Source organism: Mustela lutreola, chromosome 8, assembly GCF_030435805.1.
Source record: "Mustela lutreola isolate mMusLut2 chromosome 8, mMusLut2.pri, whole genome shotgun sequence".
NCBI lineage: Eukaryota > Metazoa > Chordata > Mammalia > Carnivora > Mustelidae > Mustela > Mustela lutreola.
Genome location: NC_081297.1, coordinates 147,307,334 through 147,375,933, shown reverse-complemented (window position 1 = coordinate 147,375,933; position 68,600 = coordinate 147,307,334). Strand labels below are relative to the sequence as shown.

General features: G+C 57.5%; 2 protein-coding genes across 5 annotated transcripts in view; one reads left to right on the top strand and one right to left on the bottom strand.

Annotated features, from left to right (window-relative positions):
• The window catches only part of UPK3A (uroplakin 3A), a 7,493-nt gene extending 7,385 nt beyond the window's left edge, over positions 1-108 (bottom strand). Inside the window, exon 1 of the mRNA XM_059187254.1 lies at positions 1-108. This exon is cut by the window's left edge and continues 49 nt beyond it. Coding sequence (XP_059043237.1) covers positions 1-3 — 3 coding nt within the window. The 5' untranslated portion in view covers positions 4-108.
• A 30,653-nt stretch (positions 109-30,761) lies between these two features.
• KIAA0930 (KIAA0930 ortholog) lies at positions 30,762-66,237 on the top strand. Of its 4 annotated transcripts, none has more exons than XM_059187249.1 (10): positions 30,762-31,166; positions 51,068-51,219; positions 55,022-55,147; positions 55,312-55,389; positions 55,676-55,777; positions 56,634-56,774; positions 57,309-57,503; positions 60,211-60,373; positions 61,560-61,718; positions 61,979-66,237. In XM_059187249.1, the coding sequence occupies exons 1-10, from the start codon at positions 30,953-30,955 to the stop codon at positions 62,017-62,019; spliced, it is 1,371 nt and encodes a 456-aa protein (XP_059043232.1). In that variant the 5' UTR covers positions 30,762-30,952; the 3' UTR covers positions 62,020-66,237. The 4 variants fall into 4 exon arrangements, with proteins under 4 accessions (XP_059043232.1, XP_059043235.1, XP_059043234.1 ...); XM_059187252.1 differs by lacking the exon at positions 30,762-31,166 and adding an exon at positions 39,485-39,503; XM_059187251.1 differs by lacking the exon at positions 30,762-31,166 and adding an exon at positions 39,859-39,877.
• Positions 66,238-68,600: the final 2,363 nt, after the last annotated feature.

Below are 68,600 nucleotides of genomic sequence, written 5' to 3'. Positions count from 1 at the left end.
CATAGCCCGGAACACAGCGCGGGAGCGCGGGCGCGTGGTGCAGGGGACCCCGGAGCCCCGCGCCTTTCACCGTCCGCGCACCTGGACGCCCGGGCCCTCCCTCGGCGCGCCCGGCCCCGCCCCGCCCCGCCCGCGCCGACCAATCCCCGGCCCCCTCGCGAGCTATTTGCATACGCCCCGCCCCACGACGTGCCAGAGGACCCCACCGGCGATGTGGGACCTCTCCCCGCACCCTTACCGTAGCGCCAAGGGTGCGCCGCTGGGGTGGGCTGGGGTGGCGCTGTCCCGGCGTCTGGGATACACGGGGGGCTGGGGGCAAGACATCCCCTCTTTGAGCAGCCGCTTCCACCCTGGGAGATGGGGGCGCTAAGTCCCGCAGCTATTTATGGAGACCCCACTAAGCGCCAGGTGCGGGCTGGGCTCTGCTGGAGAAGGACCCGCTAATCCGAGAAGGTGCGTCGCGGAAACCTTCCAGTCCGGGGCCTGTGAGCCCTCCGGGGACCCCAGGGTGACCCTTTGGGTTCACAGGTGCGAGGCCAGGGCGGGAACGGACTCCCCGGGAACGCCCAGATGGGGGGAGCGCAGTCCTGCCTCCCAGCCCCTGCTGGTTCAAAAGGCCTGCTCTGGGCTTGAAAACCGTGCTGGGGGCTTCCCCTGGTCTAGATGGTTCCTTCCAGCGTCGGAATCTTGCTTTTTCTCCAGGAGCAACCTAAATATTACATTCTACATTTCAGACATAAGTCAGTGAGGATAGGAGAAACCTAAAACTGGAAGCCAGTAGAAAGTAAGGAATCCAGGTATAACACGAAGGTCATAGCCCCATGTAGAAACACTCCGTGTGAGAGACTCCGGAAGGCTCGTCGGACTGCGCTGGCTTGTAGAGAGCTCTCTAAGGGCGAAGAGGACTCTAGCTGGACCCCACTCCGCAGGAGCCAGGCAGCCAGGAGGGCAGAGGGTTCTGGAGCGACCCGCGGTATCCTAAACTGGGGTCAGGACCCAGGCCCTCACTGCAGGAAGAGGGAGATTTGGAAAGGAGGAGGAAGAACTTGTGGAGTTTTGAATTCGCAGTCTCCTGGTGACAAAATAACAACTCCCAAGCTCTTCTGTCTGCCCCAGTGACTCCCAAGGGGCAGGAGCCCCCACTCAGCACTCTGGGTTGTGAAACAGCAGTCCCCAGTAAATGACACCAGGGCCCCTTGGAGACAGGGTCACTCTGGGGCTGGGACAGGGAAGGTCAAGAGGAGCCTAGATGCTAAAGTGCTAGACGGTGATGAGGGGATGTCCGAGGTACTGGCACAGAGGGGCTTGAACGGGCTCCCAGAGGTGCCGTGGAATTTGCACACAAAATAAAGTGTGTGTGGAAGTGACGTGTTTAGCCCATTGGATGAGACATGAATCCATGAGTCAATACTGGTACTTTTTAAAAAAGTTGTAGAAGAAAACATTTTTCTTCAAAGAATACCAACTAATAAATGTACAAGAAATGCCAGAACACAAATCAACGTTCTGCAAAGATGCTGGTAATAACGGATTTCAGGAAAGCATCTTCTCAATCAGTGTGAAAACCACAGAGGAATGAATTTTAAGGACCAACAGGTGCAGGAATCGGGGTGCCAATTTCGTGAGGGACTCAAACCTCATGTGACCAGGAACGGGGTGGACTGACCTCCTGATCTTCCCGGGTCGTGCCTCAGAAGGCTCGGGACCATCTGGGTAATGTTCCCATCCAAAAACTTAAGCCTGAATCCAAACAAAAGGAAACACTCGAACCAATCCAAATTGAGGGTCTTTCTGCAAGCCCGCTGGCCCGGATGCTTTGAAATGTTCTATCAGCAAAAGCAGAGGTAAACACAAAACAAAAGGCTGAGAACCGTTGTAGACTGAAGGAAACCAAACAACTCACTGCCCCTTGCAACCCTCGGCTAATTCTTACTAAAAACAACCTGTAGGGGTACCTGGGTGGCTCAGCTGACTGAGCTGACTCTTGGTTTCGGCTCAGGTCATGATGGCAGGGTCTTGGGAGAGAGTCCCACATTGGGCTCCCTGCTCAGCGGGGAGCCTGCATCTCCCCCCAGCCCCCTCCCAAATGTATGGATATTTATTATATTGTTCTTGAGATGTGTCTATAGTTTGAAATTTGCCCAAGTAAAAATGTTTTTAAGGGGCACCTGGGTGGCTCAGTGGGTTAAGCCGCTGCCTTCGGCTCAGGTCATGATCTCAGGGTCCTGGAATCGAGTCCCGCATTGGGCTCTCTGCTCAGCAGAGAGCCTGTTTCCCTTCCTCTCTCTCTGCCTGCCTCTCCGCTTACTTGTGATCTCTCTCTGTCAAATAAATAAATAAAATCTTTTAAAAAAAAAAGTTTTTAAAAACCAAACGTGCTGCTCCTGTCTCCGGGCCTCAGAGATATGGGGAGGCGTCCAATCGCCAGAGCCCTGACATGCAGAGTAGATGCTCAGATCCTTATCACCCGGGGACAGAATGTAGCAGAAAGTCTCTGCCCCAGAGATAAGGATCTTTTGGGCAAAGCAGTAGGGGTTCCTCTAAGAATTTTTATGGGCTGACATTTCTTGTTCAACGTCCAACGATTGTTTGTGAACCTGGACTTGAATAGGGACTGGCTGAGCTGATCATGAAGGTTCAGCCCAAGGTCACCCACGAGAGGGAGAAGACCCCAGGCACGTTGGTCTTCTCCCAGACCCTGCAGTTTCTCATGAAAAAACATACAAAAAGTCCTCCGGTCTCTTGTCTTGCCCAAATATGGCAAGAACATCTGGGGAAAAGAGTTAAAATAACAATCTGCTAAGGCCCCAAAACATTCTTGGGAAAAAAAAGAAAAAAAAGCCTTGCATTTATAAACAAGTCTGCACTTCAAAGATGCTGACTTTTGTTGGCCAGTTCTGAAGAGGAGTGAGTGTAGGAGAAGAGGGTCGCCGTGGTCCCTTCACCGGGGAGACTCCCAGGCTGGTGTTTGTAGAGGGAAACGGGGGACAGGAGGGACCCCCAAACCAATCTCCTGCTGCAGCCTCGCACCCCAGGTGCACATTCCAAGAACATTTTTTGCCAAAAAAAATTTTTTTTTTAAAATTTCCCTTTCAGATCAAGCAAATTCCAGGGCACCGAGCTTTGAGTCTGACTTTAAATCTGCTTTTCTACCTCGGCACCTCAGATTGTCTCTGTGAACCCTGGCCCAGACGACATGCTTGTCAGGAGGCCACCAAGCAGGAAGTTCTGGGATGTGAAAGGTTATGCAAAGCCCAGCCCTGCGCAGTCCTCCTTTGAATTCAAAACATGGGGAATTTATGGGTCGGAAATTTTTGACCCAGAAATGTTTCTCCCAGCACCAGAGAGGCCTGAGCTGCTTTCTGCTACTCATTTTTTAAGGAGTCAGAGGCGCTGTGGGTAACTTTTGCCCCCGGAGGCTCTCTCTGGCTTTTCGTGTTTGTTACATCCGAGAGGTCCTGAAAACCAAACTTTCCAATGTGCTCAGATTTGGTCCCCTTGACACCAAATGAAATGAAAGCAAACAAAATGAAGCAAAGCGCCCCAAGCCCCAGGCCTTGGGGGCTCAGGGGTTCACCCGCAGCCCCGGGTTGTTCTCGGCCTCCCCTCCCGCTCCCCCAGGCTCCAGACACCTGTCCTGCCCAGCGTTCCCACCTTGCTAGTCCCGGAAGACCCTGCCCCTTTCCAAAGCCTTTGTTTCTTTTTCAGGGAAGCTGGGCTAGCAGGTGCCCCCTTGCTGAACAGAGGCAAGAAATGTGGTGGTGGGGGGAGCGGTGAATGCTCTGGGACTGGGGCGTGGACAAGGCTGGAGTTTCGATGTCTCCCACCGCCTCCTGGCTGCCGCCCGCTGCGCAGCAAGGTCAGGCCTGTCCTGCCCTCTCCCGACTGCCCCAGTCCCCCCTTTCTGGCCCTTCTCATGCTGAATCCAACCTTATTCAATAGCTTTGTCCTGAGTGCCTACCATGGGCTGGGCACACCAGTCCCCCAAGCGCCTCGAATCTGTCTCTTCCTTCCCCATCCTGCTACGCTGCCTGGCGCACCGTAAAAGTTTGCTGGGGCTGCGGACCCAAATAGCACAGGCGGAGCCTGAGCCACAGACACTTGGTTTCTCAGAGCTCTGGAGGCCCGAAGTCTAAGATCAAAGCGTGGGCAGGGCTGGTTCTTCCCAGGGCCCCTCTTCTGGGCATGGCCGTTCGCACCCTGTGTCCTCACATGACGTCCCTCCGTGTGTGTCTGTATCCTGACCTCCTCTTTTTCTGAGGACCCCAGGCAGGTTGGATTAGAGCTCATCCTAAGGACTGTATTTTACCTTAATTACCTCCTCTGAGGCCCTGTCTACAAACACGGTCATGTTCTAATGTCCTGGGGCTGAGGGCCTCAGCCTATGGATTTGGGGGGGACACAGTTGACTGGACAGATGGACATGCCCAGTGACCCCCAGGGAGGAAATAGGGAAACGGATTTTAAATTTAAGTCATGGGGCCCCATGGGACCCTACCCAGCCCTGCCTCTACCTCAGTCCGTTCTCTCGCCTGTCACCTCTCCAGGGCCTCTCCACCCAGAAGCCACCGTAGCATTTCTAAAGTATAAATCTGATGGTCACCTCCCTTGTGTAAAGCCCCTCAGAGACCCTGACGGTCCTCAGGACACAGCCGCGCTTCTGACCCCGGCGTCCAAGGCCCTGCGTGGCAGCTCACTATGACCAACCTGTCTGCCTCCCCCTCACCCCTCACCACTGGCACCAGCCCCACGGGACACTGGCATGTCCCCAAGCTCCCCATGCTCTCTCTTGACCTTTGTGGCTCCAAAAGCAAGGGCTTTCTCTGTTGTCCCTGACTTTGGTGTCAACAACTAATGCTTTCTCAAGTCCCCTCCCCTGGATTGCTGCCCTGAGGCCATTTCTGCACCTGCTGGGACCACTGCCTGGGGGGCCTGGGCCGTGCTTCTGCATGGAGGTCCCTTGTCCTCCAAGCCCAGCCCCAATCCGTTCTCCTCCGGAAGTCTTCCTTCCGTGGCTCTCCTGCACGTGACCTGTGGGCTTTGACATCATCATGCCTTTGGTGTATCTTCCTCCCCCAAGCCCCAGAAGAAGAGCCCCTCCCAGGCCGCGACAGTGTCCTCTTCCTCACGATGGTTTCTGCGCCCTGCCCGGGGTCCATGCCCATCAGTGTTGAATGAACAATTGGAAGAATTTTTAAATGAACAGAAGTAGAAGAGAAGAAAGTCTTTCCAGGTTCCAAGCGTGTCTCAGTTCACAGCAGACTCTTCTGGAAGGAGCTAGATCGTGGCACAGAGCAGGCTGACATCAGGAGGAATGGTCACAAAGTAGACACATTTTACAGGATGGGCCACCAGGACTTGGGCTGATGATGGGATATGGGGAACAGGTGAGGGGAAATTGAGGGTGGCCTACGTTCTTGCCTGCGGGACTGGAAGGAGGGAGTGGCCCTTAACCGAGATGGGCAAGACCATAGGTCGGATGGGTCTGGAGAGGAGAGGGAATCAAGACATGGGTTTTTGAGGCAACCCACAGAATGGGAGAAGATGTTTGCAAATGACACTACAGACAAAGGGCTGATATCCGAGATCTATAAAGAACTCCTCAAACTCAACACACATGAAACAGATAAGCATGTCAAAAAATGGGCAGAAGACATGAACAGACACTTCTCCAAAGAAGACATACAGATGGCCAACAGACACCTGAAGAAATGTTCGTCATCACTAGCCATCAGGGAGATTCAAATCAAAACTACATTGAGATACCACCTTACACCAGTTGGAATGGCCAAAATCAACGAGACCATAAACAACAGGTGTTGGAGAGGATGTGGAGAAAGGGGAACCCTCTTACACGGTTGGCGGGAATGCAAGTTGGTGCAGCCACTTTGGAGAACAGTGTGGAGATTCCTTAAGAAATTAAAAATAGAGCTACTACTTTTGCACTACTGGGTATTTACCTCAAAGATACAGATGTAGTGAAAAGAAGGGTCATCTGCACCCCAGTGTTCATAGCAGCAATGGCCACAGTCGCCAAACTGTGGAAAGAACCAAGATGCCCTTCAACAGATGAATTGATAAAGAAGATATGGTCCATATATACAATGGAATATTATGCAGCCAACAGATGAATGGATAAGGAAGATGTGGTCCCTAGACACTATGGAGTATGACGCCTCCATCAGAAAGGATGAATGCCCAACTTTTGCATCAACATGGACTGGACTGGAAGAGATTATGCTGAGTGAAATGAGTCAAGCAGAGAGAGTCAGTTATCATATGGTTTCACTTACTTGTGGAGCATCAGGAATAACACAGAGGACATGGGGAGATGGAGAGGAGAAGGGAGTTGGGGAAATCGGAGGGGGAGACGAACCATGAGAGACTGTGGACTCTGAGGAACAGACTGAGGGGCTTGGAGGGGAGGGGGGAGGGGTTTGGGTGAGCCTGGTGGTGGGCATTCAGGAGGGCACGGACTGCATGGAGCCCTGGGTGTGGTGCATAAACAATGAATCTTGGAACACTGAGAAAAATAAAACCAAGTTAGAAAAAAAAAAAGACATGGGTTTTAGAGCTTTTCATTCGGTATTTCCCAGTTGAGGCTCTGGAGTCCAACAGTGGAAAGTAGCTTAGTGGGGCCACCCAGCCACTCCCGGCCCTGGTCAAATTGCAGCATTCTTACTGTTGCAATGGTGTCCACTCTGGGATCCGAGGGGCTGGCTCCCCGTCAGAGGAAGCAGCAGCAGCTTCTCCCCATCAACCCCCACCCAGCAACGGCTGAGGGTTGCAGGAGGTGGGGGACTGATCTACAACCTGAACTTACCTTTCCCGGATGTCCCCAAGCTCCTTAGGGCACAGGGGACCGAGGACGGTAGGACCCGCTGGGTTTCTGGGGAAGCTCTTGGAGCCCCGGAGTCAAGGCCAAGGGCTGTCCTTGAAGCAGAGGGTGTCCGTGGGATGCTCAGGTGCCCACCCCCTTGGCCTCGGGGAAGGTGAGGCTTCTCTGGTGGAGCAGAGCCCAAGTGCTTTGTCCATCTCCGGCAGGAAGCCGGCTGAGACGTTCATCTCCTGTTCTCTGTGGGATCTGGAGGCTGCCAGGCCTGGGGGGGCCGTTCCTGCCCAGCCACAAAGGTCTTGGTTGGCTCAGAATTGCTCTCCCTCGGCCGCCTGGGGGAGTCCCCACTGGCACCTCACCCAGAGCCGACCTAGGTGGCGCAGAGCCAGGAGAATGAGCCCAGGCCCTGGAGGGAGGAGAGGGGGCATTTCATGTCCCAAGTACCTCCCCCTCCCTCGTGTCCCTTCCTCCCTGTACCAGCTCGGGTGGGCCTTTGGGGTCTCCCCTCGCCACACCCCCTCCCCTTTACAGAGGAGAAAACAGGACCCCTGGGGATGGCTGGGTCCCGGGGGGATGGCTGAGCACTGGGAGCCCAGACTCCAGGCCTCAGTCTGGTTTGGCTCCTGCTCAACCCTTCCCCAGCCCCATCCATCCCAGTCACTGCCTGGCCAGCAGGAAGGGGCCCCCCTGAGCACCCAGATCCAGCGAGGCCCAGAAGGAAGAGCTGGGGACAGCCATACAGCACAGCCCCAGCAGGCGGGCTCAGGAGCCCCTCTTCTTGCCCCCACATGTGCTCCTGCATCCCTGCCGACACGCACGCGGGGGGCCTGGCCTCTGTCTGCTGCCTCTCGAGCTCAGATACAGAACAGTTCCTACTGGGTGTTCTCTGCCCCTGCCCTTTGGGTGTTGGAGATACCTGGCCCGCAGCCGCACATCTAAAATGACTTTTCCCTGTCCTGTCCCCACCCTAAGTCAAGCCCCATAAGGGCATCTGCAATGCCCGACAAATGTCTTCTTGTGAACCTGTGAAAGCCTCGGGCCTCCCTGGACACTTCCCTAGGGAGGAGGCCCGGAGGCATCCAGGCTAAGCACACGGGACTTACCGCCCACCCTGCCTGTGCAGCTTTGGGCCAGCAAAGGGCTCACTGCGCAGTGTCAGCCTTTGCAAACGGTCATCATCTGTCCCTCACGGGTCTGCTCGGAGGATGAAATAAACCCATATAGACAGCAAAGGACTCGGCTGGGAGGATTCGCTGAGACAGTGTGTGTAGAAGGAAGGCTCCCTGGGCAGTTGCTTGCTTAGCCGCGTCTTCCTAAACTAAAATAACTACAAGAGCAAAGTCAGCTCCCCGAATGTACTCGCCACCTGGTCAGTGTGGGGTAGCCAGGCATGCGGCCGGCAGCCGCCATGCAGGACCTGACAGAGCTAGAACATTCCTGTCCCTGCAGAAGGTTCTGCTAGCACTGTCTGGAGGCTGGGATGGCCGTCCATGAGGCCTCCCACGGGGATTCCATTTATTGGTTAGAACGGGGACAGGCATAAGAGGTGGGTCGCGGGAGAGCACCTGTGACAATGGCTGCGTGTCCTTCCCTCAAATGAACGTGCATTTAGCAAGTGCATATCAATGGCCTGTGACTGTGCACTGGGGATACAATATCCTGACCATCGTGGGAAGAAAGACACCCCACGCTCAGGATGCTGTATAGTAGGGAAGGGAGACATTCGTCAAATAATCAGACAAAACACATCCCCCCAAACCCACCCCAGGCTAGGGAGAGGCTATTGGAGTCTGGGCTTGGGACACCTTCCAAGCTGGCAGGACACGCACCCTGAGGGAGCGGCCCCTCGGCTGGGCTCTGGGGGGTGAGGTCTGGCCAGGCAGAGGCTCCCAAGCCCGTGCGGAGAGGACTGCACGTTGGCACAAGACATTTAGAACTGCACCCCAGCAGGGGGTGGGGCAGCCCCTCCTGCTGCCCGTGACCCCCAGGCCTCAGGGGCAAGAAAGAGTATGCTGGAAGACAGCAGACCCAGCTCCTGCCCGTGACCTCCACCTCTAGACCAGCTGTTGGGATCAGGAGGGGCGGATGGAGGGTGTCTCGTCTGGGGAGAGGCTGGAGGCCCCACGGGAAGGGACAAGCTAAGGGTCTCCTCCCCAGCTTTTGAATTCAACTTTCAAACCTTAGATTCTAACATATGGCTCTAGCAAATGTGAACACTTAGGAAAGAATGATTTTTAGGGGTGCCTGGGTGGCTCAGTGGGTTAAAGCCTCTGCCTTCAGCTCAGGTCATGATCTCAGGGTCCTGGGATCGAGCCCCGCATCGGGCTCTCCGCTCAGTGGGGAACTTGCTTCCTCCTCTCTCTCTGCCTGCCTCTCTGCCTCCTTGTGATCTCTGTCAAATAAATAAATAAAATATTAAAAATAAATAAATAAAATCTTTAAAAGAAAACGATTTTTGTTATGGAGAATTTAAAACACACACAGAAGTAGAGCTAATAAAATATGTACCTAGTGCACAGCCTCACCAATGACTTGGCTAATTTTGTTGATTTAAAATTTTTTTTCATCATGGAGAATTATAAATATATACAAAGGTAGAGCGATTGCACAATGACTCTTGAGTACCCATCCCCCAGCGTTGACAATGATGGACTTCTATCAATCTTATTTTGCTCACGCCCATTTGCCCATCCCTGAGGTGATTATGAAACAAATCCTAATTTGCAACGATTGAAGTTACAGAATGCTGGGTTATTCTAGGAGTCCTTGCCTTGAGCAAGAATACATCTTCAAACAAATGTATTCTTTATTGATACAATAATGGAATGAGAGATAAGACAGTGTAAGCTCGTTCTAGTATGGCCCCCCTCCCGGGACATTATTAATGGTAACTTTGTATCACTATGGGCGTGGTTCTTCATAGAGTTAGTCCGCTTTAATCAAGCAGGGTCAGTTTTCTTCCTTTGATCTTCAAATTGTCAGAACCTTGGCCAAAGGGAGCCCTTAACCAAGCCCTGGCATCCTTGTGACATGACCCCAATGATCCTTAACAGTCTTTCTTGCCCTGTGGTTCACCACAGCGTTCCAGGTCCAGCAGGAGGCTCCCAGCTCACCCACAGGGACGTGGGGACATGCCTGTCATTAATGGCTGGCTACTGCAGTTATTTGAAACATGAGTTTGTGTCAATATTTCTGAGGTAGTTCTAACATTCTTCTATTATTGAATTCTATAATTGTTCCTTATGTTCTCACCTGAAAATCTTGATGCCTAACCCACCAACATACATACTTAGTTGCTTTTGTTCACAATACAATACAATAGTTCCAAAATAATTCTGCCAGTATAAAAACCCAAAGGAAGGCAGGAAGGAGGGAAGAAGGAAAAAGTACCAAAGCAAGAACAAGATTTTCTTAGCAAGTCATTTTGTGGGTAGCCTCACTTTGTAATGGTGAATTTTATGCATCAAATTGGCTGGACCACAGGGGCCAGATATTTAGTTAAACATTATTCTAGATGTTTCTGTGAAAATGTTTTTTGGATGAGATTATCATTTAAATCAGTGGGCTCCCAGTAAAGCAGTTTACCCTCCACGATGTGGGTGGGGCTCACCCAATCAGTTGAAGGCTGAAATAGAACAAAAGACAGACCTTCCCTGAGCAAGAGTGAGGTCTGTCTCCAGCTGGCTCCTGGACTTGAACATCAGCCTCTTCAGATCTCCAGCCTGATGGCTGCCCTGCAAATCTGGGACTTACCAAGCCTCTACCATCACATAAGCCAGTTTATTAAAACCTCTCTCCCCCCTCCTTCTCCTCCCCCGACACCCTGATGCGGCCAGGTTTGTCTGTAGGACCGTAAGACACCTTCTAAGGATGCTCTATTCAATGCCTTTCAACAAGGGATGATTCTGCCCCCGGGAGACACGTAGCAATGTCTGGACGCACTGTTGATTGACACCGCTGGGTGACGAGGAGGGGTGCTGCTGGCATCTAGGGAGTGGAGCCCAAAATGTTTCCAAACATCCTACAGATCACAGGGCAAGTGCACACAAGAATGCACGACCAAAGACTAAGCTTAGACTAGCGAGGCAAACCTCGGCTGAAAGCATGGAGCAGGACCACAAAAGTGGAAATAGAGTCAACTGTGATTATAACTCCAGGAAAAACCAGTCCCAACAACGTACCATCTGGGGAAAGATAAAGTGGGTTAGGCTGGAGAGCAGCCACGGAACTCACCCATTTAAAGTGCACCGTTCGGGGCACCAGCTGGCTCAGCCGGTGAAGCATCTGCCTCTGGATCTCAGGGCTCTGAGTTCGAGCCCCACGCTGGGTGCAGAGATTGGTCACTTAAAAATAAAATCTGAAAAAAAAAATAAATGAAATATAAAGTGCGTAAATCTGTGGTTCTTATTTGCAGGGCTGTGCAATCCTCACCACAAGCAGACGTCTCCATCACACCCCAGAGAAGTCCCACACCCATCAGCTCCCTCCTGTTCGCGCTCTCCCTGGCAACCACCAGGCCAGTTCCCGTCTCTAAGGACTATTCTGGGAGCTTCATATAATTGGCATCACACACTATGAGGCTTTTTGCGGCTGTCTTCTCTCACCAAGCACAATGTTTTCAAGATTCATCTTTTATTTGAGAGAGAGAGAGAGAGCACGCGCAAGTTGGTGAAGGAACTGAGGGAGTGAGAATCTAAAGTGGACTCTGAATTCAGCACAGAGCCTGACACTCTGTGTCAGGGGCTCAGGGTCTCAATCTATGACCCCGAGATCTTGACCTGAGCCAAAATCACGACTTGGGCGCTTAACCAACTGAGCCACCCGGGCGCCCTCAGTCACAGCACCTATCAGGACTCTGTCCCTTTGCACAGCCATATTCCGCAATATGGCCAGGCCGCGCCGTGGTCCTTCCCCATTCGTGCACTGATCGGCATTTGGGTTGTTCTCACTTCGAGGCCATTAAAATTCCTGCGGCCGTGAACTTCTGCGCACACGTTCTCGCGTGGACAGGCGCGTTCTCTCCAGTAGACACCTGCGGCAAAATGGCTAGGACGCGTGGTTACTGTCTAGTCAACCCTTCGAGGAGCTGCCGGGCTGTTCTCCACGGCGGCCACACCGATTTGCGTTTTCACCAGCAGTGCCCGAGGGGTCACTCCCCCCACATCCCACCCACACTCATTACCCGATGTCTGTCTTGTGTATGACAGACACCCTAGCAGGCGTGAAAGTGTATGTCATGATGCAGAGAGGTTCACAAGACCTGGGGATCGCACTGTTTGGTTTAGAATATCTCAATGGCTTCCTGTGTATCTCAGGAGGAAGTCCAGGATCCTCCCCTTGACCCTCCAAGCCCGGCATGCGTGGCCTGTGCCACCGTGGACATGGCTCCCAGGTGCCCCTCCCACAGCAGCCTGGCCTCTGTGTCGAGCTCCAGCCACACGAGCCGGCTCTCCTCCCCATCAGGCTGCTGTCCTCTCTGCCTTCAAGGGCTCACCTGCTCCCGTCTGTCCCCACCTCTTTCCGTGCCAGATTCTAATCTAGTTTTTGACGGCTTGAGCTGAAATGTCTCTGCCTCCCTCTGGGGACCGGTTCCTGACCCGCATCCCACAGGCTTTCAGCATCCCAGGCTGCTGCTTTGCTGCCTTCAGAAAATATCGCCCTGTTCATCAGCCCGACCCCCCACACCCCCCCACCCCTGCCACAACAACCATTTGTATCGGGCTCCCTATGTCCCCAGAGCCTGGGACGGTGCCTTAAATGGAGGAAGTACACAGTACAGAGCTCTTAGCGCAGGGCTAGAGCTGATGCGAGCATGAGAAGGAGATGCTCATTAGGGTAAGATCTTCCCTGCTCACCTGCTCAGACCTTGCAGCCAGGCCTCAGCTGGCCCGTGCCCTCGCTAACCTCAGCAGGCAGAGGGGTGGCCCGGAAAGATCAGGGTCTCGTGTACTCAGCACTTGCTAGGTGCTAGCCAGGGGCCGATCAAAGAATTTTCTACCTCCTCTCGGGTCCTGACCATAGCCTTTGTGGTAGGAGCTCTTGTTATGCCCATTTTAAAGGTGGGTATGTTCAATTTCCTGGGACTGATGTAAAAAACCTCACCTCAAACGGGAGGCTTACAACAACAGAGATTTATCCCTGCCCGGGTCTTGGGCCAACGGCTGCCATCAGGTGTGGGCGGGCCCGTGCTCCCCCTGGAGGCTCCTGGAAGAATTTGTTCCTCGCGGCTGGTTTTCAGTTTCAGGGTTGGCTGGTGGCCGCCAGGCTCCAATCTCTGCTCTGAGGGTCACATGGGCTCCTTCCCTGTCTCTGAACTCCCTCTGCTTCTCTCTGATAAGGAACATGTGACTGCATTTGGGACTCACACTGATAACCCAGTATAAAGTCCTTCTAGTAACACCCTTAATTAATCGTCTTTGGAAGGTTCAATGCCCAAGTTCTGGGATCGGGAGGTAGAAGCATCTTTTGGGAGGCCACCATTCAGCACACCACAGGCCACTGTGTCGGGGTGGCAGAGCGGGCCCAGGAGCACCACAGTGTGACCCCTGAGCTCTGGTCTCCCTGGGGCCTGCTCACTCCCCGGGGACAAGACACCAAGCCCACCCGAGGGACAGGGCGTCATGGCTGGTCTCCTGATACTGGAGAGGCGTGGGGGCGAGTGTGCACTTCTGCGCTGGGAGCACCTGCATCACAGAGGTTGGGAAACCCCCCCTTTTGGAGCCGCAGACGCCCAGACAGGTGACCCCAGAGGGCACCACTGCGCACCCCCCCAGGTGCCACGCTCTGCTGGAGCTTTCCAGGACTGACCTGTTGAGGGCTATCCGAGGTGTATTTGTTTCTTGTCTGTGTCCCTGCATTAAACATAACCTCCCCAAGGGCAGTCTTGGTGCCCCAGGAGCAGTGCCTGGCCCACAGGTGTCGAGAGAGGCAGGTTGTAAGTGGCTGAGCCCAGATCCTCTGGGAAAGGGGGTCCCACCATCCAGTCTTCCTCGGTGGACACTCTTCCCTGGGGAACGCTCAGGGGCCAGGAGCCTGCCTTCTAATTCGGGAGGGGTGGAAATGGTAGCTCGGGCCCCTTCTGCTGGTCCTAGGCAGTGGGGAGGAGAGAGGGGGAACGCTGGAGCCCTCCCTGCAGAGAGTATGGAGCAGGGAAGCCCGGGACCTGGTGCTCAGCCAGAGTCCAGCCCCAGCATTGTTCGAGAAACCAGACGTGCTGTGCGCCACGGAGGACCGCTGACCCCACTCCTGGTGGGACTCTCCTTATGCAGACGCCAGCCTTCTCTCCGTGACCCTGACCTAGACCATCCTCTCCTTCATGCGCACGCAGAGGGACCCGGCTCTCCGGAGTCTCTTCTTACAAGGACACGGACCCTTCTGCCCTCCTCTAACTGAACCCCCTCCTGTAGGCCCCACCCCCCAATACGGCCACACCGCCGCCCTGGGGGGCTAGGGATGTGGGACTCACGGGCGCGTTCCTTCAGCACACAAGCACGCCGTCCCTCTGAGAGGCTGGGCCCGGGGCCGGGCGGCTCAGGGGAGGACGCGGCAGCTCAGAGCTGGGGCCGCGCAGCTGGCAGGGGGGCGGCCAGAAACTTCCATCCAAGGCCGCGGGAAGCCAAGGGCCCTGCGCGCCGCCCGCTGCCACAGCCCAGACTCATTCACTCATTCACTCATTGCTCATTCCTTCCTTCCTCCTCTCGGCCCACAAAGGAAACTCCCGCTCCCTTAAATCTGGGACACGGGATGAAGAGTCCTCGCCCAGGAAAGGACAGGAACACCCCTCTCTTCCCCCAGGGATCATGACTCTGCCCACCCCTGTCCTCCTCCAGGACCTGTCAGCTAAGGGGACAGGTGTGTTCCCATATGTGTTCGGGGGTACGAGAGAAAGGCACAAGGAGACAGGTCTCGGGAGCCAAAGCGTGACGGCACAGGCCTGCCAGGCCCCGGCGCGGGCCCAGCCTCTCCTTGGTCCCTCACGGCCCTGAGCAGGTGATGGGCAGACCCTCCGCTTAGGTCACAGCAATACTTCTAAGCAACATTTCCAAGCATCTCCTCTGTGCCGGGCCTTCCCCTGAGCGTTAGGCAGGCGCTGTCTCATTCCTCTTCCTGTCTCATTACTCATTACTCTTCCTGAGAAGAAGAGGCGGGGACTAGCTTTAATATCACCCCCCCATTTGCCAAATGAAGAAATTGAAGCACAGAGAAGTTCAGTAACTCACCTAAGATCACACAGTAAGCCGGAGTCGGAGTGGGGACATGAACCCAGCGAGCGTCCCTCTGGTTTTTGTCACGCATCACCTACACGGTGCCTGTGTGACCAGAGGCCGGCAGGGACTCTGGGGACCGGGGGTCTGAGTGTTCTAGAACGTTCCGATCCGCTTTTGCAAAGCCGTCTTGCCCACGAGGCATGCCACGTCCGTCAGCTGCCACTCCCGGAGGCTCAGATCACACAGTGTCACCGATCATTACACAGACCCCTGGAACCCTCTCTGGTTGATTAGTTGTGAGAAAATAATTTCCAAACACCTCCGAGTCCTTTACTACTGCTCACAAATCCAAGAGGCATCTCAACGACGATCCGCACCCCAGCCGAACGCCCCTCTGAAGCAGGAGACCGAGGGAAGAGGTGCTGGGAGGGTGTCTTAGGGGAGGGAGCAGCTATTGCAAAGGCCACCTCGCCTTTAGAGGTGGGGAAACTGAGGCAGGAATGGCCCACAGTCTAGGAGGGCACGTCCTCAGGGTTACAGACATGAGATGGGACGGGGTGGGAGCCCGGGAGCCCATTCCTGAACATTCCTAAGCAAGGAGGGGTGGGGGTGCCAGGACGTCCACCACTGATGACCCAGCAACGCTCCCGGATTTATTCACCTGGACACCACTGTCAGAGTGGCCATTCTGGGGTGATAGGTCTTACCTCCTGGGAGACAGGAGCAGTGACCAGCAGTGTGAATGGGGTCCCAGCGGGCTGTGGGAGCCTCCGAGGAAAACCTGGCCCAGCATGAGGCCCAGGAAAGCTTCCTGGAGGCGGTGATACCTTAACTGGGTCTTTAAGGGGGAAGGGAGACCATGATGTGCACAGAGTGTGTTTTTTTGCGGCAGGAGCAAAGCCGGCAGAGCAGGACCTGGCCCCGAGGGCAGCGCTCCGGTGTCGGGCGCCCCCTGGCGGCGGCCCCACGCGCTGTTCCGACGGGGAGGCTTGCCGGTGCCCTGGGGCCTGGGGCGGACTCGGGCTCTGCCTCTGCTTCCAGCAGGGCGCGGCCAGCGGGTGGGGTCTTGCCTGGGCGCTAGAAGGCCCTTTTGGCTGCGGGCGGGAGGACAGAGAGTGAAAGCAGGGAGCCCAGCTGGGAATCCATGCAGCAGCTCCCTGGGGTGTGCGTCCCCTTCGCTCTGTCCCCCTGCCTGGGGCCCCTTCTCTCTCTCCTAGTTTACCCCACCAACTCCCACGGTCCCCCGCTCCCGTGCCCCCCTCCATGTGCAAGGGGCGGCCCACACAGGTGGACACGCGTGTCCCAGCATCCCACCTCACTCCTGCAGGCTCACGGGAAGCAAATCCTCCGCCGTTTCTGACGTCAAGGAGAAGTGCCTTTGAGCTTCCTGGAAACCAGAGCGCAAAGGGAAGCCCTCTGCTTGTTTTATGCACTCAGTGCTCGAGAACAGAGAGGAGTCAGTGGGAGATTTCAGGAGACCCCCCCCTCCAGGTTTGGTGGAACCACAAGAGCCACAAAACTCTGGGCAAATTCCAGGTCACAGGATGGACCCAGTTTCTGGAACCTCCAAATCTCATGTTTCCTAACAGATGTTGGTCACTAGCAGCTCCGAAGAGGGACAGGCTAGGAGAAGGTGTGTCCTCAGAGAAGCAAGCCTTGCTCCTCTTTGGGGGGGGGGGGGCACTGAGGCAGTGGAGAGAGGGGTGGTTGTGGCTAATGCGGCATGGGACAGGTCTGCAAATATTTACAACCAGCTGCACTGACTGGGTCGCTGAGCTACAGGTGTGGTAAAGCCGGGTCCCCTGCGTCTCAGCGAGACAGGGTGGAAGGGGCCTGTGGGCAGAGAGCTCCAGGTCAGCTATAGACTCAACAACCCAGCACAGAAATCATGTACAAGGGAGTCCTAGCACAATTTCTGTGGCCCTCCTCACCCCTCACCCATCAGACGGTCCCCTGTGGTCCTCTCTAGAAAGCAACAGCGAGGGCACCTGGGTGGCTCAGTGGGTTAAGCCCCTGCCTTCGGCTCAGGTCATGATCTCAGGGTCCTGGGATCGAGGCCCGCATCGGGCTCTCTGCTCGGCAGGGAGCCTGCTTCCCTCTCCCTCTCTCTCTCTGCCTGCCTCTCCATCTACTTGTGATTTCTCTCTGTCAAATAAATAAAAATAAATAAATAAATAAATAAATAAATAAGAAAGCAACAGCGACCCTACCTCTGACGGTCTGATGTCTGTCGTGAACAGACTGAGCTCTCATTCCGCCCAGACTCAGCCCAAAACCTGGGTTTCCAGTGGCTGCTCAGCCATCCCTGGCAACCTTTGGAGGCAGCCAGACCGAGAGGGGCTTTGTTGGGCCACCTGAAAAGGGTCTGCAGGTGCAAATCTGTGTCGCCCCCTGCTCAGAACCCAGCCCCAGCTGCCTTACCCCCAGGCCAAAAGCTCATCTGCCTGGGGGGCCGAGATGCCGATGCCCGAGTGCAGAGAAACCAAGGGAGTTGGGGTCCAGGCAAACCGGGGAGCCTGTGCAAGCAAGGGGAGGGACAGAGGGAGAGGGAGAGAGAATCTCAAACAGACTCCCCAGAGCGTGGGGCCCGAGGCGGAGCTCGATCTCATGACCCTGAGACCCTGACGTGAGCTGGAACCAAGAGTTTGACGCTCAACTGACTGCGCCACCCAGGGGCCCCGGCCAGTCACATTTTTTAGGTAGAATCGGCAATAAGAATTTTTTTTTTTTTAATTGACATCGCCCCATTTTTTGGATGGGCAACTGATTTACAGATTTTTTGGTGTAAATGACATGCAATGAAACATGCTTGTTTGAAACGTACGATGTGATGAGTTTTGACAGATACATGAATTTGGACAGGTGTGCCCATAGTTCCTTGAATCCATCACGATAATTGGGGTAATGATTTCCATCACCCCCAAAAGTTTCCTGGTGCCTCTTCTGTAAGAGATTTGGTTGCATTTTTTTGAAGTTCATATACACGGAATTATACGTGTTCTCTTTTTTTGGCCTGGCTTCTTTCACTCAGTAGAACTATTTTGGGCTTCATTCAAGTGTGCTTATGTGTATTAATAGTTCACTCCTTTTTAGTGCTGAGTGGTATTCCACTGTAAGGAGATACAATTCGTTGATCCGTTTGCCTGTGGGGGACACTGGATTGTTTCCATTTTTTTCCTCTTGGCTACTACCAAGGAGCCACTGTGAACGCTCCAGTACAAGTCTCTGGGTGACTGCGCTCTATCGTTTCTCTTGGGGAAATCCTAGGAGGGGAGTGGTTGGGTCACATGGGAGGTGTATGCTTAACTTCTTCCTCTTCTTCTTCTTCTTCTAAGATTTTATTTATTTATTTGACAGAGAGAGAGAGAGAGCACAGCGGAGGAAGAGGGAGAAGCAGACTCCCCACCGAGCAGGGAGCCCGAATCGGGACTCGATCTCAGGACCCTGGGATCATGACCTGAGCTGAAGACAGACGCTCAACCGACTAAGCCACCCAGGTGCCTGGCATATGCTTAACTTCTTAAGAAACTGCCAAATTGTCTTCCAAAGTGGGTGTGGGCGTGTGTTTACTCCCAGCAGCAGGGTATGAGGGGTCTGGTTTTGCCATGTCCCTGCTGATGCTTGCAATGGTCCGTCTTTTCAGTTTGGAACATTCTGGACATTCTGGTGTGTGGGTAGTGGTGTCTCGTATCTAATTCTCTAACGACTAATGATGTCACGCTGCTTCTCATGGGTTTATCGGTCATCCCAATGTCTTCTTTGGTGAAAGGTTTGTTTATTTATTTATTTATTTTAAAAGATTTTATTTAATCTCTTACACACACACACACAGCACAATCGGGGGGAGCAGCAGGCAGGGGGGAGGGAGAAGCAGGCTACCTGCTAAGCAAAGAGCCAGATTCGGGGCTCGATCCCAGGACTCTGGGATCATGACCTGAGCCAAAGGCAGACACTTAACCAACTGAGCCACCCAGGCGCCCCTTGAAAGGTTTATTTAAAAAAGAAAGTGGTGTTAGGGGAACACCTGGCTGGTTCGGTCAGTGGAGTGTGCAACTCTTGATCTCAGGGTTATGGGTTCATGCCCCGTGCTGGGCTTGTAGAGATTACTTAAAAATAAAAAACATTTTTTTTTAAAGGTGGGTTTTATGTCTGCTCACTGCCTGGTTATAAGGGTTCTTTTTGTGTTCTCCATTACTGGTTTTCCGTGTATGCCCCCACGGGGATGTAAGTTGTTCCTGGAGGAGGGGGAGTGCGTCCTCTCTTTATGTGGAGGGCACGGAGGTCCGTACCAGACAGAAACAGACAGCTGTGGGACTAAACATTCATGGAGGCAATGAGGAGAGAAATGTCCAGAAGGGCTCCTTGAGGGATGAAAAAGGTTGGAGATGGGGTTTCAGAGATAGGTCCTTTGCTGGATACGCGCTTCACAAAGAGCAAAATGTTAAACTTGGACAAAGTCCAATGTATCAATCATCCCTTCTATGGCTTGTGCTTCTGTGTACAGCTTCCCTGGGCCACTGAGATTTTTCTCTCATGTTTTCTCATAGATGTTTTCTATTTTAATGATTTCTTTTAGGTCTATGATCCATTTCATAGATGCAAAAATTAGTTTTCGTATGCAGGGTGAGGTCAGAGTGAATATTTGTTTCTTGTTTTGGGGGGTTCTTTTTTGGTCCTTTTTTTGTTTTGTTTTTTGGTATCCGGACATCGATTGATCCGATGATACTTGCTGAAATCCTTTTCTCTCCCCACTACGCCGTGTATGTGTGGGTCTATTTCTAGACTGTCGGTTCTAACAGGCCGTACAGACCAAAGAGAAGACCATCTCTGAGCCACCTGCTCTGGGCCCTGACTGGCCCTGACTATGTCTCCCCAGAGACCTCCTGCCTCCAGGCCTTAGCTCCCGCCGACCCCTCCACCCTGAGCATCAACGTCTCCTCCTCCGGGAGGGCGGCCCCCTGCTCCCCGTGGCATCTCTCTGTTGATTTGGTTGTGGGAGAGCTGGGTGAGGTCGGCAGGTCCCAGATCCCATTGGGCCAGGCGGATGGAGGTGAGAGGGGTGAGGCGTCCCGGGAACCATTCTGGGCTATTGGTGTCCTGTAATGACCACTGGGCCAGCAGCACTCTCACGGCGAGCCCTGTACTTTTGAGGGCCACGTCCCTCTGCCATCGACTCCCCTCTGGCCAGCAGGGCATCCCAGGCTCCTGTGGGGATGGCACTGACCTCAACGGAACCCCGGCTCACTCACTCAGTCACTGACTTGGGGGCTGTGGACAGGCGGTGGGGAAATGTTGGTGAGCGAACTGACATGTTCGCGCTCAGGGGCTGCAGGCTGATTGGGCAGTGAGAGAGCAGGCAAGAAATCACGCCTGTGAGTGGGTCATCACGGACCAAGAGTAGGTTCAGGGCAAACACAGGTTCCAAGAGATCAGAGGACATGGGAGTGGGACCTGGTTCGGGGATTCTGGGCCCTCCCTGGGGGAAGACAGCTGAACTGGAAGAGAAGGCACAAAGAGCATTCTGCAAGAAAGCACAGGCACAGAGGTGCGGTGGCCAGGAGGACAGGGTCCACCGACCGCAGAAAGGAGGCCAGCAGGCGGGGGGCAGGGGCGAGAGGGGGCACCAGATGGGGCGAGCGAGGGAAACCAGGAGGTGCTAAGTGGCGAAGGGATGCACGCACACTGGATGTTGGAGCGGCTCGGATCTTGGCTCAGAGCAGCTGGTGAAGAATGCTTGAGGGGCTGGAAGAGAAATGTGAGTGCTACTGGGGTTTAGAAAGGGTTAATTTTCTTACAGGGCCAATGGAGCTGTGGTGATGGAAAACACCCATTTAAAAAATTGGATGCACATCTTGACATATTGAGAAGGGAACACGCACCACGTCTGAAACTGACTTCAAAATACTCAGGAAAAAAGATACATGAAGAAAAGAAGTTAGGATATTAACAGTTGTTCAAAGCTGGGTGATAGGTTCCTGGAGGGTCCGTGATGTTATTCACTTTGCTTTGGGATTTATTTGAAATTTTCCATATTTAAGCTGAAAAAAAAAAAGAATAATGAAGTAGGAAAGATAGATCAAGGATAGGTAGAAGCACAGATAGGCAGACAGACGGATAGGAAAGAAAGATCACCCTGCTTGTCCAGCAGAGGCTGGGCTGGAGGGGCCAGGGGTCTCAGGCTGCGGAGACCCCATGGAGAGGCTGTCTGTTGTAGGTGAATTCTAAAATGAGCTTGGGTGCCCACGTATGATCTTCTCCCCTTGAGTGTGAGCGAGACCTATAGCTACAAGGGGACATCACTCCCATAACCCGTTAAGTTAGATGGCAAAAGGGAATTTGGCAGGTGTAAAGTAAATCAGGTCCCTAATCAGTCGAGTTAATCCAAAGGGAGATCATCCAAGGTGGGCCTGACCTAATCCGGTGAGTTTTTCCAAGAGGGAGTCTTGAAGCGGCAGTCGGAGAGGTGTATTCCTGTGACCTTGAGGACACAGATTCCACGAGATCTACAGCTGCAGGGAAAGGACTCCTGCCCCATCAGATAAGACTTCAGCTCCTGCTGGCACGAGGATTTCAGCTGGCCCGACTGAGCACGAACCCACGGGTGCCGGGTCTGCCCTTCTGGCCTACAGCCACCGCAAGACGTCGAGCCACCACATGTGTGGTGGCTGGTCACACAGCAACAGAAAGCAGGTACGTGTCAGCAGAGTTGAGGCGGAAGAGCCAGCCGCGTGGGTCAGGGCAGTGACAGTGGGGAACGGTGTGAAGCAGAGGGACTCGCACGAGCGGGGAAGAGAAATCACCGGGTGGGGTAGAGATGAGAACGAGGTCGTGAGAACGAGGTCGAGGGACAGCAGCAAAGCCTCCTGGATCTCTGGCCCGTGCGGCGGACGTGCAGAGCCTGCGGGAGGAGGAGGCGGGCAGCTGGCGGCGTCTTGGGCTCTGGGTGAACTTGTGCAGTCGGCGGGGCCCAGGGCAAGGTGCGGCTCGCAAGGGCAGTCGCCCGCATGCGATGGAGGCTGGTGGGCGGGAGTCAGGAGGCGGACCCAGGGCGGAGCCCGGAGGACCAGACTGAATGCCTACAGGAGCTGGTCCGGGAAGTCGGGGTTGGGGGTGTCCCGAAAGCTGGGGAGGAGAGAGGCCTCAGGGTGGGGTGAGGGCAGTGGCGTTCGGGCTGCCCATCATACAGGCCCCCGAGGCCTCCCACCATGACCTCCTCACCTTTGGCCTGGTTCTCCCTCCCCATTCCTGCAGCACCTCCCCCAGCCCAGGACTCCCGGCCCTTCCCCTGACCCCAGGCAGCAGCCTCATTCCCCGCGAGGGCCTCCCTGACTCTGCGGTCATCCTTACACACTCAAATCTGAGATCGCGTCCCCTCTTGGAGGCCATGGGGCTCCCTGGGCTCTTGCGGCGGCTCTGGGAGGGCAAGACCCCCAGCCCAGGCCCGGTGCCCGTCGCTGACAAAGCTGCAGATCCTACCGTGGTCGGTGACATTTCTGTGGTCTGTAACGTGCGACCATAATGAACAAGGTGCTCAGTTTGAGCCAGGAGTGAGTGAAGATAAAGATGTGATGTTTTCCCCACTCAAGTTCACAGCCCGAATGCTCCCCACAGACCCCGGGATGAAGAGCGGGAGTTCAGCCCACGTGAGGCCCGAGTGAGCCCACTGACAGCAGAACAGCCTTGCCGAGAAGGAAGAAAACCTCAGTAAACTGAGGCGGCAGCAGCAGGACGGATGGGGCAGGGCAGGGCGAGCCAGGTCGGGGTCTGAGGGCCGGGGACATTCTAGGCAGCAGGGACCTCAGGGAGGTCCCACCACTCTGGGCCTCGGTCCCCCATCTGTGCAATGAGCAGGTTGGGCCCGAGGCCTCCTCAGCCCCTACCAGGGGCTCCCAGCTCACTGCCTGCCCCTCCTTTCCATCTCTGGCTAAGAGGACCCTGAGGGCAAGAGTGACACCAAAATCCATCCCATGTCAAATGAGGGGTTGTTCCTAGTGTACTTCTGCTCCGGTCGTGAGCAAGGGACAAAACCCCCTCTGAGCTGGCTTTAGCAGGAAGGGCAGTGTGTAGGCCCCTGCACATGAAAGCCTGGGCCTCACATTCCAAATCTCAGCCCTGCTCTCCTCTCTGTGGCTGCAAGCCACTGCCCTCAGAAGACCCCCCCCCGCCCCCCACAAAGACAACCAGAGTCCCAGACAGCTCCAGCTGGACGAGCCCTGGACCAGTCACTGTGCTGGAGAGATGCTCTGCTGGGAGGGGCCAGCCCTGGCTCAGAGGGCTCGCCCCAGGTGGGCTGAAATGGGGGCCGAGTATGTCCCAGAGGAAATATCCAGACCCACCATCGGAAGATGGAATGCGTGCTGCGCGTGCAAAGGTAGCAGGACCCCCTCCCCCGCCCCCCGCCCCCAGACAGGTCTTCCTGGGACCTGTGAAGGTGAGCAACCTTCCTTGGAAAATAGCTTTGCAGATATATAATTAAGTTAAGGCTTTTGAGATGAGAACATCCGAGGCCACCGTCAAGTGTCCTTATATGAGAGAGGTATGGGGGACAGGAGCCGCGTGGACAGAGAGGGGACAGCGCATGTGACAACAGAGGCAGAGACTGGGACGTGGCCGGGAGCCAAAGAGCTGCCGGAGCTGCCAGGAGCTGGAGAGGCAGGAAGGGCCCCCTCTAGAGCCTCTGGAGGGATCTCAGCCCTGCCAACACCTTGATTTCCTATTTCTGGCTTCTAGACCGTGAGAGAAGAGCTTTCTGCTGTAAGCCCCCAGCATGTGGTCTTTCGCTAGGGCAGGTGCCAGGAACGGACACGCCCGCCCTCGTCTCGCTTATGAAGCCCCATACGCAGCACCTCGGGGCGGCTCCCAAAGCTCAAGAGTCCACCACTGCCTCCAACGCCTCCGTCAGGAAAGGACAGTGGCGGGTTCTAGACACTCAGCCATGAGCCTTCGCAAAGTAGGTGCTAATACATACACCCAAACGACCGAAGGGAGACCCCTGCACCCGTGCAGCCGGTGCCTTCTTCTCCAGGCCGATGGGCTCAAAGCCCAGCTGTGCTGAGCCCTGGCTGTATGATGCGCCGCTCGGCGTCTCCGAGCCTCAGTTTACTGTCCAATAAAACGAGGACGCTCTCAGTACAAGCGGCCAGCTACTGTGTGGATGAAACGAGCAGATGCCGTGATTTCAGCCCAGGGCCGGGTGTTTCCGAAGTGCCATGTCCGTTCTCCGCTGCCCCCCCCACCCCCACAGCGGACAGCGAGCGGTCAGCGTTCTTTCTTCCTTTTTTTTCTTAAAGATTTAATTTATTTACTGAAGAGAGAGAGAGAGCATGAACGGGGGAGAAGCCGAGGGAGAGGGAGAAGCAGACTCTCCCCTGAGCCGGGAGATTGATGTGGCGCTCAATGCGGGCCCCCAGGATCATGGCCTGATCTGAAGGCAGATGCTTCACCCACTGAGACACGCCCCCCCCCCCCCCCCCCGCTGCCGCCCCGGTACCTCTGAGTGTCACCTTCCTGGTGCAGGCCTCATGCTGGGCCTCGGGGGACAGAGTCATTTCTCAGGCCTTCGGTGGCCTGAGGCACTCTTGCTTTTGGAGTCTCTGTGCCTACATCATCTCAAACATGAATGTACCTTTACCAAATGTGCTTTTCCCCAAGGGAAAAAAAAAATCTGCAAGGATTTTTATAATTTTGCTCTTGAATTTACTTGGCCACCGGATTCTGCCTTGGAGGACTGTGGACGAGTCACCTAACGTCTCTGGGCCCCAGCGGACTCATCTGCGGAAGAGGGACGCTAATGTCCCCGAGTCACAGAATTCAGTGCCAGCAATTGCGAAGTCAGAAAACAGTGCCCAGCCCACAGGGGGTCCTGCATCCATGTTTGCTAAACAAGACAAAATATATCACTATCTTTAATTTCGGATTTCCCACCAACTCTCCGGTGTTCTCAGAGTCCTTGTGACCTGAGAAAAACCTAATCCACAAAGAGTTCTCTAACATAGTGAAACTTTTATTATAAATATCAAATCAAACATAAAGATGAGGGGCGCGTGGGGGGCTCAGTCAGTTGAGCGACTGACTCCTGATCTCAGCTCAGGTCGTGATCTGGAGGTTGTGAGATCGAGTTCCATCTTGGGCTCTGCTCTGAGTGGGGAGTCTTGAGTGTCTCTGTACGCTCTCTCTCGAATAAATACATAAATAAAATCTTTTATGAAATAGAGATGATACGATGTTATATCTTTTAGGCATTTAACGAAGCATCCCTTAATTTGGCCATTTTGTTTTTGGGTTTCACAGTCGTGCACAACGTTGGTTGTTAATAGAGTGTCTACTGGCCCAAGCAGGAGAAAGCTGTGTGTTCACGCACGGGGGAAACAGGTTCTCGGCAGGAGCTCTGGCAGCAGGAGACCCGGGGAACCAGCAAAGAAGGGCGGGCTCTCTCGCTCTCTGTGCCAGCGTACCCCACCTGTCCTTCCGTAATGTCGGGGCTGGAAAGGCCCAAGAGGACATCTAACTCAGCCTCCTCGCTGACAGATGGGAAGCCCAGGGCTCTGGAGCAGAAGGGCCTAGACAAGTTCAAACTGTGTGGGTCCCAGGTCTCCCTCCTGATGGTGAGATTTCTTCCCTTATTTCGTCCCCGTCCGCACTCAGCACAGACCACGCCCTCATCCCCGGGCAGCCCACAATTATACAACTGTACTTCCCAGCAAACACCCCACGGCCGTGCAGTTCCATGAAGCCAGCCTTCTCCCTTCAAAGCTTATCATCCCGTGTTCCTTCTCTGGGGGGGCCCTTCTGACTTAAAAGTAGAAAAGGGATGAGTTGATGCCAAAGGGTGTGTGCCTGGCTGTCTCCTCCTTCCTGGATTGCCAGGGTTCGAATCCTGGCTCCGGGCTCCGGGTTTCACGTGCTGAGTGGCTGTGAACATTACTCTGCCTTTCTAGGTTACCCGAGTCTGACCTAACCCACAAAGACACTAGCTGCCCTCCAGGGCTCAGGGCTATACTTGTCCACGTTCAGGAAGCTTCCGGCATCAAGCAGTTCCTCGAAAAACGTGAGCCCGCTCCCCCACCCCCAGTCCCATCAGGCACGTTCTCTTTCACAATCTCTGAGTCCTTTCTTCTCGCTACTGTGCGGGTGCCTAAAATAGCTTTAAGGTTATCCCCTCCAGGGGAATTTTAGCAGGGATCTATTTTAAAAATGTAGAGTGCTAAAGGTGGCATTTCTGACAACAGCGAGGATGAGAAAATATTGCGTGTGCGACGCGCGCGTGGCGGAAAGAGGGCTGGTGGAGGACAGGAGGGAGGCGGGGAACCTTCCGGGGGGCGCCCCGACCTCCGTGGCCGGTGAGAAAAGCCGAGAAAAGACCCAGTGTTGCAGGAGGTCTCCGTCTGGGAGTGGTTGGGTTTCATTTTCCAGAGCAGCAAAAGGCTGAGGACCAGGGACTGCGGCACAGGAGAACCGCGAGTCATAAGGCGGGAGAAGTCAGGCGGGGAAACTCACATGACCGCGAGGAGGGTTTCAGCAGATTCTCTGGAGCAATGCAAGAGCCCGTGAACTTGCCCTTTGCCATTCCTGTGCTCATTCACCCAAGGTGGGCTGTGCTGACCTGACTCGGCCCCGGAGAACCGTCTTCTCTTCTCAAGGAGAAAAGATGCACCATCAGAGTCCAGTTCCAGATTCACGGAACACTACGGGCAGAGGGGACTGTCTCAGCTCTCACCCCGGACCCGTGCACCACTGCACAGTCAACAGAAGCTTGGAGGAGAGAAGGTTGGTGGCCAGGGTCTCTCTCTATCGCCGCCATGACTAACAAAATAAGTTCCCTAAACCCACATAAATGTATTACCTTACAGCTCCATAGAAGTACAACGGGGCTCTCACTTTGGGCTAAAATCAAGGTGCTTCTGGAGGCTCTAGCGGGACAATCTGTTTCCTGACCTTTTCCAGCTTCTGGAAGCTTCCTGCATTCCTGGACTTGTCGCTCCTTCCTCCACCTTCGAGGCTAGCGACCATGTGCTTATTTGATTTTCCTCCTGTCACGTCTCTTTCTGACTATAGCCAGGAAACCTCCAATTTTAAGCATCTATGTGGTTAGACTGAGCTTCTGTGGGTAATGCAGGAGAATCAGTCCCTCTCAAAGCCCTTAATGCCCTCCGCAAAGTCCGTTTTGCTCTGTAACATATACACACAGACTCCAGGATTTAGGGTTGGACATCTTTGGGGAGCATTATTCTGCCTACACCCCCCCCCCAAGTAGTCTCTCTAAGCGTGCAGTTCATTTATTTACAGAAAAGAACTTTTTCGTTGTCACAGGAAATATGGCTAAACCAAATTTTTATCAGGGATTATAAATCTTTTATTTATTTATTAAAGACTTTATTTATTTATTTGACAGACAGATCACAAGTAGGCAGAGAGACCCACCGAGAGAGAAGAAGGGAGGCAGGCTCCCCGCTGAGCAGGGAGCCGGATGCGGGGCTCGATCCCAGGACCCTGAGATGGTGACCTGAGCCGAAGGCAGAGGTTTTAACCCAGTGAGCCGCCCAGGTGCCCCTAAATCTTTTATTTTTTAAATTCTACTTTATATTCTGAATGTTTATATACAGAAAAGTAGATAACTCACAAACTTATAGCTTGATTTTTGTGCACTCACTAGGGAGTCCACACCCAGATCAAGAAACAGAATATGCCCTATGGCCAGGCTCATGTAAATGTGCACTAAACATTTGCTGACATGACAAAGTTCCCTATGGGGGCACCTGGGTGGCTCAGTGGGTTAAAGCCTCTGCCTTCGGCTCAGATCATGATCTCAGGGTCCTGGGATCGAGCCCTGCATCGGGCTCTCTGCTTGGTGGGATGCCTGCTTCCTTCTCTCTCTCTCTCTCTCTCTCTCTCTCTGCCTGCCTCTCCACCTACTTGAGATCTCTGTCTGTCAAATAAATAAATAAAATCTTTTTTTTAAAAGATAGAGAGAATATCTACTCTCAAAAGAAAAAAAAAGTTCCCTATGTCGGGGCACCTGGGTGGCTCAGTTGTTTACGAGTCTGACTCTTGATTTTGGCTCCGGTCACAATCTCAGGGTCCTGAGACAGAGCCCCAAGTCTCTGTGCTTAGTGGGGAGTCTGTTCTAGGATGCTCTCTCTCTCCCTGTCCCTCTGCCCCTCTCCCTGCACCCTCTCTATTTCTCTCTAAAATAAGTAGATAAATCTTTTTTAAAAAGTTCCCTATGTGGACAGTTACCAGGAGTATTATTGAAACAAAAAGCAGAGAACCAAAGTGATATCCATTTTTTCGCTCGACAAACATTTTTCTGCCACCTGTGCCATTCTAGACCCAGGCGTTGACCCCGTGCTGGTCTTGTGGCACGGAGTCCAGGGAGGCGGCCGTGTGTGTGTGTGTGTGTGTGTGTGTGTGTAGTTTATGAAGCAGAAGAGAACACAAGTGCATTGGCCAAGCCTAACCAGAACGGCTTCCCAGCAACAGCAGGCCTCCAAGGCGAGCCTACGGGGGAAGAGAGGATTTCAGGCACAGGGAACAGCGTGAACAAAGGGGAGGCCAGGCAGGGCTTTTCAGGGAGTTTGGGGAGACAGACAGGGAGAGGGCCATTGGGTTTGCCTGCCTGTGAGCCCCCAGCATGTCTCATTCCCTTTCCTGCAACCCAAAGCCCCATTGTCCAGACTCGGGGCTGGAGGCCACAGCCCTCAGTCCGGTGACTTCATTGTACAGCTGAGGACACAGGCCTAAAGGCACCACACTAGCAGGGAGGCCTGGATCAGGGTCCAGACCCCCCATTTTCTCCTCCAGGCTGTTCGCCGGCCCCACAGTCCCAGGCCTCCTTACTGCCTTGTCCAAGAGGCTTTCCTGCTTCCTATCAGGCCTGTCACCCATTCTTTGCCCACCCATCCGAAGCTCCTTTACACGGGGTCCACCATGTGCCCAGCAACTGGTTAGGAACACAGCTGTGAGCCGCGAGGAATTGGGTGATACACGGCCTGCTGGTGTGCGGTGTGATGTCGGAGGACGTGAGGGCCATGCTGGGCGGGGAAATAAAGCAGGTAAGAGAGGGAGGGCAGGGGGGTTTCAGGTAGATGGTCGGAACAGGCCACTTGAGGAGGGGACACTGGGACCTGGGAAATCAGGGAACGTGTACAAGAACGGGGGAGAAGAGCACAACTGACCCTTGAGCCTGGCGGGGCTGCAGAGATGCCATCCCTGACACAGCTGAAACCCCCCATGTAACTTTTGACGCCCCCAAACCTTAACTACCCATAGTCTTCCGTTGACTAGGAGCCTTACCGGTAACACAGTTGATAAGTACATGTTTTGTGTTGGTTTGCGTGTGTACTGTACATGTTTGCGTATCTACCGTGTACTGTCTTCTTACAATAATGTAAGCTTGGGGCGCTTGGGTGACTCGGTTAGGTGTCCGCCTTCAGCTCTGGTCATAATCCCAGGGTCCTGGGGCTCCCTGATGAGCTGGGAGTCGCCTGGTCCCTCTCCCTCTGCCCCTTCTGCTGCTCGTGCTCTGTCTAATAAATAAAATCTTAAAAAAGAGAAAATCATAAGGAAAATACATTTATAGTACTATACTGTATTTCTTGGAAAAAAAATCTGCCTATAAGACCTTCGCAGTGCACATCAGGGATGTTGGGGGGTGAGGTGGGGCCTGGAAGCAGGACCTGCTCCTGTGGGTCAGAGTTGAGACTCCCTCCCAGCGTGGACTGTCCATTCCCAGCAGCTCCAGAAGTGAGCTGGCAGGCGTGGGTCCTGGGAAGGCCTCTGGCTGCTTCCTGCCAGGGTCTTCCCCATCAGCAGAGGCCGGCACACGATGGTGCCTGGCTGGACCTTGGCCTTCATCAGGATCACAGGCCCAGTGACCTCGTGCGTCCCTCCTCCTCCATGTCCTCCCACCTAGTCAGCCACAGGCTCAGAGCCCTTCTCAGCTCCCTGCCTGGCACCGGCGAAGGACTGCGTACAGGACACGGGGCTTTGCATCAGACTCCCTCTGACTTTATGAGGACGGGTGAGCTCTCGCTGGGTTCTGCCGAGGATGTTCCTCCGCAACTGCACCGGGAGGAGAGTGGCAGTGTGGGGAGCAGGTGACAAACTATTCTCGCATGGGACAGGCGCGGGAGAGAGGAGCGCAGAGGGGGCGGGCAAACAGCAGCACGAGGTTTGGGGGCGGGGGCGGGTCTCGGGGACGGCGGAGCGGGTAGCGCCTGGAGGAGGTGGGCGCAGGGACCAAGGCCAGGGAAGATCAGGAGGCCCCGCGTGGGAGGTCGAGGCGAGCTCCCGACCGCCGTTGGAGGAAGAGCGTGGCTGGTGTCGAGGGAGGCGGGGCCCGAGCGGCCAGGTTTGCTGGGGGTGGGGAGGGGACCTCGCCCGCCGGGTTCCGGGCCTCCGAGGCCGGGCCCGGGGCGGGGCCTCGTCGGTCGGGAGCGGGCAGGAGGCGGGGCGATAGCGTCGCGGGGCGGGGCCCGAGCCGGGGGCGCGGCGGGGCGGTCCGGGGGTGAGTCGGGACACGGCCGGGCGGTGGCGAGGGCGGGGCGGGGCCCAGCCAAGCAGAAGGTAGGCGGGAGGGGCGGGGCCCGCGGGGCGGAGGCGGGGCCTGGAGGGCCGGGGCGGGGCGCGGGCGGGGCGCGGGCGGGGCGCGGGCGGGGCGGGGCGGGGCGGGGCGGGCGGTGGCCTGGAGGCGCGCGGGCGGCCGCGGCGGCGCGGAGCTGCGCTCGTTTCCCTGGGCTCGGCAGCAGGGCGGCGGCGGCGGCGGCGGCTACAGCGACGGCGGCGGCGGCGACGCGCACAAAGGCGGATTGTGGCTTCACTGGTGCTCGCGGCGGGCGGCGCCGGGTCGGGGGCGGCGGGGCGCGCCGGGGGCCCCGGCGGGCGCGGCGCGGGCGATGAGCCGGGGCCCGGCATGGCCTCTGCGCGGCCGCCGGGCCGGGCCTGCGCCTCGGCGCCCGCGCCCGCGGGGCTCCGGGCCGGGCCGCCCGCCCTCCCCGCCGCTGCCGCCGCATCCCCCGAGCCTGCGGGCGGCGCCGAGGCCGAGGAGCGCTCGCTGCAGCGCATGCTGCGCGCCATAGCCGAGGAGCGCGGCCGCCTCAGCCTGCGCCGTGAGGTCTGCGGCCTCGGTGAGTGGGGCGGGCCGGGGCCGCCCGCCGGGGCAGTGCGGGCCTCCGCGGGTCTCCGCGCCGGTCTCCGTCTCCGTGCGCGTCTCGGTCTCCACGTCTCGGTCTCTGCGTGCGTCTCCGTCTCTCTGTGTTTCCGTCTCTGCGTGCGTCTCCGTGTCCGTCTCTGCGTGCGTCTCTGTGCGTGTGTGTGTCTCTGTCTGTCTCTCCCCCTGCGTGTCCTGGCCTCCTCCGTGCGCCCCCAGCTCCCCACGGATAGGTTTTTCCTGCGTCCCTGTGTGTTGGTCTCTGATTTCGGTCCCAAGAGCGACTCCGCACGAGAATGTTGCTGGGTCTCTTCCCCTTTCCCGGGTCTCTCGGTGTCTCCCTCTGTCTGTCCTTTCGAGTATGTCTGTTCACCCTTCTTCCTCGCCCGTGGTTGTGGCAGGTCCCTCCCTTCCCCTTCCCTGGGAAGCCCTCCCCGGGGCTTCAGTTCCACTGCAGGGAGTGTGGGCGTGGGATCTGGGGAGACCAGGAGATCAGCACGGGAATGGGGGGGCAGGGCCCAGTGGGGTCTAGGCACACCTCCCTGCAAGTGTGTCGTGGCCACCATGCCCAGCTTCCTGAAGCCTTTGTCTCCTGCACCTCTCCGCACTGCCTCGCCTGCTCCCCATCAGCTCCAAGTGGAACCTGTTGGGCCTTGGCCCCCTGAAGACACCCACTTAGCACAGAGAGCAGGACCTGCTGCCTCTCTGGGTGTGACCCTGTTCAGTTGAGGCCGTAGGTCACATGTCTGCTGTCGGGTGGGGTGGGGGTGTCTGGTATTGTTTGGAAGAGCCTGGGACTGTTAGGTGTGGGTGGGGTCTCCCTGCCTGGCTGGGTGTGAGGTCATCGCTGGGATTGGATCCTGCCCAGACTGAAGCTGAGAAGCCCCCTCCCCTGTAGGGTGGGTTTTTCATTTTCTCCATGAAAAGACCCCTCCCTTCTTCATGCGGAAAGGATTTCACTCCACATTGTCAGCCACCCCCACCCCACCCCCACCCCAGTCTGAGCTGGGGATTTCTGGGGAGGGGCGGGGGGGGGGGTGTGGGTGTGGGTGACTGCGTTGTGAAGCAGGGAATGTCAGCTTTGGAGATTCTACCTTTCCCCTCGTTGCTCACCGTCAGGGAGTCCCAGAGAGCCAACATAACCCCTCTGGTCACACAGCAGCGGGGTCACCGCTGCCCTAGGGTTCCAGGCCCCTCAGCAGGCCACGCCCTGGAAGCGAGTGAGAAGAGGAAGTAACTTGCAGCCCTCCTTCCAGTCCTCCAGGCATGACACCTGTCCCCTCAGCCCAGCCTGCCCCAGGAACGACCTTTCCTGTGGGCAGGGGTGGGAATTGCGGGCGGGGCATTGGGGGTGCCTACCAAGTAAGGATGGACCAGGAGATGGATTTCTCAGGTGTCTTTTCTGAAAAGGTGTCACGACTTCATTTTGCACAGATGTTGAAGGATCCTTGTTTGTTCATTCAGCAAACGTTCACTGAGCACCTACTGTGTGCTGGGCTGTACGCCAGGTGGCAGGCGCACCTGCTACCTGGTTCAGGCTGTCTGCGATGGGAGGGGTCCGAGGGACCATCTGCTGCAGGCCCCTCCCCCTGCTTGCTTGGAAGCCCCTCGCAGCCCCTCCCCGTTTCACGTGAGCACTCCCCCACTGTCCTCGACCACTGAGCATCTTGTCTCTCCCCTGTCAGGCCCTGTCCCAGGGAGCCCACGGGGCCATTCCTTAAGGACAGTAGTAATTAATTTTAGCACTTGGCGTTTACGGAGTGCTTACTATGTGCAAGGACATTGTGTGTGCTCAGGTTGATTCTGACTTTGCCAGATAGGAATATCCTCTCCATGCCACAGAGAATCCAGAGGTTCAGAGAGGGGAGAGACTTGCGTAGAGATGGTCAGCGAGGAAGCAGCATGGCGGGCATTGACCCTTGGCCAGTCTGACCCCAGAGCCCGCCCCCCCAGATGCCTCCAGCTAGGCCCCCCGGGGCCTGCTGTGCTGCCTCTGGGGAGGAGCAATGCCTCAGGTCTCCTGTCCTGGCACCCAGGCCTCCCTCCCGTGCAGGGTCTCCTGTCTTGCCCCCACCCTCCTATCCCGCCCGTCCCGCATTCCCCTGAACTCGGTCTGAGGTGCTCGGACGCCCCGTTTTAGGCCTGCTGTTTTCTCTTCCTGGACAGCCGCCCCTTCTCCCCTGCCCCCCCCCCCCCCACGCCTGCGGGTGTCCTTTTAAGTGTCCTGCGCTGCCACTTTCTGGGAACCCTTCCTCCACGTCCTGTCCCTCCTCCTGGGCTCTGCATACCAGGTGCACGTCTGTGGGTTTATCAGGCCTGTTGTGGCTTTGTGAGAGTCTGTGTGACTGTTTCCCCAGCAAGTGAGCCCCTCGAGGGCATGGCCCCGTAGAGCAGGTGCCCAGGAAACATTTAGCAGGCAAACGAGAGACTCTCTGGGCTTGTAAATTAAGGATGAGCGTGTGTATAGAACGTGGAATCTTGGCCTCTTAGCAGGGCTCACTTTGACCATCTTTTCGTTTATCAGATGAGAGAGGGGAGGCTCAGAGAGGGCCAAGCTTAACAGTGACCTGTTGCCAAAGTAGAGTTAGGACCCGGTGGTTGGCCTGTGCACCCAGACGGGAACCCAGGACGTGGACACGGCCCGCGGACCACTTCCGCCTTTCTTCCCTTTACAGCTGTGACAACCTGTTAGACGGAGGAATGTAAACCGCCCAGGCCGCCGTTGCTGTGTCATTAAAGCTGCGGTCATTCAGAAGCATGCCATGTTCCCTGAGGTTGTTTCAAAGATGTCAGGGAGCCTCTGGTGGCGATGCTCGACCCCAGACACACTGTTGTCACTTCTGAGTCACAGCCTCTAAGATGGGAGAGGGCGACTGGTGCCCCCACACAGGGATTGTCGCTCGGCTGTCATGATGAAAGGCACCTTGTGGATGCAAACATGATGGTTGCATCTTTCCTTCAGCAGCATCTGTGTTGGAAACATCTCGTGAGTGCCGGGTGGGGGGATCGGGCCTGACCCTGCCTTGCTGGAGGCCACAGCTGAGTAGGGGAAAGAAGCCAGGTGCACTGTGACAGCCGAAGCAAAGATCCTGCTGGCAGCAGCTGCTCCGAGCAGGACTGGGGGTGGTTTATATACAGGAAACTGCTTGGGATTCCAGGGAACAGATGAACCAAGCTGGCTGGCTGAGCGAGCTTCTGTGGGGCTCCGGGTTCTCTGAGCTGGGAAGAGTCAGGAGGTCCAATGCCCAGATTATGGGCGATGCAGACATCTGGACCAAAAGTGGACATAGCCTGATCCTTCCTCTGGGGCTTGGGCTCTCTCATGGGCCTGGGACGTCAGCTCCAGCACGCTGGGCAGGAAGGCTCCCTTTCAGCAGGGGCGGCGCGCCACTGACGTTTGGCAAAGCCCCGTGGACTTGACCCGGCCCCGGGACCTGGTGTCCACCAAGGACAGGCAGGTGCTGGGAGGGGTGAGGCCCCCTCATGCTGCTTGTCTTCAGGCCCTGCCTAGGCTGTGCACCTTGTAGAACTGTTGTTTGCCTCGCCTCTGGCCCCCTTCTAGGTGGCTGAGGGCATTCTCTCTCTGTGGGGCCAAAGGACAGTTTCATGTTCAAGGTTTGCTTTTATTCTTGAAACAGTCCTATAAGGTAGGTATTGTGGTACCCTTCTCTTCGTCCTGATGAGCGAAGTCAGGTTTAGAGGTGTAGTAACGTGTCCCTAGTCACATGGCTGGGAAGGGGCTGAATCTGTCTATAAACCTAAGCTCTTAGCAGAGGTGGACCCCGCCCACAGCTGCCCTCGGGGTGCTGGCAGCCTGGTCATCACACGCGCGCACTGCTCCCAGGCACAGGTGGGTTGAGGAAGGGCCCAAGTCGAAGGATGAGAGGTTCCCTCCGGAGGCACGGAGGAGGGAGTCCCCACGGCTGATGGGGGGATGGTGCGAGGTGTGGCCTTTGAGAGGGGCTGCGGTGGGGCAGGGCCTGCCGGGGCCGAGGAGGAGAAGCCGGCCGGCTGCAAGGGAAGCTGTGTGGGAGCTGGGGCTGCAGCAGTGGCTGAGCCCGTGGCCGGGCCTTGGGGACTGTGGTGGCTATTGACTTGTGGGGTGGCCTGCCTGGCACCCGGCACGCCCACTGTGCGCCAGGCGCCTGGCAGCCCTGGCAGTCTGATAGTTCCCCAATTTGCAGATGAGAAAAGCAGCTTCAGAGAGCAAACTGACTCACCCAAGGTCAGGTCGCTGGGAGGCCGCGGGACTGGGGTCTGTGTGACCTGTCAGAGGCCACGAGCTGCCTTGCAGGGAGTCATGCGATGAGCCAGAGGGCACTAAGCAGGGACATTGCCTTCCGGTGAGCCTCTGCCCCGGCTAAACACCCACGTACGCCGGACACCTGGTGCCAGTGTGAGAATCGGGAAGAGGACCGTACAGCCTTGGCCCAGCCCGTCACCCTTCTGCCGGGGTCAGTGCGGCTGGACTTTGGTGAGGGGCGGGAGATTTTGGTGGGAGATGTGCCTGGAAGGGAAGACTGGGGGCCTGTGACCCTGCACAGCGGCGATGGCAGAGTCTGTGGGTTGTGGGAGTTGTGTGAGAAGTGGCAGGTTCACGGACGAGCGTGGGGAGCGGCTGAGACTTGGCGCAGGGTCAGCCCTGTCCTCGCTGTTGCCCTTGTCATTAGGAGGGACAGGAAGGGCCTGGCCCCGTGCCCCGGCGTGAACTTGGGGTTGAATGTGTGCTCTGGGGGGCTGCCTGCTGTGCACTCCCTGCAGACAGTTTCCCGGGGTTCCCTGGGGTCCCGGGCCCTCCAGCCCAGCTAAGGCAGGCCAGGCTGGTCCTGGGCCCATGCTCTGGGGAGGAAGTGTGACCCTTTGTAGTGGTGGCAGTGCCTCTTTCCGTTCCCGGGCCTGTTTTTAAGGCCTGTGGGTTCCGGCTTCAGGCCGTGTCTGGGGCTGGAGCAGCCTGGAGGCTGTGGGGTGGTTTTCTCCTCAGGCAGAGACTCTGGGAGCTCCGAGGACTTTGGACTTCCCGCTTTAAAGAGCCCCAGGGTCCGGGCTGCAGGGGTGTCTCTGCCAGACCAGAGTGGGCTGAATCGTCTGGCACCCCTGGGCCTGCAGGCGACGGCCACTCTGCCCCTGCTGTGTTCCCTCCTTGCAGCGGCTGCTGGCTGCTGCTGATGCTTGCCTCTTTTACCGGGCCGGGCTCTGGGACAGTGGCAGAGCCCAAGGCCGTGGAGGGGGAGCCCCACGCGGGATCCTCGTGAGAAAACAGCCTCGGAATCCCCAAACAAATGTTTTCCCAATGAAAAAAAAGTTCCATGCACATTATAGGAACTGGAAAATTTAAGAAAATGGGAAAAAAATTACTCACCGTTGCAGTCACCCAGAGACAACTATTAACTTTGCGAAGCCTTTTTATAAAGAATTCTCCGTTGTTCTCTGGTTTCTTAGTCATGGTTTCTGACTTAAAATTCCTAAAACATTTTCCATGTTGTCCAGACTTGAAGTGGAAGTCCACCAGCCTGACCCTGGGGTGTCACAGACAGTCGGGCGGGGCTCAGAGAGGACCCTGACACCGGTGGGTCCCAAGGGCTAGAATGAATGCCTGATTTGATTCTCCCCCAATCCCCAGCCCATGCAGGGGGCACAGCTGGAGGCCAGTCAGGGGCGAGGCAGGGGTGTGTCCTCAAGCACATCCCTCCCAGGTCCCATTGGCCACAGATGGGGGCTGGGGTGTTGCCGTTGGACCTGCAAATAGGGGATCCGAGACATGGGCCAGGGATAGGGGCTAAAGTCTGGGAAAACCCAGCTGGGGGTGGAGCCTTTACAACCCAGGGCCCCAGAAGCCACAGCTAAGTTTGAGGAGGACCCCCCTCCTCTTAAAAAGGGAATCCTGGTACACGTGCGTGCCTCCGTCTGTTAAGCGTCTGCCTTCAGCTCAGGTCGTGATCCCGGGGTCCTGGGATCGAGCCCCGCATCGGGCCCCCTGCTCAGTGGGAAGCCGGCTTCTCCCTCTGCCTGCCGCCCCCCCTGCTTGTGCTCACTCTCTGTGTCTCTCTGACAAATAAATAAATAAATCTTCAAAATAAATAAAAGGAAATCCTCTGACGTGACATGGCACAAGCGCCCAGCTAGCTTGAGTGTCTGTTCCTGACCAGTGATTAGCCGAAGGATGTCTGTTGACAGAAGTAGAAAGAGGCCGCTTCGGTTTTCTTTTTTTTTTTCTGTAGGTGGAGTTGTGGTTACTGTTTATCTTTTTTTTTTTTTTTAAGATTTATGTATCTGAGAGAGGGGGAATGAGGGGGCGGGGGAGGGGCGGAGGGAGAAGGGGAAGCAGACAAGGCTGCAGGGAGCAGGTGGGGGGGCAGTGGGGGGGTCGGAGGACGGGTACGTGCGGTGAAGAGGTGGTCGTTTCTTGGGGGGTGTCCCTTGAGTGGGCATTCCTCACAGAGGGCCTCCCTGGCAGAGGCAGACTGAGGAGGACGGCAGAGAACGTTCCAAATTGAATTGTCCCCCAGTGCTGTGCTGCTTCGGGGAGATCCCTGCCGCTCTCTGGGCCTCTGCTCTCCTGGGGGGTAGGATGCAAACACGATGGCTGTTCTGCCTCCCCCCAGCGCAGAGGCCAGTCTCCAGACCTAGAGCCGCAGAGAGTATCACGGAGGCTTGCCGGGACAGGTGACAGGGCCCGGGGCCAAATCCAGGGGGCCTGTGAGGGTGACCTTGAGCAAGGCCCTTGCCTCTGGCCCTCACTGTCCTCTTACATAAAGGGAGGGAGGGCAGACTGACCCGCAGCGCCATTCTCAGCCCGAGGTGTGGCGCGTGAGTCCCAGCCACCTGTGACAGTCAGGGCCGGTGACACCACGCCTCAGGGAGGTCCCTGCCACTCGGGTGCTTTGGCTCAAGCTGACGGAAGTGAAACGGGAAGAGGCAGAAACAGGAAGAACCCCGAATCCCACCCCGCACAGGGGGAACGGGAACCCCGTCATCCCACAACCCCAAGCCGTGGCCTCCCCTTCGGGCTGTAGCCTGCACAGCCTCCGAGCCCCCTGCCTGGGGGTCAGAGCCTCCTGGGGTGACTCGGGATTCCTTCTGACCCGGGGTGGAGGGGAGCGGCCCCCCACGGTGGGACTCCTGAGCTGTGTCTGCGTTCCGGGCCGCAGGGCACCCGGGGAGGCTGGGGAGGCCCGTGGGCTCCGGAAGAGGGCGGGAGCCAGAGCAGCTCCTGCAGGCGGGGGTGCGCCCAGCCTTGTGTCCTTCCCGTGGCGGCCCTGAGCGGAGGCTGTGTTCGACCTGTTGGCAGATGGAACTGGCGAGGCCTGGAGCCACCGGGGCACGGTGTTCACGGTCCCAGAGCAGTCAGTGTGGGTTTGGGGCCCAGTCCTCTGGGACGTGAGGCTGTGGCCTATGCAGTGTCTCCCTCGGATGCGTCTGTCTCCCCAAGGAGAGGCATTTGGCACCTCCTCCCCGAGCGGCCTCACCCTGGTGCGGCCCAGAGCAGGAGCCCCGCCGCCCACCGCCCGTCTCCACCATGAAGCAGGGAGGGGAGGGGGGATCAGGAGGCGGAGACGGATGTGGGAGTGGGCCCTTCTGGGGGAAGCTGCCTAGCAGAGGGCTGGGACCCCCGTCTCGGGGGAAAGAGTGCAGGTCCCGGGAAGAGGAACACTGTGCTGGGGCCCGGCCAGTGACCCAGTGATCTCAAGCCTCGGTGGCGGGGCGGGGGTGGGGCGAGCCAGGAGGTCACAGCTCCCAGCTCCCAGCTCCTGTCTGGGATGGGGCGCCTTGCCTGGGTGTCTGTGGGAGCCTCAGAGGTTCCTCGGGGGACCTGCAGCCGGTCTTAAAGGCCCCGTGTTTCACGAATCAGAGCAATGAGTCAGGAGTTGGAATAAGGTCCCAGCCTCAGGAGGTGGGCTGCGGACTGGGGGGCATCTCTTTGGGCCCCAAACTGCTGGGTGGGCTCGAACCTGGAAAGGTTTAGGGGAGGGCACCGAGTGGCAGGGGTGGGGGAGCCCAGAGGATCGCTTCTGGAGACAGCGGGTGGGCGGTGGACCAGTCTGGCGGATGCCCCAAGAGAGGGCCTTGAGGACAGGGTCAAGGTCTATTTCCCACTGTGCTGGGGGCCTCCCACAGAGCCACTCTGGGAGCGGAGCGGGTCCACCCTGGCCGGGATCCCAGCCACGCCTGCCATTGTGGTCCTTCTGGGTGACCTGAGTCCAGCTTTGCTCTCCTCTCCCAGGAAGTCAGCTCTTAGGGTGATCCCGGCCGTGACCTGAGGGCTGGAAATGCAACAGAGGGCGGAGGATAAAGGCCTTGGTGGTGGAGGCTTTGGGTGAGTTTCAGAGCTTCTGGGCGTGCTGTGAGCTGGCGGTGGTTGTCCCCCTCCCAGTTCCGTGCTCAGCCCTTGCCCACCTGCTGTTGGGTACCCTGCCCTTCGCGGGTGCTGGTCCCACTGCCAGCAGGGGGGCCTGGCTTGGGGGGGGGGCGGGGCGCTCGGGGGTTGGGAAGCCATGCGGAGGCGGAGGCTGGGAAGACATCCCCGGACTGGAGATTTGCAGGGTGACATCAGACAGGTGACTCAAGCCAGGAGTGACATCAGACAGGTGACTCAAGCCTGGAGCCTCCATTTCCTCATCAGCTGAACGAAGATGGAGACTTGACGCCGCAGGGTGTCGCGGAGGGTGGACAGAGGAGAGGTAGCATGAGGTGGGAGGCATCAGGGCTTGGGCGGGGGGAGGTGACGGCTGGGGTGACACATGGGGGCCATGGGCACGGTCAGGGTGGAGACCTGTCAGCGAGGGGAGAGGCGGACCGTGGCGGGCTGTGGGTACACCGGTGTCTCGTCCAGGAAGAAGGGCGGGGGGACCACGCCGCAGACTGCGGGGCTGTCCGGACAGCCCGGCTCACCTGGAGAAGGAGCCCGGACTTCAAGAAGACAGGGAAGCGGGCAGGGGTGTTGGGCTTCTCCTGACCCGGCCCCCTTGCCGCCCTGAGAGCCCTGCTTCCCTGAGGCCGGAGCAGAGCCCTGGCCAGGCCGTGGGGACCCGTCTGACCCGCACTTCTCTGTCTGACTGCCTCGGCCCCACAGGCCCAGCAGAAGCTCTGTCTCTTGCGCCCCGAGGGAGGGCTTGAGCTGGCGAGGAGCACTGAGAGGCACGAGTCGGTGAAAGGCCCATTGAGGGGACCACAGAGGCCCTATTCATCATCCGGCCACTGCAGGGGTGCGGGGGAGCGTACGGGGGCTGAGGGCTGCCTTGGACTCGCCCCAGAGAGGCCACTTGACACCCCCCCCCGCCCGCCTTTGGGAGGGGGCCAGGCAGAGAAGAGGCGGCTGCCAAGCTAGGCGTGTACTCCGGGGGCACCTTCCCACAGCAGAGAGACCCCAACTCCCCCGCTCCCCTCCAGACCCCTAGCCCGGCCACACCAGGCGGCCCTGCCCCTGGCTCCGCCCACTTCAGTGTGACCCCTCAGATGGGGAGTCTCGCTAGTGGCTTCTGACTTGCGTAGACTCAGGACACCGTGGGCCACACACACCTGTGTGATACATCCGGGGGGCTGCCGCCGCCCCCCCACCCAGCTCCCAGCACCCGGCCTCGGAGAGTGGCCCTCGGTCAGTGTTGGCTCCAGACCGGACCAGGTGTGGATGGGGTGGGGAGGGGTGCAGTGCCTGCGACCTCGGACGGCCCGTTACCTCACTGGTGACTAAAACCCGCTTCCGAGTGTGGACTCGGGAACGTAAGCATTGAGCACAGCGCCTGGCACAGCCTTCAGTGGCATTTAAGTTCACGGGCATCTCTGTAGTGTTTGGACGACAGGAAGGCCGACTGAACCCTGACCCCGCGGGCCTCTGCTCGACTCCCTCTGTCTCACGGTTTCTTTCACTGAGGCGTTTCTGTGCACTTTGGTGGCCTGCTTTTTTGTTTCTGTTTTTTAAACATTCTAGCCTATGCATTTTTCCAAGTAACTGCACTGTTACTAAAACAATTTGGGGGAAGAGTAATATATTTTTGAGACTTTCTGAGTAGGTAAACGTGCCACAAGGGCATCAAATCCAAAGGGTATGAGGAGGTTCAAGATGAGAGTCTCCTTTCTCTGGCCTCTCGGGAGGCTGACACAGGCGGCAGCGGCGGTGAGCAATGCTTGTTAACCTGGGCGCCTGCCCAGGGCCCACCCTGCAGGAGGCCTCACATGTCCCCGCCCGCAAACCGCAGCGTGGGGAGGTGGATTCCCTTCTCACTACCCTTTTACAAGTGGGAAACGCCTCCAGGGGTTCGGGGCTCACTGGCCCCTGTTGGGACTGCCGGAGCCTGGAGGGAGCCCAGCGCCCACACTGCTTCACGTCTGCGCTCCGTCCCCCTCCCCCAGTCCTCACTCGGTCACAGCCAGCTGTTCGCCTTAGTAGTGAGAACCTCTTCCTCGAGGTTCTGCGCTCCCTCGTCCCACTTCCTCTATCCCAGAGATCTTAGAGGAACGTTGCAGTATTTTGCAAACACCACTGTCATAATTACATAATTTGGAAAAAACCCGAGGGGGTGGACTTGCCGGCTAGAAGGCGTGAGCAGGTGCGGCTCTTCAGTGCCTGCCATCTCCATGGGGATTTTCATCAGCCGGACGTGAGGTCCTGTTTCTCGCCGTTCCCTTCCCCCCTGGGAGTGTGGTCAGGTGTTCCGATTTTTACAAACCTGCGAGGTGAAAAGTAGAATTTGGTGGTTTTCAAAGAATATTCCTCTCACTGTATGAAGTTGAGCTGGTTTTCGTGTTTGGAAAGCTGTTTGTATCTTCCTTTGCTTTCCATTCTGTCTTATTTTAATTTAATTTATTTATTTGACAGACCGAGATTACAAGTAGGCAGAGAAGCAGGGCAGGGGGAGCAGGCTCACTGCTGAGCAGGGAGCCCAATGCGGGGCTCGATCCCAGGACCCTGGGATCATGACCTGAGCCAAAGGCAGAGGCTTTAACCTACTGAGCCACCCAGGCGCCCCTATTCTGTCTTATTTTATATTTGTTACATGAAGCTTATTATTTATTAAGGAAATTAGACACAAGATCAGAGTTCCAGTAGTTTTTCTGGTGCATTGTTTTCTTTTATGACGCATGTGGGGCTTTTTCCCCGTAGACAATTTTTATTTTTATGTGGTTCGATGAATCTTTTCCTTGAAAGCCTTGGTGTTCTACTTAGAAAGGTTTTTTTCGTTTCTTGAGAGAATAAAAAAAGTTCTCCCGCCATTTTTCTTTCTTTCTATGATTTTACTTTTAACGTTAAACGTTTTGATCTTTTAGAATTTGTGTCGGCATGAGCAGGGACCCAGGCTGCTGCTTTTCCCCTCGCTAGCCCGTTGTCGCAAGGCCCGTGGCCGGAGGCCCGTCGTCTTCATCCTGCGGGTTTGAAGGGCGACCTTGATGTGCACGAAATCACAGCGCGTCTCCTGTTTCGGTAGTTTCTGTGCTCGGCCACGGATCGGTGTGTTCATGCGCAGTGCTGTCCTGGCTTCACTGGTCACAGAGTTCATGTCACTTACTTGTTTCGTTGGCCAAAATTTATTGCTTCCTCTGGGCCAGACACTATTCTAGGACCTGAGTATGCAGCAGTGAACCGAATGACCAAAGCGCAAACACAGACCTTCACGGAGCGGACGTTCTCACGGGGCACCTCTGTGAAAACGCAGCCCAGTCCTAGGAGCAGAGAGAGGTGTTGGTGAACCATGGCCCCGGGCCAGTTCTGGCACTGCCTGTTTTTGTAAATAAAGGGGTTAGAACCTACTAGCTGTGCTGGTTTCTTTATGCATTGCCCGGGGCGATGTTGTAGTTGAGACAGAACCTAAAATATTTTCTGTCTAGACCTTTGCAGAAAAAAGCATGTTGGCTTCTGTCCTAAGAAAAGCCTGAAAGCCAACAAAATAAACTGGTAAAATGCAGATGACGTTATGTAGTGACAGGTGCGGGAAGTGGGATCGGGAACGCTCTGGGTGGGGTTGGCGATTTTAAACCGGGTGGTTTGGGAAGGACTTGCGGAGAAGGTAGACTCTAGAGTAAAGGGTGGGCGTGACCCAAGGGGGATTCTGAGCCGGGAAGCGACAGCATCTGATGGAGGCGTGAGGACCAGTTAGAAAGCTGTGCCAGTGAGGCGGGTGTGAGCTGGTGGCTGGGCTCTGGGCAGAAGGGTGGTTTGTGGGAGGTGGTTGGCTTCCAGGTTTGTCTGAAGATAGAATCAATGAAATGGTACAGTGATGAAGTCACTGTTCTGCGGGGGGTGGGGAATGGTCGAAATTAACCAGTGTGTACATGACCAAATCTGTCCAGGAAAATGGTGGAGAAGTTGTTGGAGTCGGCTTCTGGTTGGCGCTGTAGGGCTGAGGGCTGTTTTGCGGTTTGTATTTTTAGCGTCTGATGAGACTCGGTGTTTTGTTTGCTAGGATCCTTTGGGTTACAGGTCCCTGTTTTTCCCGCTGGCCGGTTTCTCCTGCAAGCCAGCCTCCTGCACCAGGCAGACGCATCCCACGGTTCTAGGGGCTTTAGGTCTGCAACGCCAAGGGGTGGCAGGAGGCCCTAGCTCTCCGATAGAGACCCTGTCCCCACCTCGTTCTTTCGGAATTGTCCTGGCTCTTCCCACTTACTCTGAAACACTCTCTTGGTGTTTTCTATTGGCTCATGTTAACTTAACGTATTAGTGGAGTTTTTCCTTCAGTGATTTGAATATCCCTACCCAAGAACTCGCAAACCTTCAATCATTCAAGTCAGTTTTTTTTATTATTATTATTTTTAAAAAATTCTGAATGGAGTTAATTCTTTCCATTATACGTTCTAGCCGGAATGGTGGTGTGTCTCAGAACCGCTGGCTTCTGGATGTACTGGTGACTTTGTACGTATGACTTCTGTTGTTTTCAGTTGAATTTTTTGCCTCTTCCAGGTCAGGTACAATGTCATCGGTAAGATGTTAATTTTACCTTCTCCTCACAAATTCTGTTATTAACATCCTCATTGTCTAACTGCAACGTGTCTAGTACCTTTAGAACAATGTTAATCATAGTGAATTGCGGTAATACTTAACTTGTTTCCTTTTCTACTTGAGCTATAGATCGTGTTTAAGGAAATACCCTTAATTCTCATTTTATGGAGAATTTTTTTTTTAATCAAGAAGGAGTATTGAATTTTACTGGAGTTTTCTCAGCATCATAGAGATGATCGTATATTATTTTTCTTTTAATCTGTAAATATATAGTGAATATATGAATACATTTCATAATATTGGACCATTTTTGTATTCCTAAATTAAATCTGACTTGGAAATGGGATACACTTTTAGTGGATTGCTTGGTTCTTTTTAATATTGTATTTAAGATTTTAATGTTTCTTTCCATGTGTGAGATTAGCCTGTACTTCCCTTGTGTGTGCGTGCATGTGTGTGTGTGTGTGTGTGTGTGTGTGTATGTGTGTGTATGCATGCTCTATTTTTGGAATCAACATTATGCCTCCTTGTTTAAAAGAATGTGCAAATTTCTTAGGCTCTAAAAATGTGTGAGTAGCATAGGAGCTGTTGTTTCTTGAGGATCTGGTAGAATTGCCCTCTCAAAAACATCTCTTGGCGTGCTACTCCAACATAGCCTTTTTAGAAGTAGTTCTTGGACAGTTTTCTCTATTGTAATGCATAGTCCTCATTTTTAATGGCTGCAGACTGTCTGTTTTGTTTTAAAGTGGGCTCCCAGCACAGAGCTCCCCATGGGGCTCGTCAGCAATGCTGCGCTCAAGACCTGAGCTGAGTTCCAGAGTAAGACGCCGAACAGACTGAGCCACCTAGGTGCCCTGGAAACTGTTCTAATGAGGGCGGTACTCTAGCTGGCTTAACCATGTGGCTGAATGGTCCTGAAGAGCGCTGGGGTGGTTTCAAGGAGTGCCTCCCAAAAATCTAATTCATGATTTTTCAAAGGTCTGGTCAATGGAAAATAATTTGCTTGAGGCAGGGGAGACAGCTGGCCCTCGTGGCCCTTTGGAGCTGACGGATGCCAGTATTTCTGGGACAGTCCGTCCTCATTATTCATGGATTCCATGTTTGCAAATTCACGTGCTTGCTAAAATTTATTTGTAGCCCCCAACTCAGTACTTATGGCGCTTTCACAATTAATTGCAGATATGCACAAAGCAGAAAACTTGGGGAGCTCAGTGGGTGCGCTCCCCCCACCCCGAGGTCAAATGAGGTGACCCTCAGCCTCATTTCAGTCATGTTCTCCACAAGTGTCCGTTTGGGGACACTTTAGTCCCTGTATTTTGCATTTTGTGCTCTGTGTTGATGATTTTGCTGTTTAAAGTGGTCCCTGAGCAGAATGCTAGAGTCTGCCGCAGGCATGAGAAGGCTGTGACTGGCCCTTATGGAAAAGATCACATGGTTTGTTTGGGGATTTTTTTGGTGTTTTTTTTTAGATCACATGTTTTAAATAACACGTGTGTGTTCGGCACAAGTTACTGTGCTGTTGGCCGTGCGTCCAGTGTTGACAAACCACCGCTACATTAAATTACATTTAGTCACAAAACACTACATCAAGTCACAAAACAAACACACGTAAAGCAAGGTTACATGCTGATCGATTGGCGGAAATGTTGTGTCCAGAGATTTCGTAGGAACCGCTACCTGGGTTCCCCCGGGAGCACTGGTGCGATACTGTTCATCCCATGGCTACTCCAGAACGGAACGACCATGCATCATGAGAAGGGGGCCGTTAGGATGCTGCTGTAGGACCCCAGGCCAGCAGGGAAGCTGGGCCCTCGTGTATGGAGGGTCCGTGGTGTGGCCCAGGTGAGCGGCTCAGCATCAGGGGCTGCCCCTGTGCCACAGGTGTGTCCACTGGTTCAGGATCCTGAAAACCTCCTACCACGGCGGCCAGATGGCGGGGAGACAGGGATGGGGGGAGGTGGGGTGGTTAGGGAGCTCTCTGCTGGAGTGGCACCTGCCTGGGCTTGTGACCCAGGGCATCTCTTGCTGGGCAGGCCTGGGGAAAGGCCACATTGTGGACAGAGACAAGCAGAGCAGTGGTACAGGGCGTCCCCACGAACCCACACGTGGATGGGCCTTGACAAAGGGTGTTCCTGTCGGCCTCTCGCCTGGTCCTCACCGTGGATTCTGGGAGGGTGGGAGGTTAGAGCCATCTCACGGGTGGGGTCCCTGAGATCCAGAGAGGTCCCATGGAGTGGCTGCCTGGCTAGTGCGGGGGTGACTCGGGACCTGACCTCAGGTGTGTGTGACTGCAGATCCGGTCGCTGCTCTGTGCCGCTTGGAGCCTGAATTCTCTCTCGCCCAGTCTCGCCCCTCGCTTCGGACTGGGAGCGTCTCTCTGAAGACAGGAGTCCCCACTCCGCCCCCCTCCCTCCCTCTCTCATCAGCCTGTGGACACTGATCAGAGGTTGTACGTTCACGGGAAGAGGAGGTATCCTCGGACTCAGCAATACTGAGAGTCAGAGCAGGAGGAATTGGAAGCTATTCCCCGTCAGGTTCACAGCCCCGGTCACTCTGGTGTGTGCTGCTGGTGTTCCCTGTGGCCGCAGGTGCACCTGTGCTCTTCTCCGAGAGGGACGGAGATCGGCTTAGCAGATGGAGCGTATCCCCCCAGACCGAGGGGCAGCACAGCGAGCTGTTTTCTTTTCCTCTGTTGGGCTGTTACCTTCCTGGCCCTCATGCACAGTCGTAAGGAAGAGCTTTGTGCCCACGGCTGTTAATTTTGTGTTTTTATTTCCCTACATAAAGTAGTTCGGAGGAGTAGGAGAACGTCCATCTGCTTTTCACAAAGGTGAGGGGGTGTGCGTTCTTCAGCAGCCCACGAGCGTCCCCGGGCAGCGCCCTTGCTGGCTTTGCCTCTTACAACTTCGAATCAGCGTTACCAGAGCGTGATTCACGTGAGACAGAGTGCGTCCACGTGGCCACGCGGATGAGGTTTGCCGGCCGTATGGACCCGTGAAGCCACCAGCGTGAGAAACAGAATGCGTGGGGACAACCACTGCTCTGCTTTTTAAAAAAAAGTTTTATGTATTTGAGAGAGAGAGAGCATGAGCAGGGGGAGCAGCAGGCAGAGGGGAAGCAGGCTTCCCGCTGAGCAGAGAGTCCGACGCAGGGCTCGATCCCAGGACCCTGAGATCATGACGTGAGCCGAAGGCAGAGGCTTAGCCCACTGAGCCACCCAGGCGCTCCATAATGAATTTCTGATTACTTGTGAGATTAGTGTTTTCCTGCATTTTTGTTAACTGGTTATGTTTCCTTTTTGGTATGTTCCCCATTTTTAGGGTCTGTGGGCGTTTCCCTTCAACAACGCTCGCTGTGGTCGGGGTCCCTCTGTGTCCCAGACGCGGGTCACCAAACCGCAGCTTGCCTCCCCCCGGGCTTCACGCTCCCTTTGATTTCAGTGATGCTTCTCTTGGACTAGAGGGCAGTTTGGAATGTTCGGGAAGGCAGCTCTTGACCGCTGTGACTTCTCTTCTGCTTCTGACTTCGAGCGTCCCGGGCGTGGAGGTGGTCTGCGGGCCTGTTCCCCGCGGTGATGCCCACGGCCCCCTTCTGGCCCTTGTCCCTGTGGCTCTTTGCCTCGAACCCCTCTCCCGCCTCACGATGGGCCTTCTTGGCTTCGTGTTAGAGGAAGCTGTGCTGGAGTTGGAGTGTCTTCCCTCTGGGGTCGTCAGGCCAGTGCTGAAATCGTGACGTTGAGGATTCTGTCCCCCAGTGGACAGCGAGTCTTCAAGCCCCTTATTGCATTCAGAGCTCCCTGGCACTGGGTCCCCTAACTTGCAGGTACCCTTGCAGCGGGGTGACGGTTGGCCCAGACTGGACACCCTCTCCTCTCCTCTCCCATGACACCTTCTCAGTGCCCGCCGCAGGCCCACTGCCCCACGCAGCTCCCCACGGTGTGACCGTGGAGTCGTGGCCCCAGGCCCCGGAGAGCCCAGCGAGGAGGGCTTCTAAGGCTTCTCCGGGACATCTTTGTGACGTCAGGGCCTGTGGCTGATGGAAGGAGGCCCGGGCTCCCGGGAGACGGCTCTAGCGGGGCCACCTCCCAACTGTGCAGCTGGGCTAAGCCGTTCATGCGGCATTTAGGGAGTGCCTGCTGCATGCCTGGCACTTTGCTGGGCTCTGAGATCAAGACAGAGCCCCGACTCCTGGGATGCTCTCCCGCTGTGGGGGACAGACAGCAGACGTGGGAACGCCACGGGGGGATAAGGTTGCGGCAGCCGTGAAACCAGGTGACGTGACAGGGAGAGCGCAGGGGGCCCGTCTGGTGTGGGGCCTGGAGGGGTTCTGTGAGGAGGCGACATCGCGGCTCTGAGTGTCGCCGGGAGGGGCCCAGGGCAGGGGAGTGGAAGCCGAGGGGAAGCAGGGGCAGAGCACCCGAGGTCAGCGTGCGCTGGAGCCCGGAGACCGGGACGGAGCCGGGTGAGAACTCTGGGTTTTATGCGGAGTGCCCCAGGGGGCTGCAGACGGGTCAGGGAGAGGTGTTTGAACAAATGTCCTGGGGCTGCGGTGCGGAGGGTGGGCCGTCGGGTGGCCGTGCACGTCCCCGCACGTCCCCGCGGAGGTGGCCCTCGCTCCGTACCGGCGGCTGTGAGTGTACTTGGCGTGCGGCTGCTGCGAGCTTGGCGGGAGCGTTTGTGTGGCCCGGAGAGGGTGGGGCCCTGGGAGGGCGGCTGGGATTTCCCACGGGGAGTCCGCCCTGGCCGTCAGTGTGGTTCAGGCTCTTGGGACCCCAGTGGGGGAGCTGTGGAGAAGGTGTGCTTAGCTCTGCCAGGCAGGGAAACGGGACCCCCTACTGGCCCCCGCTGGGCGCGGAGGCTAATAGCACAGGGTGCATATGTTGTGCCCCGTCCAGAACGTCCTCCCGAAGCCGGACCCCTCGTCCCTCAGCCCAGGACGCCATCCGTACACTGCGCTCCCAGGGCAGGACCGCTGCTCGCCACGCCGTGGGTCTGGAGCCTCCCGGCCCTTACTCTCACCGAGCTGCCGAGTGGAGCGCGGAACATCTTTCCGGAGCCTGAGCGTGGGGTTGGCCAGGTCCGAGGGCCTCAGTAGTGTCTAATGCTGTGAACTTGAGCACGTCCTCGAACCTACCGAGGGCTGGTCTTTTCTGTGCCAGGGCAGGGATGACAGGCGTCGCGACCGTGGAAGGCGAAAGCCTGTGTAGGCCACGTGGCCCGGGCCCACAGGTGGCAGGCGTACTTCTCATCCATGCTGACCGGGCGCCCAGTTACCACCAGGCCACGATGGGGTGACTTCTGTTAGCGTCACGAGAGGAATCACCCACGGAAGGCAGTGCCTGGCCCCAAGGACAGACACTGGTGGCCACCCTCTGTCTCTGTGGCAGACGGAGGGGTTTGAGGTGTGAACCCAGTCCATCACAGCCAGAGACGCTTCTTGGGGGCGTCCCAGGACCCGCAGGGAGGGCGCCTTCGCTCTCCTTTGCAGGGGTCTGTAGTGGTGGGACTGGGCGTTGCGGGTCAGCAGAGTGTGTGGGAACCGCTACGGAGTGATGCAGGAGGAACGCAGATGGGGGGCGGGGGGCTTGATTCCGCCCGGGGCCACCAGGCAGGCGCACTGACCCAGACCCCTAATGGGAAGACCCCCATCTGCCCTCACCCGGGACCCAAGCAGGTCATGGGAATAGGTAGGCTCCAGGCTGTGGGCAGCGGCTGGGCAGGGGGCTCGGGCTGGTTTGCAGCCCAGGTTCTCTGGTCACCATGTGGCTGGAGTGAGCACAGTCTGGGGTTTCTGCGAGCGACCCCGCCTGCTAGAGCCTCATGGCTGAGCCCCCAGGAGTCTGGTCAGGGGACCTGCCAGTCCTGGTGGGGCCTCTGAACTGCCGGGGGGGGGGGCGGGGGCGCGGGGGAGTCCACGGGGGGCGCTCAGCTTCCCCATCTCTCAGGGTGGGGGTTGGTCCTTCTGGCACCAGAGTACAAGGACTGGGTCACAGTGGGAAAGTACGTTCTGGAGAAGAGAGGAAGAAACCAGCAACGATCTAGCATTTCGATGATAGGAAACGGCTCTGTCGCATGTCCTGAGACTGCATGCGATCTGCCCGGAGAGGCAGGAGGCCCGCGTTGCCTGGGCTTGCTCTGTGCCAGGCGCGGGCCCCGTCTGTGCCGCTTCCCTGGCAGGTGTCTGGCAGCTGACATTCGCGGGGGAACCTGGGGACCAGAGAGGCCAAACGGCCTGTCACGGTCGCTGCAGGCTGTGCGAGGGCAGAAACCCGGGGCTTTCCCACCAGAGCCCAAGAGCCTTTTGTCCTCCTGCGAGAAGGGTGGCGACAGAGCTCTAGGGACCCTAAAGAAACACTTATTTGTCATAAAAGAAGAGGCTCCGCAAAGATCACGGGAGCACAGATCTGCCTGATGACGGGCTCCGCTGGGCGCGGGGGGCGGGTGGGGGCCTCCCCTGCCGGCCGCCGAGGCTGGTTGGCACAGGGCAGCTGTTCCTTTAAGTCAGGTTCTCCGTGGGAATTGCCGCAGCCTGGGGTGGGGGTGGGGGCTGCTGGCCGAGGGTGGTGCCAGCCTCCGGAGCTCCCTCCAGAGCCCGGCTGTCTGCTCCCAGCCCAGACGCTGTGACGCTGCCTCTCAAAGGGCTTTCCTTCCCCGCCGAAGCTGCTGATTCATGCGCACTGCGGTCGGCTGGGCTGTGGGACCGGGGGCCGGGGCTCTTGGGCTCTGCTGGGTGGAGGCACTGGGCCTGGCAGGAGGTGTCCTTGAGCTCCTGTCCCCTGGCTGGGAGTGGGGGGAGTCGGGGGGGTGGTGATGAGGGAGCAGGGGGCTCTGGACATCACAGACCAGAAGTGTAGGTTGGGGGAGGGGAGGAGAAGGAGACAGGGCTTGGCCAAGGTCACATGCAAGGGCCAGGTTGACTCGTCCTCTCTCACTCTTCGCCGCCCTCGGCAGGGTGCTTCAAGGATGACCGCATCGTCTTCTGGACTTGGATGTTCTCTACCTACTTCATGGAGAAATGGGCGCCGCGGCAGGACGACATGCTTTTCTACGTGCGCCGGAAGCTGGCGTACCCAGGCAGTGAGGGCAGCGTGGACGGGAGGAAGGTGAGCGGCCCCCTCCGGCCCCAGCCAAGCATCCTTGCGGGGTCTGCCCATAGCTGCCCGGGTGGGCTTCCCTGCAGACCTCCAGCAGGTCCCAAGGGGGAAACGCAGTTGACTGAGCACGTCGTGGGAGCCAGGAGCTGTGTGGAGACGGGGGCGGGGCGAAGCTTTTCCCGCCGCCCTTCACCAGGACCCTGAGAGGCAGGGATGACATCACTGTTGTCCCTTTGAGGGGACAGGTTTAGAGGCCAGGTGGTTTGACCAGCATACTATTAAGTCAATCAACAGGAGAGCAAAGATTTGAACCCAGAGTCTAGGGTCCTCCCTGGCCAGCGGCAGGCTGAGCGGCCTCGAAGATGAGGAGGAGGCCTGGCGGTTCTGAGCCCTCGCCATGCAGCAGACGCCGTGCTCGGCTCTTTCCTTCTCGAAGCTCTTATGTCCTCCCTGTAACTCAGCGGGGCAGGCGGGGAGCCCGGGGACTTGGGGCGAAGGGGCTCGGCTGAGCCATTTCATCCACCACATTTAAGCGTGTGGAGGAATTAGTAAAACAGCCTTCATGTGTTCCCTTCTGTTTTTCAGAAACGCTACTAGCTTCTAGAATGTGTAAGCACCTTATGTCGAACAGGGGAATGCACTGTTTTCCTTTAATCACAAAAACGGGAGGGTGAGGGACTGGTCTGGAACTCAGAGCCATGGTGGCTCCAAGTCCAGAGCCCTCTGGTCTCTGGGCCGCGGCTTGGGAGCTGCAGCCCACATGTCAAGTGTTGGAGCCTGTCCCTGCTTGTCCCTGTTCGCGGAGCTTGACACACAGGGTCTGGGAGTTCTGTGTATGGACAGGCCTGGTGCCTTCTGCAGAGGAGACACAGTGGCTTGCGTGCTGGCCGCCAGAGAGCTGGTCTGGCTGGCTTGTGAGACATGCAGGAAGGCCCAGGGTTGGCCTGGGTCCTGGGGTGTTCACGTGGTATGCCAGCCGCCGGCTGCGGGACCGAGTGTTGTCCCTGGGACCCAGGAGCGCATCATAGAGCCAGTACCAAAGGGTAAATCCAGTGACTGGAAGGGACAGAAATGGTCAGCAGAGGCCACATGGGTGAGGTGAGCCTTCAGGAAGGAAAGAGCTTTCCCAGACGAAGGGACAGTAACCCCAATCGTGGGCCTGAAGCTTGTCAAAGCCCCTTCGTTCGGGTGGCCCGTGCTAGTACCATGTGGCCCCGGGTAGAAAGGCGGGAGCAGAGACAAGGTCGGCTCGGGCCAGATCATGTGGATGCTGAAGGCCATGCCTCGGAGTTCGGGTCGGTCCCTGGAGCTCTGAGCAAGTGAGGAAGGGGGACGTGGTCAGAGTTCCGTTTAGCTCCTGCGCGGCAGCTGGAGGAACGACTGAGGTTGGAGCAGAGGCAGGGGAGGGGGTGGGGAGCAAGGGAGTGCGGCGGGCGGCACGAAGGCCAGGGGCATAGGCTCCACCAGCAGGGCTCCGGGTGACTGGACGCGGCCCTGCGGGAAGGCTCCACGTGACAGCCGGGTCGCTGCCATGGGCTCAGGGTAGGTCCAGTGCTGTCAGAGGAGGGCAGGGTTCGGTGTTGGACCGGCTGAGTCCTAGGCGCCAGGGAGCCTAGACGCCAGATTCCGGTGTCTTCTGGTGGTGGGTCTCCTGTCTGACACTCAGCAGAGACTCAGGGACAGAGGCAGGGCTCCAGGACCGATGGCTCCAAGATGGTCCCTGGGGCATGGGAATGTGTGGGAAAAGGAGGGGGACTTGGAGGCGGGATGGTCACAGAGGCCTAGGACAGAGCTCCGAGCTAGCCTGACACTGGAGGGACTAGCAGGAGACCAAGTGGCAGGCCAGGTAGGGGTGCCGGGAGGAAGGGGCGTGACCAGCAGGGAGGCGAGACCTGAGGAGCCAAGTCCGGCAGGACGAGAAGGGGGACAGGCCGATGGACCTGGGACCAGAGGCTGGGGAGGCGTGGGCAGAGCAGCCTCAGCGGTGGGCAGGGACTGCCCCCTGGAAGGGAGGAGAGAAGGCCGCAGCGGGTGGGACTTGGCGGGGCTCGGTGTTGGAGGAGAGGCCCGTGAGCTGAGCAGCCCTGGACCTGGCCCAGAGCTCCGCCGTCCCTGCTCGCTGTGCCTGCTCTGTCGGGGGCTGTCGTGGACAGACCAGCTTTTCCAGCTTTGTCTGCCCCGACTTGCCGCTCAGCCTGGCCTGCTATGGGGGCTGGGCAGTTGCTCGGTGAGGTTAAGGTCCTTCCATTGCGCACACCTGGGAGGCCAGGTGTGTGGGGTAGTGTGACCACAGGAGTCTCCTGGCAGAGGGTGGCGAGCCCCTAGGGAGCCTCACTGCTAGAGACACCCACCGTGGGCATGCTGTCCTCCCTCAGCTCAGCCCAGGGGCGCAGGCTTCTAGCACCTAGGGCTCACCTGCACAACTGGAACGGGGCCGTTCTGCCCGAGGGCACGCAGCGAGGGTACAGCCTGCGCCCTTGGCCCCTCGGCATCTGCTGGAGTTCACGTTGTAGACGTTGGGTTTTGTTTGGGTTTTGTGGGGAGCGGGGGGGGTTGGTTTTTGTATGTTTTGCAAAATCTTCATCTTTTCCCAAAGGCAGCCTGCTAAGACCAGAGGCTCTAATAAGGATCAGAGACTCAGCCAGGCCCTGAATTTTGGTGTGGGGAGAGGCCTCAGCTCTGGTTAGGGATGGTTTTCTCAGCCTTGAGTTCTCCAGGAAGCAGGCGGGAGAAGGGAGAGGCCAGGTGAAGAGGTAGCAAGAGAAGTTCCCTGATCCTAACTGCGCAGTTTGGGGCTGGGGTCCCCGGACCGTGTGCAGGCTTCCTGGAAGGTTTGGGGGTGTTGAGGTCCGTTGGGGGAACATGTGGCAGTCCAGCTGTTGATATGCGAGAATGTTCCATCAAACACCGCAGTGAGCCGTAGGCAGCTGCCCCTCCCTGCAGCACTGGGAGCCCAGGGATGACTCAGAGCTGGCCCTGTGCTCGGGGAGCCCGTGTCTCCTGGGGCAGACAGACAGCATCACCAGTGATCAGAGCGCTTAGTGCTGCGGTAGTGGGAGAACGGGGTGGGGGGGTGGTGGGAACAGCCGGGAGCCACACAGAGAAGGCTGTGACACCGGGCCTCAGTGCTGTAGGACAGAGAAAGGGGTCCACGGTGGCCTAAGGACAGTCCCACTGGAGGGACCAACCCGTGGGGTGCTGGTGGGGGCGTGCCAGGCACACACGTGACTCGGCACCTCCCCGAGGGGACCCTGTGGTGTCTGTCGTGTTTGGAGGGCAGGGGGTTGGGCAGTGATGTGGGGAGACCCCGCAAGCCCGAAGGGTGCAGCGTGGGCAGGGAAGGACAAAGCGGAGACTGGACAAGCCGTTCCCGGCAGCCTCTCTGCCCCCACCACTCAAAAGAACAGAGCCAGGAGAGCCCAGGGCAGGCGCCTGCGCACTGTGGCCTCTCTGCGGCAAGCCAGGGCCGCCTCCCGCCCCCTCCCCAGCCTGCCGCAGAGCTGGTACCCGGTTGCCATAGCAACCTGCGGGCTTCCTGCGCTAGGCCCAGGGTGGTGGTGGTGGGCGGATGGGTGGACGGTCGCCTCCAGGCAGATTGAACAGAAGCAGTGTGGGTGGGACAGGCGGCTGGGATCCCCACGCCGAGCTGCCGGGGCTCTAGGGACCACCTCGGAGGCTCCTTCTCAGTGGACTTGGGGCCGCACAGCCGGAGACGGAGAAGCCAGGCGGGAGTCTGTGTCTGCCTTAGCGGCTGTCCCGGCAGTAGTCAGGGAGAGGGGGCCGGGACTCATCTGTGCCCTGTGCCCCTCAGCGGGCCGAGGCGGAGCCTGAGGTGGAGGTGGAGGTGTACCGGCGCGACTCCAAGAAGCTGCCGGGCCTTGGAGACCCCGACATTGACTGGGAGGAGAGTGTTTGCCTGAACCTCATCCTGCAGAAGGTACATGGCGTGGTGGGGGCCGGGCTCCGGGGGGAGGGCTGTCTGGTGGGGGCGGGTCTCCAGGGGCACGGCGTGGTGGGGGCCGGGCTCCGGGGGGAGGGCTGTGGCGGGGCTGAGGGACAGCAGACCCCTCCACACGCGGTGTCCTGCGTGCTCCCTTCCAGCTGGACTACATGGTCACCTGTGCCGTGTGCACGCGCACTGATGGGGGGGACATCCACATCCATAAGAAGAAATCCCAGGTAAGCCCCAGGCCTCCTACCTGGGAGCTCAGCCCAGAAGTGGCAGCCTTGTGGCTGCTTAGCATTTGGGTGGGGGAGCCCGCCCTCCCCCTCCCCCTCCTCCTTCCTTCCCCGCCTGGAGGGGCAGGTCTGACCAAAACTCCGCCCATCAGGCTTCTTGCAAAGCGGTTCCCTCTGGCTTTGACCTGGGTCTGAGCCATGTGACCACAGGGACTTGTCCCTTGAGTGGCTGTGACCTGGGTACAAGGCAAGGCCTCATCAGTCCTTTAAAACCTCTCCCTTTCAGCAAGTGTTCGCGTCCCCCAGTAAACACCCCATGGACAGCAAGGGGGAGGAATCCAAGATCAGCTACCCCAACATCTTCTTCATGATCGACAGCTTCGAGGAGGTGAGCTCCTCGTGCCCAGCCACGTGTCCCCAAGGGCCCTGCTTAGGGCTTCGAGAAGCCGGCCTCCCTCCCGCCTCACCGCCCTGCAGCCCGGCAAAGGCGATGGGCAGCGGGGGCATCCTGACTCCTACCCCCTTGGCTCCCGCTGTTCCTGACGCTGGACTGGAGCCGGTGGGATTCACCTCCCTCGGAGCCTGTTTTCTCATCTGTAAAATAAGTGTCGTGATCATGTGTCCATTGGGGTCGAAGATCACACGAGCTCGTGAATGGGAGAACGCGTCATAAACACCCATAAAAAGGGCTGCCCGGGCAGGAGGCGTCATTAGGGTGGCGAGGAAACTCCAAACTGGTGCCTCCACGCTGCGGGATGCTAGGGTGTCAGAGGGGGTGGGGCTGTGGAAGCTTCTGGGCCAAGCTTCTGTGCTCAGGCTGGGAAAACTAGGTCTCATGGCAGAAAGTGACTCACCCGGTGCCCTGCCCCTGCCCAGCTCCTGCTCTGCTGCTCTCTGCCGCCACCAAGGTCCCCATAGTGGTGCCTGTACTCCCCTAGGGGCGGTCAGGACCCCAGGGAAGACTCAGGAAGAAGGGAGCCCGTGTTTCAGGGTCTCTCCTCGATGGGCTGCTGCCTTGAAGCCCCTCAGGCTCGGAGGACCAAGTGCCGTCCCCAGGCTGGCACAGCCTGTTTGTGGCAGAGCCAAGATTTGAACCGGAGTCCGTGTGACCTTGAAGTTGGGTCCATGCCCCAGGCCCTGGAGCCGTGATGCCGGCGGGTGGGCGGGCGGGCCACAGGAGGTGGAGCCAGGAGCCAGGCCGCGGGCTCCGTGGGGGCAGCTGTCTTCCTTGTGCCCCGTCCCAGGTGTTCAGCGACATGACCGTGGGGGAGGGAGAGATGGTCTGCGTGGAGCTGGTGGCCAGTGACAAAACCAACCTGTTCCAAGGGGTCATCTTTCAGGGCTCCATCCGCTACGAAGCCCTCAAGAAGGTGTACGACAACCGAGTAAGTGTGAGGACCCCCCGCCCCGGGCCTCTGTCTTTGCCCAGCTCCTCAGAGCCCCTACGGCCCCCCAAGCTCCTCGTAGGTGGCTCAGGGCCTGCATTCTGGTGCGTCGCTCCTCAGTCTGGGCACACTGGGTCAGAGGGACAGCGGCCCCACCCTGTGTGCAAACACTCCCAAAACAGAACCTGGCTGGTGGGGCAGGGGTGGAATGCAGGTGGACGGGCCTCTCTCCTGCAGCTGGTCCCCCCAGGGAAGGCGTGGGGGTGGTCTCGGGCTCCCCCGGGGTTGGCTATGTGCCCAGCCTGGCGCTTCGCCTGCTGCGAGGCGTGGGTCGTCGGACGGTGGGAGGAGCATCTGCCTGACCCCCAAGCATTCTTGCACGACCCTGCCTGCTGGGGGGTCCCCGGCCCCCAGAGGAAAGCGGGTAGCCCTCAGGGGCTGCTCTTTGGGGGATGGTCATCCTCATGACTCCGTGTCCCCAGGAAGAAGCCACCCCTATGGGCGCTGACTCGGGCCATCTCCCCATGTCTGCAGGTGAGCGTGGCTGCCCGGATGGCACAGAAGATGTCGTTCGGCTTCTACAAGTACAACAACATGGAGTTCGTGCGCATGAAGGGGCCACAGGGCAAGGGCCACGCAGAGATGGCCGTCAGCCGCGTGTCTACTGGGGACACGTCCCCCTGCGGGACTGAAGAGGATTCCAGCCCGGCCTCACCCATGCACGAGCGGGTAAGGGCTGCACAGCTCGGGGAGGGGCCTTCCGTGCCTCGGATCCGCTTCCCAACGCCTCCCTGATCTTTAAAGTCCCCCGGTGAGTAGGTGTCATCATCCCACCCTCTGGGGAGCAGGCCGAGATGCAGAGAGGGCAGTGGCTTGCCCAAGGTCACCCAGCAGGTCAGGGCGTGGTCTCTGCTTCCCTGAGCTGCTGCAGCTGGGCCCAGTGGAAGGGACCCCCGGCTGCTCCCGGCCCCTGCCTCACCGGGCCCTGCTGGCTGAGCGTGCGCCCACGACGGGCCTGCCTCGGGGAGTGCCCTGGCATGCTTATGGGCCGGCCTCCCCTCCTGCCCCGTGAGGCTCGGCGGCAAGAGAGCACAGGGTCCGGAGCCGCCCAGCTCTTCCCTCTGCCCAACCTCCTGTTCACAGGGTGTCGTGCACCTTCAAGTGCTGGGGGTCCCCGCAGCAGCCCCGTGGGTAGACATGGAAACTCGGGCTTGCCGGATGGACTGGTGCCACTGTAGGTCCCACGGCTCTGGTGTGATAGCACCGAGCCCTTGAGCCCGACTCTTTCTAGGACACCGTCCTTCCCCGGGGGTGGGAAGCCGAGGTCAGGGGCAGCTTTGTTCCCCGGGGCCCCAGTGGGGTCAGGGCTAGGGCAGGAGAAAGTCTTGAGCCCCCAGCTGCTCTAGCCTGCTCGGAGCCGCAGGTCTCCGAAGGGACAGGTAGGTGGTGGTGGGGGGGGTGGTCCGGGGAGCAGCCTTGGCCAGCCCGTCTGCAGGAAGGGACTTTGGGGTGAGACTGTGTGGGCTGGAGTCTGGGCGCTGCCGTTCCAGTGACCTGGGGCAGGTCTCGGCCTGTTTTCTCACCCAGAAACGGGGAGCACTGGTGTTGGGAGGCTCGGGGAGCTGTAACACAGCGGCTGACACGGGTGGGACCCTGGGGTGCTTCTCTAGCCACTGGCTCCTCTTGGCTGTTGACCCGCTGGGGGAAGTGACGGAGGGCGTGAAGCGTGCCGCCCTGCTGACGTGCCCGGGACGAGCAAGCGTGTGTTTGCTAGACTTTTCGTTCTGTAAAACTGTTAGCCGTGCCCGTCTCCCGGTCCCACAGCACATTTCTTCCTCTTCTTTATGTCCTTTCTTGTTTGTTTTCTTCTGCAATGACTGTGATCGGAAAGCCGAATAAAAACAACCCGGGCTAGTTTTCGCAGACGTGGGTGAGGGTTCCGGGCGGGGGACCTCCCTCATCTTGTGAGTGGAGGTTGTGGATACATTTCTGAGCTGATTTGGGAGAAATGGAGTCTGATTCTACTCCATGGTCCTGAGTTGCCCACCGAGGCCCTGCAGAAACCCTGCGGCCTGAGCTCCAGGGGGGCTGGTTTGGCCGGGTGCCACCTCCGGCCATGCGTTTGCTGAGCGACCACAGATACGGCACCACAGCTGCTGAGCCTGGCTCTTCCCACACACCGAATGGAAGTGGGACTCGCTCCCTCCCAGGGTGGCCGTTGGGGGTGAAGGCCAAGGTGCCTGGCTCAGGGGAACAAGGAGGCCCAGGGTCAAGGGAGGGGACCTGCCAGGGTCACGCAGCTGCGAGTGGCAGGGCCTGACCTCCTGGGGGCTGCTCAGGCCCCCGCCACCTCTGTGCTTACTGTCTCGTGTCCCCCGTTTCCAGAGGGCCCTTTGTAACCAGCGCACGACAAATGCAGACTCTGTGTGTATTGTGGTTTCTGGTGTTTTGTTTTTTTTCTATCTTTGGAAAACCTTCCCTGGCTTATGGGAGGACCGTCTGGAGCCCAGCAGCCGCCGGGACTTTGGTGGATGTCGGAAGCCGTGACGAGGAGGCTGATGGGACTTCCTGAAGTCTCAGTCCCAGCTCACCTTGTTCCTCAGATTCTTGTTTGCATGGGGAGGAGGGAGGAGATGGGCCAAGTTCCCTCTGCCTGGAACGCCCTTCCCCCCCTTCTTCACCTGGCGAACTCCTACTCGTCCTTCAAGACCCATCTCGAGCAGCGTCTCCTCCAGGAAGCCTTTCCTGATTTCCCAGGCTGTGGACCCCTTTTGCTCGGTGCTCCCCTGTATCCTGTGCTTCCCTTTCTCTGTCTAAGCAAGCAGCCTTCAGTTTGTGGCTGTCACTTTCCGAGTCTATCACCCCTCACCAGACTGTGAGCTCCTTGAGGGCAGGGAGCAGTGTTGTGTGCCTGTCTGTCTCCTGTGCTGCCCCCGCCTGACCCTGCGTGGCTGTGCAGAACGTTTGCTCAACAGTGTGGTTACAAGCCCAGGGGATGGAAGCCTGGGCTGCTCTGCCTTTGCCCTCCACGAGAGGGCGCTGGGGCGGAGAGGGATGGGGTGGGGGCATCTTAGCCAAGGGGAAGGAATTGGGGTGAAGAGTATGGCCTTAGGAGGCAGAAGACCTGGGCTGAATCCTGGTTTTGCCCCTGTCCTGTTGGGTGACCTTGGGCAGGTCAAGGCCGCTGTCCCACCTTCATTTCCTCGCTGGTTGCACCGGCTTCCTACCAATTCCCGTCTGGTGGATCAGCGGGAGGCTTCCGTGGGAGGGCTTGAGCGGCATCAGCAGCTGGTCTGGCTTCAGGCCGGCCGGTGTTGGGGGCCCGCGGAGGGCAGCTGGCTCGTGCTCAGCCCAGGAGGCCGGCCCGCCGGCAGGTGGTGTCAGGGGCCCCAGCGGTGGTCGGGCTGCGCCAGTGACTATGGCTCTTTGTCTCCAGGTGACCTCCTTCAGCACGCCCCCCACCCCAGAGCGGAACAACCGGCCCGCTTTCTTCTCCCCGTCCCTCAAGAGGAAGGTGCCCCGGAACCGGATCGCGGAGATGAAGAAGTCGCACTCGGCCAACGACAGTGAGGAGCTCTTCCGCGAGGACAACGGCGGGGGTGAGCGCCTTGCTCATGACCAAGGGCCTGCTGCGGCCCTCCCGGACCCTCTGGGTTCACCTGTGTGTTCACATCTTGGGGGCTGGTGGGTGCCAGGGGCTCCTCAGGGCTGGGGATGGAGCTGCAGACGGACAGACAGAAATCCCTGCCTCAAGGAGCTCCCAGTCTGGGGTCAGAATAGGGAGCAAGGACAGGAGGCTTGAGACTTTCCCTGATGTTGATGGACTGCTCCACACAGAGGGCTCTAGAAGCCGGTGCCCAGTGAGGTGAGCTCTCCGGCCCATGCCTGCCTTCGTGCCTTGTCAGCCTCCTGCTCTGGGTCCTCCTCAGGGCCCTCCCTCCCTCCAGGACGTGCCTCGGGGTACCCCCGAGGCTCTCCTCCGGGCTCCCCCACCCTCTGGTGGCCTCCAGAACGTCTCTGCCTGAAGCCCGTGGGGGTCCCTGCAACCCATGAGCCAGAGAGAGTGGGGGTCACCCTCATCTAAGCAGCAGGAAGCCACCAAGAGGGTTTAGGCAGGGTAGTGACAGGATCAGATTAGCTACTGAAATACTGCTCAGCCGTCCCTGTGGAGAAGGACTGTAGGGGGGCAGGCTGCCGCCAGAGACAAGGCGTGGCACCCCACGTGTGTGCTGGGGGCTGAGGGGGTGGCCGACAGCACAGGGGGGCCCTGGCCAGAGCTGGGGCTGTGACCTTGAACGGAAGAGACATTGGCCCTTATTTGGAGCACTGGGGCCCAGAGACAGACGCCCTGGCCTTGACCTGCTCTAGTGTGCACTTGGGCAAGTGCCGTCCCCACCTCGGCTCCTTTCCCAATGAGTAGGGAAGGGCTGATGACCACCCAGCCTGCCTCCCTGGGTGACCCAGCGGATGGCTCCTCCCAGCCCTGCCCTGGGCACTGCAGACTGGTGGTACCGTGTTGCAGTGACAGACGGGGTCACAGGGAAGCAGAGAAATGACACAGGCGACAAGCCAGAACCCACACGAGAGCCTCTCCAGGGCAGGGGAGGGGAGGGAAGGGCTGGATGGGGATGGGGGAGTCGGGGTCCCAGGCCAGGGCTGCAGCTCTGGGGCGGGTGTGGGCCGTGGAGGGGCTGGTGGCAGAGGTGGTTCCTGGGGTGGGAGGTGCTCTCCTGGTCCTGCGGGGGGGCCTGCGGCCTGGCCCTGACACGGCCCTCTCCCCACCAGCTGATCTGCATAATGCCACCAACCTCCGGTCTCGGTCCCTGTCCGGCACGGGGCGGTCCCTGGTTGGGTCCTGGCTGAAGCTGAACAGAGCGGATGGCAATTTCCTTCTCTATGCACATCTGACCTACGTCACGTTGCCACTGCATCGGATTTTAACAGGTAGCGTGGGCTGCAGCAGAAAGCCATCGCTCTCTGGGGCGGGGGGTGGGGGGGTGTCGGTAACCCTGACCCCGTTTCAAGTCTGGGACCCGCCAGTGCGTGTCTGCGTCGGGTCCCTCCCGTCCCCCCTTGAATGGCTGCAGAGCCCTGGGGCGGGGGCGGTGTGACTGGCTTGGGGGGAGGTGAGGCGGAGCTCTGGGGGCCTCACTGACCGGGACCCACACTTCCTTGTCTTGTCCGCCCGCCTCCCGCCATCATAGACATCCTGGAAGTTCGGCAGAAGCCCATCCTGATGACCTAGCCGTGTGCAGAGCCTGCGCAGAGCCCCCCAGCCCTGCCCGGCCCTGGGGGTGCTGCCAAGTGCCTACCTGTCCACCGCCACCGGGGTCTTCTGTGACAGCCCAGCGCCGGAGCCGGAGCCAGACGGGGCCGCTCGCCTCCTGGGGCCAGGGCCGACTCCACGAACACCAGCCCAAACTGAAGTGCCTCTTTCTCCCCCGCCGGCTCGGCTCCTGCACCACCCCCGTGCCCGCCCGCCTGCCCGCGCCCCTCCATCCCCCGGCCCATCTCTGCAGCACCCTCTGCACCCCGAGAGGCCCAGAGATGCCAAGAGGCTGTGAGAGAGCAGAGGAGCGGCCGGCGGCCGGAGCGTGTCCGGACCGACCGCCCCGACGTCTGCGCGCAGACCGCTGGTGGACAGGCCCCCGAGTGTCCGCGCCTCCCCGAGAACTGGCTCATGGTTCCGTCCTGCTGTACCCATGAACTTCCGCGCCCGAGTTAGGCCCGACTTGCCCGCCCTCCCTTGTTTACCGCTTGGTTACACACGGGCGGCCTCGGGGAGCCGGGGCACGCAGCTGTCGGAGGGTTTTGCCCTGGGCTGGGAATACCTCACCCCACGCCCGGTTCCAGAAAGGCCCCAATCCTGCCAGAATGGCCTTTGCTTCCAGCCAAAGAGCACCACCAACACACACACCTCCGCCTTGGAGACATCCCGCGCTGCGCCTCGGCTGGCGTGACCCACAGAATCGGGACTCTGAGAGCAGGTGGGACAGCCTGGCAGTCAGCCAGGAGAGGAGGGTTGGGGGCGGGGGTTGGCCTCCTCCCAGAAGGTTCTAGGTAGAACCTCCATCCTCGGGGACCCGGGGAGGGGATAGGCTGTTTTCCTGGAGCTTGCTTTGGCAGAGTGCGCTGGTCCCGTTTCTCAGACCGGCTCACTGAGGCAAAGAGGACTTGACCTCCAGGCGGCTGGCCCAGTGGGTTTGCGCGAGCGGCCTTGTTGGGGCCGGAGGGATTCCCACCTGTGATGGATGACACGCTGTGCTCTTCTCAACACCACGAGCCCTCTCGAGCGGAAGCGTTCCCCTGCCCCACTGGGAATAAACTGTCAGCTGGGTCTCTGTTGCGATGTTGTTTTGTTTGGAGTCCCCAGGAGTATCGGAGGGTTTGCTGTGTGCACGGAGACCCTCTCTGCGGGGAGGAGGGGAGGGCTCCTCCCACTGCTCTATTCTGCGCGCTCTGAGGGTTTGCGCTGGGCTCTGGGAACAGGGGCTACCTTGGGGCTTTCTCGGGATTTTATACGCTGTTATTAAAGCCAGCTGTTGCATTTCATTCTGCCTCAGTTGGCTCACCTGTAAAATGGGGCTGATACCACCTACCTCATGAAGCGTCCGGGGTTCTGGTGCACGACTGGGTCAGGCAGCCTCTTGCAGAGCTTGGGTCCGGACAGACTCTCGGACTCTCAGATGCTTCCCACAGCCGTCCTCTGTGTGGTGGGGCTGGGCTGGAACATTCTCGTCTTCGGTGGCAGTGCCCAGCCCCCGCTTAGCCGAATCCCAGCTGTCTGCACAATTTTACGTTCCAGAGCGGTGTTTCAGGACAGCACAGAGTCGGGCCTCTCCGCCACGTGCTGGGGCAGAGCCTCTGATCCCTGAGCACGGCCCCAAGTTCCAGAAGTGTTCTCCAGGAGAGCCAAATGCTGCCGCCACGTTTGTGTCCAGGGAGGCTAAGATACAGCTTCAGGAATTCTCTCTCCCTGGTCGTCCGGGGTCTGAAGACTCTGGAACTCAGGTGTTGGGGGAAATACAGCCCGGGTGTATCTTCCACGGAAGGATGAGGTAGTCAAACAGACGCAGGAAGATGGCGGCCCTCCCTCTGCTCTCAGGGTCCCCCCACTGGAACCAAACCCTGCTGGCGGAGCCATGGACACGTCCGATGCCCCCTCTGTAAAGTGACAGATGCACATCACAGGTCACCTGAGGGCCATTTGCAGTAATGCGCACAAGGGCTTTGCTGGTCATAGAAATGGGCGCCACAGTGGCGTTCCAGAGATGACCCCTCGTTTGTAATGTGCCAGTGGCGTACACGCGGCTTGGCTGTTTCCACTCCCACACTGGGGCATCACTTACACACACGGGCTCGGTCGTCATCCCCAGCCTCAGGCCCGGCCAACGGCCCACCCAGGCATCCGCGACACCGCTGCCCTGCGACAGACAGGAGCATGTGGGCGGCAGCGTCCGCCCTCTGCCCTTTCCCTCTTCCGGAGGTTACGTTTGAAACTGAATTTTAATCACGCTTTTTTGAGAGGCACTTGGTCACTAGGCAGTAAGCTGTCACCCTGAGGTTCTTTTCAAAGTGACAAAGGACATCAGTGACAGAGTAAGAGATGACAAGTGATGGGGCCAAGCCCATACCCCCAGTGTCCTGGCGTGTCCGGCTGTCACTTCTTGTAAGGCCATCTTTCATGTTTCTGGAAACACGCCTGTCTCTTGTGTAACGCGGGGATGACCAAAGCACGCGCACATTTCTTCAGTGGGAACTGGAATCAAAGTGTGGTTTTTCTGTGAAGGCACCGCGGTGTCACTTTTTAGGATATGAATAAGAGAGCAAGCTCTCCTTTCATAAGAAATGTCACGGTCCTGGCATCTGATGGGCAGCCTGTGGCCTCTCGTCCACCTTCCAGCGCCCGCAGGCCGAGGGGGCATTCGGTCTCGCACGCTGATGTCTTCCAGGAGCTTCCAGTTGCTGGTAGAAATAGCCGAGGCTCAGCATCTCAGAAAAATCTTATTTAAAATGTAAGCGACAGGGAAGTCATCCACAGAGAACAAAATCTTCCAGAGCCTGGTCGCCGTGTGGATGGCTAGATTTTCCGACGAGTCCCGGTCCCGGGAATGTGGACTCTTCAGGGACGGCGCGCACGTGAGCTGGTCAGGTTCCTGTCCTCCGCGGAGCCCTGGCCGCTCGCGACGCGACACCAGCCCGGTGGCACTGCTCTTCCAAGGATCCAACTAGGAGACCGGGAGCCGCTGCTGCTGTTGGAAGCACAGACCGTCTAGACAGCAGAATCGAAAAGTGAAATAAAAACTTGCTTTTTCCTCATCAGAAGACGTTCCCAAAGGCAGGCCCCGTGCGGTTGGCAAATTCTAGTGACTTGGCTTGAAGAACACATCGGATGCTGTCCCAACAGGGAGGCTTGAAGTCGTTGGCCGAGAACCTTCAAAGATGTCATGTGTGCAAAAGCTGCCAGGGTTGCCGGGAGCCTGAAGAGGTCTCTGGCAAGTGACTGCTAGAACCGGGTTTCCTATCTGGTCTCGAACATCGAGCGGCTGTTGGCGTGATGGTGATTCTTCTCACCTTTGGATCAGAAAGCAGGTTTCTCTTAAAACACATCAGGCTCCGGGAGGGCAGCAAGCCCGTGCCGGCTGCCACCAGGCCCCCTGAGCAGGAGCGGAAGTGGGAGGCCCTCCAGGGTCCCATGGCCAGGGTCCCATGGCCAGGGTGCCACATGGCCTCTGGGGGGTTTGAGCCCTCAGGCGGTTTGGGGGGTGGTACACGCAAGGCTGCTCCCCTCTGCTCCTTTCCACTGGCTGATGTGGTGTGGACGTGGTCCTCGGTGGGAGGAGAAATCCTCCGACCCTTTCTGAGCCTGTCTCGAATGGTCTGGAGAACCAGGACACCCGCCCGCAGAAGCCAAGTCACCCGGACACCAAGCGGCCCGGCCGGCCGTGGGTTCAGACCCCCACAGTGGGGAGAGTTTGTGTTTACAGTTTTTCTACCATCCCCAAAACAAGAAGGCACCTTGATTTTTCGCAGCCCGGAGCTCAGGAGACCAGAGGTCACGGCCGAGCGGCTGGGGGCATTCCGTTTTTCTCGAAGGCCGGGCGGGTTAGGTGTTCACAGCGTGCACTCACGGTTCCCAAGTAAACTCTCTCCCTGTGAGAAGAATCAAAACCTGCAAAGAAAACCTGGGGCAATTTTTCACAACTTTGAGGCTTAACTAAAATGATTTCTACAAAATATATTTTGGCAAAAGCACCAGAATGGTGTAATCAAACATGTTAGGATCTCGTGGTCTGGGGTATTTCCATGAACAAGCAGCTTCCCGGTTCACCATCTTCCGCGTACAGAAACCATCTCTGGGCAGCATTTGGTTGGCTGTGAGCTGTTAAGTTTTTGCATTTCTGTTCAAAGTTGATTTGCATGTTGGATATTAAATTTGTTTTTCCTCAGTGTTTTCCTCCAATGAATCTGTACTTGGTTGTTTTTTCTTTCTTTAACGGGTATTTCAGATCAAATACAGATGTTACGGCAACGCATAAACTTAGTGACTGAACCTTAATTTGCCCCCAAAGATTTCTTCTTCGAGCGTTTTTGGAGCTTTCACAGGAGTTCCTTTCTAGAAATGCTGGAGATGGACAGAAACCAGCCTGGGCCGTGGCTCCGGCCACGCTGGGTCAGCCACGGGGTCAGGGCGCCCGCGGACAGGGTTTGGTTCCAGGTAGTATTTGCAAAATCCAAACACAAGATACGCGTTTCAAGTTTCGCTCCCAGTCCCCACAGAGCAGTAGCTTTTTCTGGAGTACCTCTTACAAAGGTCTCATGCATGGTAGAATGCCTAGGATCAGAGTCAGGAGTCCCTCCCAACAGGCTCCCTGGGCTGCGGGGAGAGTTTCCCGGGGGCGGGCGCGCTGTTGCACATTTCTGGAGCTGACTCTGCCTACCAGAGGCTGACGGAGGCTCGGCGGCAGTGGGCTCACTCGCCCCGGGAGCAGACAAACTCTAAGTTGTGTCTCAGGTGATGGGCAGGCATCAGGCCTCCGCCACGGCGGGAAGTTACATGAGAGGAAGTAAGAGCACAGAAGGGGGGTCTGAGAGGAACATGTACACAAATCTAGAAACACAGTGCGAACCATCACATCGAGGTTGTCTCTTGCAAACATCCGTTGCATTAGAAACATCCGAACCGGGAGAATTTTCTGAGGCAGCTTCACCAAGGGCAGATTGCGAGAGCGGTCGCGAGAGCGGTCATCAAGCAGGCAGTCTGGTAGTGAAACTTTTAAAAGACAATGTCTTTGTTGCCATCCAGGTCAAACCCCCTTCTCATTAAAGAGGTAGGAGGAGGCCCCTTTAAAACAGTTGCCTGAAAACTATTTAACAGCTCTTCTTGGAGAAAGCTGCACCAGAACCTCGTCCTAGGGGCTGCCTCCTCCTCGAGGCTAATGCTGCTGTCTGAGTCCTTCTAGCCCGTCCTCGAGGAACGTCTAGGAACTACCGTCATGGCCTAGCTTTAGAAATACATGTTGGCTGGAAGAGAAAACCTTTGGGAATTTTCTATAGGGAGGAGGGGAAAATGTAAAATAAATTAATCCATGCACTATCCTAGTTCATTGTATATATACATGCTGAACGGATAAGCCTGCTGTGCTTCGTGATTCTTAAAATGAGGGGAACAACTGGGAAACTTCTGTGCGAAGGGAGGATGTTTGTTTTGGGGGATGACAAAACAAAAGACTTCCTTTCTTATTATGCTCACAGCTGACTTGGCCTCTACCTAAGCCAACAGGTTTGACAAGATTATTTCTTTTCCTATGTGTGGATTAAGGGTCTTTCATCTTGGAATCTGACTTTAATAAAACAATTAGATTGCTCAGTTTGAAAGAACCATGGCTTTTAGTGAACTTTAATATTTCGAATAAACAATTTTGTTGTGAAGATTTGAGACCATTCTGGAAGCCAGTCAAGTTTAGTCCTTTAATGGGCACACACGCACACCTTCGAGTGGCACGCTGGGCGTAGTCCGTGTGGGTCTGTGGCTCCCCCGGGCACGTGGGACTCAGGCCTGGGTTTTCCCAGCCTTACCTCCTCCCTTCCTGGGTGCAGAGGTGGAGGTGAGACATGTGCCGAGGCTGGCACAGTTGTCCCCCACTCCTGGGATGTGCCAGAAGGGCATCACAGCAGAGCAGGGACATAGCCTGTGAGGGGTGGGGCCGTTCTCAGACTTGAGCCTGTGTCAGAAGCGTCTGTTGAAACTCATTCACCCACAAATGAACATATTCCGGAATTAATGGTGATCTTTGCCCAGTTCTGTGACTATACGAACAAGGACTGAACCCTACACTTTAAAAGTGTGAATTTCCCAATAAAAAACAAAACAAAAGCCACACTGTTCTTCCCACCAAGTCTGCATTTCTGGCAAGTTCCAAGGTGTGGCTACTGCCGCTGCCAGCTCCACACTCGGAGAACCCCGTTCTCAGCAGCCCATTTGCTGAGTGCCTACAAGGGACCAGTGCGTTTTGGGGATAAGCACCCTCTCCTGTCACTTAGTTCCCACGGGACGTTACTGGTTTGGGACTGATTTCAGGAGTAAGTCTGTCTCCACAGCACCTTACTAGGACACACGTCTGTGCCACTCAGCACTTGACTCCAAAATCGTATTGCAACTGTATTATAGTTGAGTCTGCTAATGCCTTAATAGAGATTTTCTAAATCACTGAAAATTTAAAGCTCTAGAACTACAATGTGTTTTTTCCTTGATCATCTTCATCTTTATAGTTTTAAAATACCCTTAGGACGGTTCACAGATTTTTGCCTGAGACGGACCTGGAC

What these genes read in the sequence shown, in the direction of transcription:
- KIAA0930 (XM_059187249.1), top strand. Translation starts at nt 30,953, where the DNA reads ATGGCCTCTGCGCGGCCGCCGGGCCGGGCCTGCGCCTCGGCGCCCGCG. An exon ending in CCGTGAGGTCTGCGGCCTCG is followed by an intron (nt 31,167 to 51,067) that starts GTGAGTGGGGCG and finishes CGCCCTCGGCAG; the next exon opens with GGTGCTTCAAGGATGACCGC. An exon ending in TGATCGACAGCTTCGAGGAG is followed by an intron (nt 55,778 to 56,633) that starts GTGAGCTCCTCG and finishes GCCCCGTCCCAG; the next exon opens with GTGTTCAGCGACATGACCGT.